This window comes from Zea mays, chromosome 9, assembly GCF_902167145.1.
Source record: "Zea mays cultivar B73 chromosome 9, Zm-B73-REFERENCE-NAM-5.0, whole genome shotgun sequence".
In the NCBI taxonomy this organism is placed as follows: domain Eukaryota; kingdom Viridiplantae; phylum Streptophyta; class Magnoliopsida; order Poales; family Poaceae; genus Zea; species Zea mays.
The window spans coordinates 112960723-113032811 of NC_050104.1; the positions used below are offsets into that span (position 1 = coordinate 112960723).

At 46.4% G+C, this 72089-nt stretch overlaps 2 protein-coding genes and 1 non-coding gene across 3 annotated transcripts; 1 reads left to right on the top strand and 2 right to left on the bottom strand.

Moving 5' to 3' along the window:
• Window positions 1-7138: 7138 nt before the first annotated feature.
• LOC103638867 (protein GLUTAMINE DUMPER 5) lies at window positions 7139-8002 on the bottom strand. The gene has a single exon (XM_008661659.4). It carries the CDS (start codon window positions 7825-7827, stop codon window positions 7273-7275), a length of 555 nt encoding a protein of 184 aa, XP_008659881.1. The 5' UTR covers window positions 7828-8002; the 3' UTR covers window positions 7139-7272.
• Window positions 8003-15609: 7607 nt separating this feature from the next.
• On the top strand, window positions 15610-15748 carry LOC111590189 (small nucleolar RNA Z247). Its single transcript, XR_004852901.1, has one exon. It is a non-coding gene; the product is annotated as a small nucleolar RNA Z247 (small nucleolar RNA).
• A 34617-nt stretch (window positions 15749-50365) lies between these two features.
• On the bottom strand, window positions 50366-59214 carry LOC103638868 (probable histidine kinase 1). Its single transcript, XM_020544106.1, has 13 exons — window positions 58718-59214; window positions 56795-57715; window positions 56639-56695; window positions 56259-56486; window positions 55617-55710; window positions 55328-55534; window positions 54910-55040; window positions 54630-54679; window positions 54193-54503; window positions 53955-54058; window positions 52967-53665; window positions 51892-52071; window positions 50366-50922 (listed from the first exon to the last, which is right to left on the bottom strand). Exons 2-13 carry the CDS (start codon window positions 57494-57496, stop codon window positions 50794-50796), a joined length of 2892 nt encoding a protein of 963 aa, XP_020399695.1. The 5' UTR covers window positions 57497-57715; window positions 58718-59214; the 3' UTR covers window positions 50366-50793.
• Between the last annotated feature and the right edge of the window lie 12875 nt (window positions 59215-72089).

The window sequence follows — 72089 nt, forward strand, 5'->3', positions numbered from 1 at the left end:
TTCTTGAGCGACATGTGTGTGTCGCTAAAGAGCCTCCTGAGCCATCATCCATCAGGTTGTCAGCCGGTTCGACCTGTTGGCCCCACTGGTCCCACGCCTGTTGTTGCTCTCTCTGGTGGTCACACTGGTCCCATGGCTGGTGATGCTGTGCGACCTGGTCCCATGTCGCGTGCTCCACCTCCTCATTGTGCTCCACCTCCTCATTGTGCTCCTCCTCAGTGTGCTGGTCATCCTGGTACATACAACTCAAGATTTAGATACAGGTAAATATGTAAACAAATTTATTTGTACAAGATATGTTACCTCATCTCCATGTACAGCACTCAACAGCTCTCGACGTCTGCTGCTGCTCGAAGAACTGCCCTGAAAAAGGCCCAGGCCCTTGAACAGCCCCTTCACTAACTTCTTTGACTTTGGCGGCATCCTGCATCAACAATAAGAAATTATTCATTAGTGCATCAAAAATGACATAATCCTTATAAATTAGAAACAAATGCAATAACAAAACAACTTTACTTGTTAAATATCATCAAAATCAGGATCTATTTGTTCTCTTCTATGTAGAGATCGCCATGTAACTTTTCTCCTAATAGGTTGTCTTCTTCGTCTCTCAGGAAAAGTTAAGTCGTTAACGTCTGCAACTAGTGAATCTAATGCCAGTGTAGGATCAATATGAAAACTAGTTGGCAACTCTTCTTCTTGAAACACCTCATCAACCTGCTCAAGGTGACCAAATTGATATTCGTCCTCACCAGGAGTGTATAGGCATTCGCGGGGATTTACATTGTACACAACCCTCCATGTAGACAACTTTTTGCATGGATATGTCGAGAAATAAACTTGGTCTACTTGATGGGCAAGGATATACGTGTCGTGTCCTTGAAGCAATTTTTCAGGTTGGATCCGTGTCATCCCAAATTCGGCCCTATAATACTTCGGGTCATACCATTTACACTCAAAGAAAACTAGCGCTAAATGTGAATCTAATGCACGCTCCATCCAGAGAAAATACCATACACCATAAAATCATGAACCGAGAACAGATATGCAACACGAAGATTGAATTTCTGCTTCTTGAAGCAGTCATAGGCTTCCACTCCTTGCCATAGCTTCTTTAACTCTTCAATCAGTGGTTGAAGCATCACATTAAGGCGTACGCCAGGATGCTCAGGCCCAGGTATAACAAGACATAGGAACATAAACTCATATTTCATGCAAAGAGCAGGTGGAAGGTTGTACGGTATGGCAATGACAGGCCAACATGAATACGACGCAACAGTCATATTGAAAGGTGTGAAACCATCAGTTGCCAAGTCGATACGAACGTTTCTTGGATCGCTGGCAAAATTTGGATCAAAGTTGTCAAGATACTTCCATGCATCACCATCTGACGGGTGCACCATCAACCCATCTTGTCTGTTCGTACAATCTTTATGCCACCTCATGTGCATAGCGGTCTTCCTAGAGAGAACAAACGTTTCACTCTAGGAGTGAGAGGCATATACCGAAGCTGTTTATGTGCAACCTTTGTCACCACCTTCTCCCCTTCTTCATTTACAAGCTCCACGTACCTCGACTTCCCACATTTTAAGCATTTATGCTCTCTGTCATGTTCCTTCCAAAAAAGCATACAATTGTTCTGGCAAACATCAACCTTCTCATACTCCATACCAAGGCCTTCAAGCAATTTCTTGGACTGGTACATGTCTTTGGGCATCTTGTGACCCGTAGGAAGAACCTCGCTAATCAAATCCACAAGCTCCTTGTAACAATTAATTGAGAATGCAAACTTAGACTTAATTGACATCAGCCGGGTCACGGATTCGAGGACGGTCACGTCAGTGTGCCCGTGAAGAGGCTCTTCTAACGCTTTGAGGAGGTCGAAGAACTTCTGAACCTCCGGTGTAGGTGAATCATGATGATCAGGGGCCAGTTCAGGCTGCAGATCCTCAAGCATCTGGTCCATCCTATCCACATCTTCACCGTCATCAACTTCTACTTCTGCTGCTCGTTCAAGGCGTGACTCCCCATGGAGATACCAGACCTTATAGCCTGGCACAAAACCATACGAGCACAGGTGTAGTGTGACCTACCTCTTGGTGTGGCTCGTCATATTTCTACATTTATTGCATGGACACCTAATATTATCTATTTGTGACAAAGCAGCTGCATAGTCCAGAAACATTTGCGTCTTGGCAAACCATTAATTGTGTGACACCCACCCTTCTTGAAACCTTCATACATCCAATCACGTCTATCACCCATTATTGCGACTGTATGTACGAGTAAGAAGTGCGTGTGTGAGATATTCATGTTTCTAAACGTCACACATACATCTATAGGTTAGTAGTTAAACTATATATATGCATAACATAACTTCATCACATTAACATGATTAATACTTGCACAACATCAAATTCATTAAATAATAATATTTGAAATAACTACTATTTGTATAACACATCACATTCACCATCCAATTCATTAACTAATAACATCAAACAACACATTTTATATTTGCAACATAAAATTAAAAATAGCAACTACAATGTATAAAGTCATATGAACACTACTAACACTGTTAATTAACAAATTTAAACAAACTCTAATCACATAACAGTTAACTCCCGTCGGACACAAAAAACCGACAAAAATAAAATATTTTAATATATATAATATACCTCGCTTTGCGCGGACGACGACGGTGGACGACAGTGGTGGACGACGCCGATGTGGCGGCGACGGACGGCGTGGGGAGGCGGCAACGTTGTGCGGCGTGGCAAACGACGACGGCGGGCGGGCTGGCGTGGCAACCGAGGGAGGCCGCGGCTACCGTGGCCGGCGGTGGGCGGGCGCGCGGCCGTGAGCAGGCGGTGGCGGTCGTGGGTGGGCGGGTCAGCGGCGTGCGTCGGTGGGTGGCACGGCGGCGGCCGTGGGCGGGGGCGCGGGGCGTGCGCGTGGCGCGTGGGGCGGGCGCGGGCGGGCGGCGACCGGCGGCCGGCGGCTGTCTTCCGGTGGCAGGCGGGCGGCACGGTGGCTGCTACCGGCGGCGTGGGCGGACGACTGTTCGGTAGAGAGAAAGAGAGAAGAAAGAGATTTGCTTACTTCCCGGTGGCGGTTATTTTGAATAACTCCCGTCGGCCAGAGGACGCGGCCAACAGGAGTTACTTAATCCCGTCGGCTAGGGTTTTGGCCGACGGGAATTACTTAATCCCCGTTGGCTATGTTGACTAGCGACGGGAATTACCTAATCGCCGTCGGCCTTCTTCTGGCTGACGGGGATTACGTTATTCCCGTCGGCCCGCGCACGGGCCGACGGAAATTAAGTTAGCCGACGAGAATGCTTTGGATTGCTGTAGTGTATATATATTATCATCTACCTGAACATCTCACAAACTATTTACCAACAACCAATACAAAATCTAAACTCGAGATCCAGAGCATCTCCTCCTCCTCTCACTCGAATGTTCAGTCATGCATCGCCTGCGGTGGTGCCTCCTCTTCTCCCTTAGCTGCTCCTGCCCGCTGGCTCCTCCTCCTCGACTGTTCCGCCATGCATCGCCTGCGGCGGCGCGTCCTCTTCTCCCTCAGCTGTTCTCGCTGGCTCCTCCTCCTCTCCCTTGATTGTTCTTGCCCGCTGCTGCCTGTAGAAGGATGGTCGATGTGCTCTATGGTGATGCGGAAAAATATGGGTTAGGGAGGCGAATACGAGTAAAGAGATGGGAAGTTGAGTATTAATATACAATGACAACAACGAGTAGGAGGAGGAAGCGCTCGTGCAACCAGGGGCGGACTCAGCACCTAGGTAGTGCAGGGCACCTTGTTCGGTTTGAAGTGCATCTCAAGGTTAAGTATACATGTTTTTTATATAAAATTAGCAATTATTTTTAGCACTTGATAATCTAGCCTAGGCTGTCTTCAATTTTTGGGTCTGCCATTGTGTACAACAATGAGGAGGAGGAGGAAGCGCTCGTGTTGGTTACATGATTGGTTATACATGCAAGATGTAAGATTTATCTTATCTGGTTGTTAGACGAGATATGAGAACAAAATAGATCTATATTTCATGCGTGACCCACGATGCGCGGCGCACGAAACTCGTGCCCAAATGCCCAGTAGGTGGTTGTTAGGTGAGAGTGGAGAAAAAACAGGTATACATTTGACACGTGATCCATAACACACGACACACGAAACTATGTCCATGCTTTAAAGGAGTAAAGACTTAGGCCATGTTCCAATCTCGCGAGATAAACTTTAGCAGTTTTTTTTAGCTACTTTTAGCCATTTGTAATCTAAACAGAAGAGCTAATGGTGGTAATTGAAACTAAACTTTAGCACTTCAATTCATATAGCTAAAGTTTAGCAGGAAGCTAAATTTTATCCCGTGAGATTGAAACGGGGCCTTACTAATGTCAGATATTCTATATTTTTGTCAAATACTGTTCTTAGAATCGTAAATAGAAACTGAAAAATAAATTTGGATACTTTAGTATCTATATTAAAAACAAATACAAATACAGATAATCTGGATATTTTTATCTGGGGTTGGGGGGGACCTGGAAGAGAAATAGAGAATCAAATCTTCCGAGGCTTGGCACCTGGAAGGCTGGAAGGTATGCTCCGGCACATGTGGGCGCAGGGCATCTGAATCCGATTCAGCAGGCCGTCCAGCTCCTAAATTCCCCTTGTGCTTCAGGTGCCCTTCCACTAGTAGCAGCGATGTAGTACTATTCCTAGCGGCGTCCTTCATGCAGGTGGAATCTGGGAACCCGAACCCAAGCCCGCCCCCCGCGGAACGGGGACTGACCGAAAGGAACGAAACGACCACACCAGAGCTGCCGCGCACCTTACTCAGGAATCAGCATCGGCCATCATGGGAATTCGAAGGGGAAATGTGGCCGGAATCCGTGGGCGTGGAGTCAACAGGGACAGGCGAGCCCTCCGCGGCCGCAACAACGTCTCGTCGGCTCTGCTGCTACGTCGTCGTTCCCGGAATTGAGGTACGAATCCAGCCGCTACGTCAGCTCTTTGCATCCTTGCAAGAAGATCAACTACGACTAATGCCGAATGGATCCAAGAATCCGTGACAGCGAGCCGCAGATTCTTCTTGCAGTACGTGTACGTGAGACCAATGGCCCAGCAGACAGCAGTGTTCTTCAGACTTCAGACTATACGCCCTGGCATCGGCAAATGCCAGGTTCTCTCCTGACCATTTATCAGCTATAGCAAAACCGGTGAGGGTTGCAGGAGATAACTAGCACCAACCGACTGCCATGAAACCGAACTGTCTCCGTGCCTGCCTATGCTATCGCCGATGACGTTACCATCTTGGATGTCTAGCTAGCAGTGGTGCTAAACTAGGAACACTAAAAATCTCATTTTTATATGGCGGTCTGCAACAGGACACTGAGTGAGGGCAAGCTGCCGACCTACGTATTGCAGGAATGTTGATGCGTGAACAGAGCATGCCCCTGCTGGACTGCTTGCGCCGGCTTTATTATATACAATCTGGGTGGCAGCTGCTGCTATCTGGTAACCACCGGTCACCGTGGAAGTGGAGCCGCCAATCTGTTTGGGAGACTGGCCCGGCATGGCCATCGGCAGCTCAACCGCCTGTCTCACTATTGCTGGCCAAATTTGTTTTATGTCATATCTCTACGACTTATAACCTTATGGTTATTACATAGGACATTTGATTACGATTGCGAATCAATCTAACCGTATGAAAGACTTTATTATGATCCTCAAAGATTGTTAACCAAGTTATTAGTTTAGTCTCAAAATTGTAAAGCTTGAGTCCGGCTTTCAGACAACTCGAAATTTTGGATAGGGTGATTCTGGTGCGTAGGATCTCATGTAATGACCGGTTTGAATCATTAGAATTGAATTTTATTTTAGTAATAATAATTTAGACAAAGATCAATTAAGCTAATATAATTTTACATAAAATATAATAGTATAATATTATTAACAATATGTGGAAGATATTTATATGCTACATTTTACAATAGAGATGTGAGCCAAAGAGCGACTTAGGGAGTGTTTAATGCACTAGAGCTAATAGTTAATGGCTAAAATTAGTTAAAACATCCGAACACCCTAGCTAATAGTTCAGCTATTAGCTATTTTTGGTAAATTAGTTAATAGTTTGATAGTTATTTGTTAGCTAACTAATTTCACTAACAATTTTTAGCCAACTAACTATTAGTTTTAGTGCATTCAAACACCCCCTTATACGTTGTAAAGTAGAAACATAATCCGTTGATACATAAAATTATTTCTCATACTCTACTTCATAAATTTAAAATAGGCTTATATCTGATCTTTAAAAAGTGATGGAATGTCAAATTACAAGCTATTAATTTATTTAGTAAATTCCAATTCCTTTAAAAATGAATTGATCCATATGCCTCCTAAGTGAAATTGATACGACCTCAAGTTTTCATGTGGATTGGAGGGGATTGTATGTGTTTCAATCTATAGTAAATCAAAATCTCTACTATTTTTTTCCAATCCTATCTAATATATGTAAGGTATTGTTCGGTTATTCCTATTATACATGGATTGAATGTGATTGGAAAAAAATTAGAAGAACTTTGATTTGCTTGGATTTAAATCCACCCAATCGCACTCAATACACATGGATTGAGGGCAAACCGAATAAGGCCTAATATAGGAATAACCGAACAAAACTAATGCCCGAAAAAATTCAGATCCAGACGTACTCGAGCTTCACAAAAACCAGCATTCCAGCGTGTGAATGAGGGTCTGCGAAATCGAAGGTTCATGAGCTATGGGGTCGGTCGTGCAGGGTCGTAACGTGGTCCCAATTTCAGGCTTCTTGAACTGCAAGTCTGTAACTGTTCTAGCTAACGTGGTGCCGAATCTTGGTAGCCTCGTCAACACGCATGCCACTTCACTTACAGCAGGAGGAGCAGGGGCAGGGCCGGCATGGCCATCACCAACTCTGCTGCCTGTCTCACTATACCTGTATCCTCCGTGTGTGTGTGTTCTCATTCTAACCTCTGCTACTGGTTTCTCTGCCGGATCACTTGAGCAAGCATTGCCTCGACTGTTTATCGTTGATCGTTTTCGTTATAATATCGTTTCTGCGATTCTTCTTCCACCATTGGCAAAGTTAGCAAAACTCGCATTGAAGTTTCTTTAATTTCACCCTCAGTCTGAACCAATCAAGTCAAGAATATACAACTACAAGCTAAACCTAACACACCACTCCAGCAGGAGAAAAATGCGAAGAGAAAAAACGAGCGATCACTCAGCCAGCGCCGTCGTCGCGCTGCTGGTGCCTTCACTGCTCCGGCTCACGGTGCCGGCGTCGGCTCCGAGCCGGGGCACTTCGTGCTCACAGTCGCCGCAGCCGCCGTCGCCGTCCACGTGGGCCTCCTCCTCCTCGGGCGCCTCGGCCGAGCCGCCGGAGCCCGGCGCGGCCCCGAGCTCCACGACCGCACGGCTGGCAGCCGGTGTGGCCAGGAAGGTCGGCCTCTCCTCGCCGGCCATGATGACCACCACGTGCTCCTGGAACCCCGCCGCCGGCCTGGCCGCGCCGGCCGCCGAGCCCTTCTCCCCGTCGGCGCCCGCTTCTCCGGACGAGCCGGCCCGCTGGCCGCGGTCGGCGTCGAGGTACCCGGACAGCTTCCAGTAGGAGCAGGCCAGGATGAGCAGCGCCAAGGCTATGAGCCCCAGCATCGCCGCCAGCCCGCCGAACAGGTACGGCACCGGCGACTGCCACGGGGAGTGAGGCACGTTCGCGTTCGCACCCATGGGCGCGCCGTGGCTCATGGTCGGGAACTCTGCTGCTGGCCTCATGGCGGTAGAGCTGCTAGCTCACTTGCACCGTACCCACCGCGCCTAGCTTGTGTTCTTGCTGTAGTAGTGTTACGAATGAGAGGGACGAGAGATCAGGGGTGCTTTGAGGTTGGAGGTGGTGTGGAGACGGCGAGAGGGAAGGGGGGTCTATTTATAAAAGCCTGGACAGTACACATAGGCTTGTGAAGATGTTTGTGAAGTTGATGCCAAGAAGAGGGCAACCAAAAAATAAAAAGGATCAATGGTGGAAATTGTTTTATGTTGCCAAATCCAAACTTTGCGATAAACGATTAGTGTGGGGGCCTGTAATTTTCTTTTGAGACAGGTGAGATGTTCGATTTACAAAAGTTAGTGCATGCCCAATATAATAGATGACTAAGAAATTGTATGATATAATGAGGTGTCTTTGATAAATGTAGTTAAGAGATAATATGTATAAAGAGTCGTGTAAAAACATGCTCTTTGTGAAGAGACCGTCTACGATAAGAAACAGGGTATTAAATGAGGTGTACACACCCTTATACATACATACATCTTAATGATATATATAGCACAAACTGTTAATAATTACTTCAAGGTAACAAAGGCCATGTCCTTATCCCTTAAGTGTCAGTTAGCTACTAGCTTAATCCATCACTTAGTGGAGCTTTACCAACAAACAATGTGGATTACGTCTGCCAACTTCAGCTAAGAGCTAGCGTGACAGATTTGGTGAGTGGAGAATTTGCAGCAGGGGGGGCCAATAGAATGATCGCACTCTCTCTATATATACACACACTTTGGAATCACATATCCCACACTCTACTTGCAGTAGCAGTATTCCTTTAAACAAACTTTATTTTAATAAAACCATATATTCCCTCATTAGCCTTTGCGTCGCAACCTTTTTGTTTGGGGATTATTCTTTTCGTTAGCTTAGCGTTATGCTCGTATAACAGTGCTGCATGCAACACAAGGCATCTTTTTTGTATTTTCTTCAGGAGGATATAAACTATACATAGTACGTGCTTGGTTTTGTTGTTGCTTGGTGTGTGAGCTTATCCACAGGGACTTTTTTTTTGGAGGGGGGAGGGGCTAGGGTTTGTATTGTATCCAGAGACATGGGTATAATGTCTCGGTTTCACAAACAGCCCCAGTGTGTTCTCAGCTACCAGAGAAAAAGCAACGCCAATGCATGTTTTGTAGTGCATCGCGTCGGCCGATCCATTTGCGCCGTGGATAAAGCTACACTTATATCTATATATAGTAGTACTGCTAGGTTTTGGAGTGCATGTTATGGATGGGTTTGTTGATCATATCCTTTAGAAAACTTTACTTCTCCTAATATATGTTGACATGATGACGACTAAAACAATTCTTTATTCATTGGCAATCGAATGAGCAGGAGAAAAAAATAGCGACTTATTCAGTGTTAGGTTCTGTAGTTGTAGGAGTGACCTTTTCTCGACCAAGTGGCATCTCGCTTTGGCATGGTGATTGATTCCACTCCTAAGGTATCCCATTGGTATCCCGTAGTTTGTGAATAATGCACATGAGCTTAATTAATCATGGTCTTGTTTTTGCTGAACCTGAACTACGTGCGTGTTCACGTACAAGCGCTCCGGCTGGGCCCTGAAAGCCGCTGCTTTATGTGTGCTTTTCGCTCACATGTTTGCGACCTCTAATTGGGTGGTTGTGTGGTATTGTCTGAGCAACGGTAGATGTATTATGGGACGTTCATGTCACATTCGGTTCCGATTGGTGTTATAATCATCGTTGACTTGATTTTCAGCACCACCATATCACTTTTAAGATTTTTTAAAAAATAAATATATATATATATATATCATAATAAACATATATATTAATAAGTCGTTGATATAAAAGTTTAAAAGTTACTTAGAAAAAAAGCCTAGAGGGAGTATCATTGACAGTTCCTTTTAGTCTCCAATTTAGCACTAATTAGTTTGAGCCATTGTTGGAGACGATCTTAAGGAAATCTGTAAGGGGTCGGCTAACTATGTGTAAGGATTTAGATTTTTGTTGTAATTTGTGCAACATGATATGCATTTTTTTACATTACTAAAGTATTTCTGGTTCAAACTCGTGTGTAACAATACAAAAATCCAAATAGTAAACAGATATCTAGGTACAAAGAAATGAAGTCATCAGAATTGTAGAAGTATCTTACATACAAATAAATATTCTGTTAGGGAATCTGATCCATTTAGACCTTGTTCAGTTGCATAGGTATCGGAAATACTTGAGGAGGATTAAATCACTTTCTATTCAATTTTAATTAATAGGGGATTTAATCCTCTCTAATCTCCTTCAATTCACTCTTGACCGAACAAGCCCTCAGTAGTATTTGTAATCCCTGCTCTATTCTCTATTTGCAATGCACCTTTTCTTAATCAATCTCCAAATATTCCTCCTAAACTACAATATATAAAGTGTGCGAACCAAGTTGGCACGCTTTGCAATGTAAAAAAAATAGGGTCTAGCTAGGAGAATTACATGTAGGTAGAACTTAGCTACCTTTGTTCAATATTCGATGTGGATGTGTGGATAGACGGTATATCAATCAATATTTAATTTGTGCCTGAGATGGAACCCGAACACAACAATCATGTACTATAGCTGGCACGTTTTCAGATGAGGGTGTCTCATAAAGTCGATCATACCGAGATGGCCAAAGGGTTGCAGGGTGCTGCAAAAAAAAACCATTTTCTTTTTTTTTCTCTCTTTCAAGAACAAAAAAATGCATGGTTGGTCTTTATTTATGTGTCCAATGATGGGCTATATAGGTTGGTCCTATCTTGCCTACAGGTGAGAAGAATTCTCTGGAAAATATATACACCTGTTGCTCTAGACCCCTGAGATGTTGGTATGAACACACTCCACACCGTCACATGAATTACTGGTCCTGGATCTTATCCTTTTCCAATTGTATGGGTATGTATATTTATATATTTTCCATGGATGGTCTCATGTGCCTACATTTGTTTCGAGGCAAATAAGACCTGGGTATACCTTTTACTCTAAATTATAGTCCACTTTAATTTGTCCTAACTCATAAATCAAACTTCTTACACTTCAATCAAGTTTTATAGAGAAAATATGGCAACAACGACATCAAATTAGTTTTATATAAATATACATCAAACATTCATGATTTTTAATCTAAATTATATCAATACCAATCTTAAGAAATTATATTCGCAAAAATATCTGTTTAAAGATTCAGTGTTTTATCAAGGATCAATCTCTCTCTCTCTCTCAGAGAGGCCTCACACAAATTTCAAAGGTATCCTATTTGGTAGAGCGATAAGAAAAGACGTTTCTAATAAAAAAGCTATACAAATAAAACATAAGTAGGATACGGTTTTAGTACAGACGGAGGAGGTTTGGGGGTGTGGAGTTTCAGAAACGCAACGAACGAACTACTAGCGTAACCGCCTGACGGCTTGCGGGCCGCGACACGCCACGTCGTCACGTTAAAGCGTGCTCTGCCTGCCACGGCCCACGGGTATGTAGAAGAAGTCGGGCCCAGCGTCAGCCTCTGTTCCGGTCCTTACAAAAGCAAACTCATCATCATCATGGCCGTTGGCCGTCAGGGAGGGAAGGGAACCGCTTGCGTGCGCAGGCGAACCGCGAGCTCTGTAACAGAATAACGGCATGGTGATGAGATAGCCTCTTGCTTGTATACTCGTAGGCGCACACGCTTCCCCGTCCAACCCATGCATGACTATTTACTACTACTACCCGTTCAGTTCAGAAGATAACTGTACGTACAATCGGATTTTTTTTTGCCAACACGAGCACGGCCCAGCACGAAATAATACGGGCCGATCTAACACGCCCCGAAGGTGGGTCTAGGTCGGGCCTCAAATTTTGGCCCGTCGGGCCCCAGCACAGCCCGTATAGATAGGCTGGGCTTGAACTGTCACGGCCCAATTAAGCCCAATCTGTTTTAATTTCTTTAATTTAGTAAGGTATTTCCTTTATATTGTTGTTATATTGAGAGTTTATGTGGTTAAATGATGCTAAAATTGTTTAATATATTTAATTTAGTAAGTTTTGGACTTTATATGGTTGTAATATTTTGATTTTATATGGTCAAATATACGGGCCGGGCTTGGGCTGGCACGGCCCAACAAAGGCACGACATGATTTAGGGCTGGGTTAGGCCACTGTTTTTACACTTCGAGCTAGCACGGTACGGCCCAAAAGTTTTTTTGGGCTTTACTAGCCCGAGCCCATTTGGCACGAAGCACAGGGCCAATTCCTAGCACTACGTACAACCCTGACATTTGCTGCATGGTACTCTAAATATATGAAACAACTAAAACATAATATAATACAGTGACTGCGTGTACAATCTGTGTCTTACTATATCCATTGCACCAATCTAAGCATTCAATAAATTAAATTGATCAATCAACTAGTCCTCTGTCTCGAGCATAAATCCAAGACAGTATCTTTGTCAAGATACATGTCTTGATTTTTTTTACATTTAGCCCCTTATACACACTCGAAGACATAGCTCAAGACACCTATTATACATGCCTTAACAGCGTGTTGATTTTAGGCGGTGAATCCACATGGGAACCCAATGCTTCAAAATAGGTTATTACTAGATATGACGATGGCCCTGATCCCCGATTTTTCGCAGGAAATTCATTCATTATACAATGAGGATGGAGAAGTTTTTTCACCTACAGAGATGTAAAAAGAAAAAATTCTCGTTCCGACGGGTAAACGGAGACGGGGACGGAGGAACATTCCTCGTCCACATTCTCCACGGGATCCGTTAAATTTGCATATGACGATGTGTTTCATGTAATAGTTAATAATAAAAATAAATAATTATCATGTCAAAAGATCACTCATGGTATAAATGTGTTCATTTTGATGTATACATACAAGAATTTTCTTACATCTAACAACATGTATGAGTAACAATGTTGTGCATTAATAACAAATGAAATATATATTAATTATAATTTAAACGGGGATGAAATTTCCGCCGAAGATTTATCCCCACAGGGAATGATGATGGGAAAAATATATCACTGCAAACGTTCGTGGTGATCTCGGCGCGAAAAAAATTCATCACAATGACGGGGACGTGGAGCTATTCTTGGACGGGGAATTCCCGCTTTGTCCTCCCTAGTTATTACGTGTACAGTGTGTGTCTGTGTGTGCAGGCGATCTGCTCGGATTTGTGCAGAGGAATCCCGCCCCACTGCCCACTGTGCTGGGGCAGTGAGAGCAACTCCCAAACCAAAAAGTCAGGGCACGGAGGAACCTGAGGGATTCGTCGGCCGCCCCTGGTGATCTTCCTGGTGAATTTCCTGGCGATCGATGATGATGGCGAGCATCTGATGCTTAGGAAGATACATACCAGCACCAACGGGTCCTATAAAATCTGGCAGCACCAGGTCGCAGCGTGATCCAGAGGTCCAGCTCTTGATCGGCCATTGATATTTTCTGGGGGGGCTAAAATATCAAGAAATATTTCCTGGGTAATGGATGATCTCGCGTTGCAGCACATGTTGCAGAAGGGCTGCTTGTTGAGGAAATATTTTCTGAGCGGGAAAGAGAGAGAGAGATCCATCATGCATCCGTCCGTCCGTCCATTATAAAACACCACGAAATATGCCGTCATCCTGACCTCGTTTCGTAGCTGGAGATTGGCGCAACGCAAAAGGAGGCCACCGGCAGAACTAACTGCTGCTGATATGCAGCTCTTTCCTGGACTCAACCGTGACTCAATCAATGATCACGGTTCACGGTCAAGCCAACGAACCTGGCTGCAGGAACAAGAACGACGCACGAAAGCTACCACGAGCTCGTTCCATGACTATAGCAGCCGCCCTTGTGCAGCTGAACTGCTCTGCGCTGTTGTGAGGAGGATCGGAGCAACTTTTTCCCCCAGGCACACCGAGAGGAGTGAGAGAGAGAGAGAGAGAAAGAGCAGAGCTTCTCTTATTTTTTTTATCCATGCCATCGTGACGTCCCTTTCTTCCTGTGCGTGCTCGCTCCCTTTCGACTGCTGCTAGTGACACCGGCACTTGCAAGCAGGAATTAATAAACAAATGCTGAGACCAGAACAAAATCTCTATTCGATCTGCTGCAGCTGTGGCATGTAGGATCATCTGCCAGGGAGAGAAAAAAAAAGGGCACCGCCGCGATTGCAAAACTACGCTTCAGGCTAGCGCAGGAAGAGAGCAGGATTTGATGCAAATCCTACTGCCGCCAATAGGAGGGAGAATGAATAACACCGGGCTCGGTGCGTGTCCCATTCAGAAAAGGCAGTGTTTATTTGGATGATGCCTGCTTTAATCCAACATAATGTCCTGGGAGAAATCACTTAGGGCTGGGTTGGTGGACATGGAAATGGAGGGGATTGAATAGCAACATAATCTAACATCAGATGTCGTTGTTTACGTTTGGTTCAGACCTGTCCGTTGCTATCGGATACAAAACTCTGTTACCTCTCTCCATCCAGTGCTACTCTATCCCTTTGCAGCATCGGGGCGATTAAGCGAGTGAAAACCATTAGCACACCCAAACAAGTAGCGGTATCTCTTACACTATAACAGCTAACGCTGGTTTTCGATGGCATTAACATTATCATTCCCGGCCTCAAACACCCCCCCCCCCCCCCCCCCCCCTACACACACAATTGGTTCAATCACTGACCAACTTAGAATTTACTGCAGGAATATCTTATATGAGATGTTTGAATTTTTAAAACTTTTAATTATACAGAAATCTCCAAAGATGATGCAGTCATAATTGCTGCTAATAGTGAATGCCAACTGGTATCTTTTCGTGCATATATAACATTATGCGGAGAATGTGGTAGTACATTTTTTTAGAATAAAAACATAAAGAACTTCTAATGGTGGTGAATCTATCATGAAATTCTGTGTCCAGAAACATTGTAGGTGGGTTTAAGGCCATTGTTGGCAGCTTAGCAAGCAGAGCATGACCATTTTATCACTGGATTTGCCTAACAGTTAGAAGAAAAATACCATACAGTACAAACACAACAATTGAACGCCATGTTAGATAAAATAGTTTGGTTGTTATCTATGTAAATCCATGTAAACAACAACAACGTGAGATAAGTATGCCACAAGATAAGCCTTCGCATGTTAGTTCATATTTGGTTGTTGAGCTATCTTTGGTCATGCATATCCGGTGGTTGCAGATTGTAATCCTTGACGCATTGGTCGTCTCTATATAACACGAAGGCAGAGCACGGTGATGGTGTATCTGTTTCCATTAATACTTCCGCGCCTCTGATTTCTTTCATGGTAATCGGAGCTTAACCAAGATCCAATCCACATAAATATGGCTGGCTCTTCCTCCTTCACGTCAGGACTTGCCCCCATGATCACCAATCCAGCAATCATACAACATGGGAAGCTCAGGTCATGGCCACAATGTGCGACGCCCGCCTTGAAGGTTATCTCACCGGCAAGGCAGATCAACGGCAAGGATGGAGACAAGATCTCTAATCCTGCGTATGAAGACTGGTTAGCTTCGGATCAACAGGTCCTTAGCTTCCTTCTCTCATCGGTGTCCAAGGAGATCCTTGTTCAGATCGCGACTAAGCAGTCCGCGGCTGAAGCATGGACCGTCATCGAAACGATGTTCGAGTCCAAGACCCGCGCACGCGTGGTGAACACGAGGCTCTCCCTAGCGACCGCCCAAAAAGGGAGCGCGACTGTGATAGAATACGTCGCGAAGATGCAGGCCCTCGGTGATGAGATGGCTGCAGTTGGTCGGCCCCTAGAAGATGAGGAGTTGGTAGAATACATCCTCACTGGTTTTGATGATGAGTATGACTCGGTGGTTTCCTCCATCCTCGCGCGATCTGAACCAGTTTTAGTGAGTGAATTGTACTCTCAATTGCTTGCTTTCGAGACCCGTCTAGATCTTAGTAACCAGGTTCCCGGATCGATGGGATCGAGGAACGGGAACGTGGTACGCGGAACGCTACAAAAACTAGGATTTAATACTACTGGAACGAGATCGTTCCCACGTTCCCGGAACGGAACGAACGTTCCCGGAACGAGGAACGTGGCCAAGTTCCCGGTTCCCGGTTACTAAGGTCTAGATCTTCGCAGCAACCACAACAACTCTTCCGAATCTTCGACCAATGCTGCAAATCAGAGTGGTCGTGGAGGTCCTAGCCGGTTTGGACGAGGTACTCATGGAGGAAGGAACTCAAACGCTCCAACCTAGCGTGGCGGCCGGAGCTATAATTCACAACAACTTTCGGTAAGGAAGCAACAACACGCGTAGGAACTCCAACAACGGCAACTCCGATAATCGCCCTCTATGCCAGGTGTGCCTCAAGACAGGACACACGACTGACAGATGCTGACACAGGTATGATGAAAATTATGTTCCTGAAGTCAGGCATGCAGCTGCTGCTGTGAACTCCTGTATACGGACACGGGAGCCACCGACCACATAACTAGAGAACTTGAGAAGCTATCCTTCAGAGAGAAGTACATCGGCAGTGATCAGGTGCATATGGCTAATGGAGCAGGTATGACTATTAATCATCATGGTAAAACTACTATTCGTACCCCACATCGTAATCTAAATCTGAATCATGTTCTGCATATTCCACAAGCCACAAAAAATCTCGTTTCCATTCATCGTCTTGCTAAAGGTAATAATGTATTTCTTGAATTTCATCCTAATTTCTTCCTTATAAAGGACCGAGACACGAGGAGCACAATCCTTAGAGGGAGATGTCAGAAGGGATTGTATCATCTACCAGCAGCACCACCATCCATAAAAATGCTCTTGGAGTGAACAAGTCGTCTTTTGACAAATGGCATAACCGCTTGGGTCATCCTGCAGCCCCATTGTTCAGAAAATTATGAGTAGCTTTAATCTTCCTTGTCATGTTGAGTCTAATAAAGAGTTAGTGTGTAACACTTGTTAACAAGCAAAAAGTCATCAATTACCTTATCCTAATTCGTCCGGTCAGTCTTGTGTTTTCAGATGTATGGGGGCCTGCACCCGTTTCTGCTGGTCGTTATAAGTACTATGTTAGTTTTATTGATGATTACAACAAGTTCACCTAGATTTATCTCCTTAAGCTCAAATCTGAAGTTTTTCAAAAATTTCATGAGTTTCAGAAACTTGTTGAGAGGCTCTTTGATAGAAAAATAATTACTATGCAAACTGATTGGGGCGGTGAATATGAAAAACTTCATTCCTTTTTCAAGAAAATAGGGATATCTCATCATGTTTCCTGCCCTCATACACACCAGCAAAATGGGTCGGCTGAACGCAAACACAAACATATTGTAGAGATGGGTCTATCTCTTCTTGCATAAGCCTCTATGCCTCTCAAATTCTGGGATGAAGCCTTTCTTGCTGCTACCTTCCTAATTAATCGTACCCCAAGCAAAGTAATTTCCTATACTTCACACCTGGAACAATTATTCTGTGTCAAACCTGAGTACTCGTCTCTACAAATTTTTGGTTGTGCATGTTGGCCTCATCTCAGACCCTATAATCAACATAAGCTTTAGTATCGGTCGAAGGAATGTGTCTTCCTTGGCTATAGTAATATTCACAAAGGGTTCAAATGCCTTGATGTGTCTACTGGTCGTATTCACATCTCTCGTGATGTTATCTTTGATGAAAACAATTTTCCCTTCTCTAAATTGCATCCTAATGCTGGTGCTAGACTGAAATCTGACATCCTTTTACCTCCTTTTCACCTAAGACCATCCGGGGACGAATATGTAGTTGAACCATCGACTAATATGTCAGGAACTAATGATACTCCTATAGCTACTGCTAATTTACAGGATACCGAAGCCGCCCAAGATCATGACACAGGACATCATCAGGCAGATCCACTGGTTCAATCTTCACCGAGATTGCCTTCCACTGAACATGAGTTGGGTACCTGCAGACTGACTGCTCATCATCATTCAGTCGACGATACAAGGTCAGGTGCTCCCTCGCTTGTCACAGGCTCAGGTAGAAATGCGCCAGCTGTGACGATAAACTCTGTCACTCCACCTGATAACATGGCTGGAGACTCTTCATCAGTTCAACAGTCTTCATCAGACTCGGGCAGAAATGTGCCAGCCACGACGACAGAGTCTATCACTTCACCTGATAACATGGCTGGAGACTCTTTATCAGTTCAACAGTCTTCATCAATTCAGCAATGACCCCATACCAGGCTGCAATCTGGTATTCATCAACCCAAGGTATATAAAGATGGTACTGTTCGTTATGGTTGCTTTACTTCATCAGGAGAACCTCAATGTTTAACTGAAGCCTTGGGAGATAAAAACTGGAAGGCTGCAATGGATGATGAGTATGATGCCTTGATAAAAAATGAAACATGTCATTTAGTTCCACCAAAAAAGGGAAGAAATATAATAGATTGCAAGTGGGTTTATAAAATCAAACGCAAGGCAGATGGAAGCTTAGATAGATATAAAGCTAGACTTGTTGCAAAAGGGTTTAAACAAATATATGGTATAGACTATGAAGATACCTTTAGTCCAGTTGTGAAATCTGCTACAATCAGGATAATCTTGTCTATAGTTGTGTCAAGGGGATGGAGCCTTCGTCAACTAGATGTTCAAAATGCCTTTTTGCATGGTTTTCTAGAAGAAGTCTATATGAGACAACCACATAGGTATGAGGATAAAGCAAAATCTAACTATGTATGCAAACTAGACAAGGCCATGTATGGCTTGAAACAAGCTCCCCGTGCATGGTATTCTCGGTTGAGTACAAAGCTTCATAGTCTTGGGTTCAGTGCATCAAAAGCATACACATCCTTGTTCTTCTTTAACAAGGGAGGAGTAGTCATTTTTGTGCTAATATATGTAGATGATATAATTGTTGCAAGTTCGATAGCTGATGCTACACAAGCCTTGTTGCGTCAACTTGGCCAAGAATTTGCACTAAAAGACTTAGGAAAACTTAACTACTTGGGAATAGAAGTAGTTCAGGAGCAAGACGGAATAATTTTGACTCAAGAGAAATACGCTTCTGATCTGCTTAAAAGGGTTGGTATGTCTGACTGCAAGGGTGTAGCCACTCGTCTTTCAACAAGTGAAAAATTGATTATGTCTGAAGGTACTGTTGGTGCACAATATAGAAGTATTGTTGGTGCTCTCCAATATCTGACTCTTACAAGACTGGATCTTGCTTTTCTAGTTAACAAAGTGTGCCAGTTCCTGCACAGTCCTACTACATCTCATTGGGCTGCAGTGAAACGAATCCTAAGATATGTGAAGCAGTCAATTAAAGTTGGACTGAAGATTGGTAAGTCCAAATCCCTTTTAGTTAATGGCTTCTCGGATGCAGATTGGGTAGGTTGCCTTGATGATATACGATATTGTAACACCCTGAATTTGGGGGTATAAAATTTATTTCTAATTACCAACCAAATTCAGGTGTTACTCTTCTCTCTCTTTTTCTTTTTGGTAGAATTAGCTCAATTAGTGAGGGATTAATTATTTTATTTTGTCTAGACAATATGAGTCATGAAATATTGCATCATGCTGAGCTCTAAATATCCTTTGAATTATTGCACATGTTTGATTTGGTTTGAATTTGAAACTTGATTTGAATTTGAATTGAAAACCCTAGAGAAAATAAATAGAAAAGCAATTAGAAATTCCCTGAAAAATCGAAAAGCCATTTCAGCCCAAGTCGACCCACCAGGCCCAGCCCCGCGCGCGCCCTCAGTCCCTGACAGGCGGACCCCGCCTATCGGCGCCAGCCCGCGCGCCCCTTCTCTCCCTCTCCTCTCGCTGCTCTGTGGGGCCGGCCTGTCGGCGCCATTTCTTTTCGCACACGCTCGCTCTCTCTGTCTGCCCCGCGGCCCACACCTGTCAGCTGTCCCTAACCTCTCGCCCACGTCCCCACCGTGGATGCGCCCATGTCCGCGCGTTCTCCGGCCACCTCCTTACGCCCTCGCCCCTTTAGAGCCCGCACCCCGCTCGCCCACTTCCCCTTGCTCACTTGCGCCCTCAGTCGAGCTCTCTCGCCCCCTCTCCCGCCCTGCGCGCGTGACCAGGCAACTCTGCCGCTGCTAACCGAAGTTCGCCGCCCATTCTGTGACCGTCGTTGAGCCCTCGTCGCACCCGTTCCCTCGGTAAGCTCTGCCGCATCACCCGCAGCTCGGGACACCCTTCAGTTCGTCCTTTCCCCCTCTGTTCATCCGGTCCACGCTCACCGGAGCACTTCTTGCACAGCCGGAGAGCCGCCGCCGTCGACCCACGTCGTCGCCGCGCCCCAACCTCCGTTCGTGCGTTCCTTGGACTTCCCTCAAGGTAACCGCCCTAGCCCCGCCCTTATTTTCCCCTGTCTTGCATTTACCTGCCCGTGATTGCTCGCCAGAGTATTCCCCAGTCTGCTGAGGACTCCCCTTCGCCGTCCGGTCACCTCAGTCCCGTTCACACAAACCTGACCCCGCCATAGTGTTCGCCAGACCCTCCCCAACCTCTCCAGCTACCCGGACCGACCTCTCGCGCCCTAGAAGACCCAGTCTGCCTCGCCTCCGGCGACGGCGCCGCCATGCCCGCGGGGAGCGCGACCCCTGGCTTCTCGGCGGAGACAAAGTCCCTTGGCACGCATCCTGTCTGCCAAACCATAATCGGACGACCCGATTTTAATTAGGCCAGATCTAATCCCGACCGCCCGATCCAGATCCGACCGTTCTCCACTCTCTCTCCCACCGGTGCCCTACAGCTGGGGCCGACCGGTCAGGCCGTCTCGCCCAGGCCGCTGACACCCTTGGACCGTTGGTTAGCCCCCGCGCGCGTTCGCGCCCGCGTTCGCTCGACCAGATCTAATCTAGGTCGTTGCCCACTGATCCGATGGCCAAGAACACCACGTTTTCGGATAATAGAACCCGTCATCCTTAGACTTTACATGCAGGCCCCTGAACTCTTATAAACAGACCCCTGCACTTTTAAATAATTACAGAATTAGAGATATTTTCATATTTCAAACTTTAAAACTTGTTTATTTCATACCTTTTTCATATGAACTCCAAATTTAGTGATTCAAATTGCAAAATGTTCATAGAAATATTCTCTGTTCAAATAAATTATGTCCATTCACAGTCTGTACACTCTATTTTTATACCTAGACTATAGGTTAGTGTATGTGTTGATTTATTCACTTAATAAAATAAATAAAAAGAAAACCCTAGGGGTAAATAGATGTTTAATATTGTGAAGATAATAATATGTGATGTATGAATTTTTCTCTAGTTTAAATTTGATATCTCATTAAAATAAGTAGAGTTAGATTATGTAATCATGGACCACACTTAAAGAATAATCAACTACTAAATGAGATTAGTTCACCTTATAATTTAAACTCCCTTTTGAGTTTATACTTTTCCTTTTGAGATGTGTTCCAATGTTTGTACATGATTGATGTGCTATTTATTTATCATTTACCAAATGTATTGAATGCATGATCGCTTTATTTAGACAACGAGCAGCCCGTGGTTTCTGAGTGTGTTGCCGAAGATCTCTCTGAGCAACAACCTGGTGAAGGCAAGTGTCGGTGTTTCGACCCGGGGGGGTCCCTAGACCGACGAGTAAATTGTCGTTGCGTGTCCCAGCCCAGATGGGTCGGCGCGAGATGGAACACAAGGGGGAAGAGAACCGCGGCTCGTGTTATCCTGCGCCCAGGGCGGAAGCGCTTGCAGTAGGGGGTTACAAGCGTTCGCGAGGGAGAGAGAGAGCCTGTTCGTCGGCCCGTCCTCCCGCGCGACCACCCTCTCGTACGAGGGCCCTGGACCTTCCTTTTATAGATGTAAGGAGAGGGTCCAGGTGTACAATGGGGGTGTAGCAATATGCTAACGTGTCCGGCAGAGAGGAGCCAGAGCCCTATGTACATGCCAACATGGCTGTCGGAGAGGTGCTAGAGCCCTGTGCATGCGATGTCGTGGTCGTCGGAGGAGCGCTTGAGCCCTGTAGAAGCACATCTATCGGGGTTGTCGGGACCTTGCTGACGTCCCCTTGCTTCCGTAGGGGCTGAGAACCGCCGTCGTCATGGGCGCATGCAGGGTGCCATCATTACTTGTTTACCGGGGCGAGCCAGATGGGACGCCGGTCTTGTTCCCCGTAGCTTGAGCTAGCTAGGGGTAGGGCAATGATGATCCCCCCTGTGGCGTGGTCGGTCCGAGCCCAAGGTCGGGCGAGGCGGAAACTCCTCCTGAGGTCGAGGTCGAGGTCGAGGTTGGGTGAGGACGCGATTCCTTCTGAGGTCAGGGCCGAGGTCGAGCCCTGGGGTCGGGCGAGGCGGAGACCATCCTCCGAGGTCGAGGCCGAACCCTGGGGTCAGACGAGGCGGAGTCCATCTTCCGAGGCCGAGGCGGGGGCCGAGCCCTGGGGTCGGGCGAGGCGGAGACTTATTGAAAGGGAATTAGGCTTACACCTAGTTCCTAAATAATTTTGGTGGTTGAATTGCCCAACACAAATCTTTGGACTAACTAGTTTGCTCTAGTGTATAAGTTATGCAGGTGTCAAAGGTTCACACTTAGCCAATAAAAAGATCAAATTTTGGATTCAACAAAGGAGCAAAGGGCCAACCGAAGGCACCTCTGGTTTGGCGCACCGGACTGTCCGGTGTGCCACCGGACAGTGTCCGGTGCACCACCGGACATGTCCGGTGCACCAGAGGACTCCAACACAAACTCGCCACCTTCGGGAATTTCCAGAGGCACTCGCGCTATAATTCACCGGACTGTCCGGTGTACACCGGACAGTGTCCGGTGCGCCATGGAGAAGCGGCCTCAGGAACTCGCCAGCTTCGGGAAACTCCAACGGCTAGTCCGCTAAAATTCACCGGACTGTCCGGTGTGCACCGGACTGTCCGGTGCGACTCCAGTGCAACGGCTATCTCCGCGCCAACGGCTCTCTGCCGCGCATTTAATGCGCGCTCTGCGCGCGCAGAAGTCAGGCGCGCCCATACTGGCACACCGGACAGCAAACAGTACCTGTCCGGTGTGCACCGGACACCCAGGCGGGCCCACAAGTCAGAAGCTCCAACGGTCAGAATCCAACGGCAGTGATGACGTGGCAGGGGGCACCGGACTGTCCGGTGTGCACCGGACTGTCCGGTGCGCCATCGAGCAGACAGCCTCCCAACGGCCACTTTTGGTGGTTGGGGCTATAAATACCCCAACCACCCCACCATTCATTGCATCCAAGTTCTCTACTTCCCAACTACTACAAGAGCTCTAGTATTCAATTCTAGACACACCAAAGAGATCAAATCCTCTCCAAATTCCACACAACGCCATAGTGACTAGAGAGAGTGATTTGCTTGTGTTCTTTCGAGCTCTTGCGCTTGGATTGCTTCCTTCTTTCTTGATTCTTTCTTGTGATCAAACACTCACTTGTAATTGAGGCAAGAGGCACCAATTGTGTGGTGGCCCTTGCGGGAAGTTTGATTCCCAAGTGATTTGAGAAGAGAAGCTCACTCGGTCCGAGGGACCGATTGAGAGAGGGAAGGGTTGAAAGAGACCCGGCCTTTGTGGCCTCCTCAACGGGGAGTAGGTTTGCAAAAACCGAACCTCGGTAAAACAAATACGTGTGTCACACTCTTCATTTGCTTGCGATTTGTTTTGCTCCCTCTCTCGCGGACTAGTTTATATTTCTAACGCTAACCCGGCTTGTAGTTGTGATTATTTTTGAGAATTTCAGTTTCGCCCTATTCACCCCCCCTCTAGGCGACTTTCAATTGGTATCAGAGCCCGGTGCTTCATTAGAGCCTAACCGCTCGAAGTGATGTCGGGAGATCACGCCAAGAAGGAGATGGAGACCGGCGAAAAGCCCACTACAAGCCACGGGAGCACTTCATCGGAAGAGTCCCGCACCAAGAGGAAGGAGAAGAAGAAAGACTCCTCCAAACGGAAGGAGAAAAAGTCTTCCTCTTCTCACCACAAAGAGAAGAAGGAAAAATCTTCTTCCCACAAGCCGCATCGGAAAGGCGACAAGCACAAAAGGATGAGGAAAGTGGTCTACTACGAGACCGACACTTCATCAACATCGACCTCCGACTCCGATGCGCCCTCCGTCACTTCTAAGCGCCAAGAGCGCAAGAAGTATAGTAAGATCCCCCTACGCTACCCTCGCATTTCCAAACATACACCTTTACTTTCCGTCCCATTAGGCAAACCACCAACTTTTGATGGTGAAGATTACGCTAGGTGGAGCGATTTAATGCGATTTCATCTAACCTCGCTCCACAAAGGTATATGGGATGTTGAGTTTGGTGCACAGGTACCGTCGGTAGGGGATGAGAACTATGATGAGGATGAGGTGGCCCAAATCGAGCACTTCAACTCTCAAGCAACAACAATACTCCTCGCCTCTCTAAGTAGAGAGGAGTATAACAAAGTACAAGGGTTGAAGAGCGCCAAGGAGATTTGGGATGTGCTCAAAACCGCGCACGAGGGAGACGAGCTCACCAAGATCACCAAGCGGGAAACGATCGAGGGGGAGCTCGGTCGGTTCCGGCTTCGCAAAGGGGAGGAGCCACAACACATGTACAACCGGCTCAAGACCTTGGTGAATCAAGTGCGCAACCTCGGGAGCGTAAAGTGGGATGACCACGAGATGGTTAAGGTTATTCTAAGATCTCTTATTTTCCTTAACCCTACTCAAGTTCAATTAATCCGTGGTAATCCTAGATATACTAAAATGACCCCCGAGGAAGTTATCGGGAATTTTGTAAGTTTTGAGTGCATGATCGAAGGCTCGAGGAAGATCAACGAGCTTGATGATGCCACCACATCCGAAGCTCAACCCGTTGCATTCAAGGCAACGGAGGAGAAGAAGGAGGAGTCTACACCAAGTCGACAACCAATAGACGCCTCCAAGCTCGACAATGAGGAAATGGCGCTCGTCATCAAGAGCTTCCGCCAAATCCTCAAGCAAAGGAGGGGGAAGGATTACAAATCCCGCTCCAAGAAGGTTTGCTACAAGTGTGGTAAGCCCCGTCATTTTATTGCTAAATGTCCTATGTCTAGTGACAGTGACCGAGGTGACGACAAGAAGGGGAGGCGAAAGGAGAAAAAGAGGTACTACAAGAAGAAGGGCGGTGATGCCCATGTTTGTCGGGAGTGGGACTCCGACGAAAGCTCAAGCGACTCCTCTGACGACGAGGACGCCGCCAACATCGCCGTCACCAAGGGACTCCTCTTCCCCAACGTCGGCCACAAGTGCCTCATGGCAAAGGACGGCAAAAAGAAGAAGGTTAAATCTAACTCCTCCACTAAATATGAATCTTCTAGTGATGATAATGTTAGTGATGAGGAGGATAATTTACGTGTTCTCTTTGCCAATCTTAACATGGAGCAAAAAGAAAAATTAAATGAATTAATTAGTGCTATTCATGAAAAGGATGACCTTTTGGACTCCCAAGAGGATTGTCTAATTAAAGAAAACAAGAAACATGTTAAGGTTAAAAAGGCTTATGCCCTAGAAGTTGAAAAATGTGAAAAATTATCTAGTGAGCTAAGCACCTGCCGTGAGATGATTGACAACCTTAGAAATGAAAATAATAGTTTAAATGCTAAGGTTGATTCTCATGTTTGTAATGTTTCAATTCCCAATCCTAGAGATAATAATGATGATTTGCTTGCTAGGATTGAAGAATTAAACATTTCTCTTGCTAGCCTTAGATTAGAGAATGAAAATTTAATTGCTAAGGCTAAAGATTTTGATGTTTGCAAAGTTACAATTGCCGATCTTAGAGATAAGAATGATATACTTCGTGCTAAGATTGTTGAACTTAATTCTTGCAAACCAGCTACATCTACCATTGAGCATGTCACTATTTGTACTAGATGTAGAAATGTTGATATTGATGCTATTCATGATCATATGACTTTAATTAAACAACAAAATGATCATATAGCAAAACTAGATGCTAAAATTGCCGAGCACAACTTAGAAAATGAGACATTTAAATTTGCTCGTAGCATGCTTTATAATGGGAGACGCCCTGGCATTAAGGATGGCATTGGCTACCAAAGGGGAGACAATGTCAAAATTAGTGCCCCTCCTAAAAGATTGTCAAATTTTGTTAAGGGCAAGGCTCCCATGCCTCAGGATAACGAGGGTTACATTTTATACCCTGCCGGTTATCCCGAGGAGAAAATTAGGAAAATTCTTTCTAGGAAGTCTCACTTTGGTTTCAACCATGCTTTTATGTATAAGAGTGAGACATCTAGTTCTAGGCAACCAACCCGTGCTAAGTTGCCTAAGAAGAAAATTCCTAATGCATCAAATTAACATGCCATTTCATTTAAGACTTTTGATGCATCTTATGTTTTGACTAACAAATCCGGCAAGGTAGTTGCCAAGTTTGTTGGGGGCAAACACAAGGGCTCCAAGACTTGTGTTTGGGTACCTAAAGTTCTTGTTTCTAATGCCAAAGGACCCAAAACAGTTTGGGTACCTAAAGTCAAGAACTAAATTTGTTTTGTAGATCTATGCATCCGGGGGCTCAAGTTGGATACTCGACAGCGGGTGCACAAACCACATGACCGGGGAGATAAGGATGTTCTCCTCATATGAGAAAAACCAAGATCCCCAACGAGCTATCACATTCGGGGATGGAAATCAAGGTTTGGTCAAAGGTCTTGGTAAAATTGCTATATCCCCTGACCACTCCATTTCCAATGTTTTTCTTGTTGATTCATTAGATTACAATTTGCCTTCCGTTTCACAATTATGTCAAATGGGCTACAACTGTCTATTCACTGATGTAGGTGTCACTGTCTTTAGAAGAAGTGATGATTCAATAGCATTTAAGGGAGTGTTGGAGGGTCAGCTATACTTGGTAGATTTTGATAGAGCTGAACTCGACACTTGCTTAATTGTTAAGACTAACTTGGGTTGGCTCTGGCACCGCCGACTAGCTCATGTTGGAATGAAGAATCTTCATAAGCTTCTAAAGGGGGACACATTTTAGGACTAACCAATGTTCATTTTGAGAAAGACAGGATTTGTAGCGCATGCCAAGCCGGGAAGCAAGTTGGCACTCATCATCCACACAAGAACATTATGACAAGTGACAGGCCACTGGAGCTCCTACACATGGATTTATTCGGCCCGATCGCTTACATAAGCATCGGCGGGAGTAAGTATTGTCTTGTAATAGTGGATGATTATTCTCGCTTCACTTGGGTATTCTTTTTACAGGAAAAATCTCAAACCCAAGAGACCTTAAAAGGATTCTTGAGACGGGCTCAAAATGAGTTCGACTTAAGGATCAAGAAAATAAGAAGCGACAACGGGACGGAGTTCAAGAACTCACAAATTGAAGGCCTTCTTGAGGAGGAGGGCATCAAGCATGAGTTCTCTTCTCCCTACACTCCTCAACAAAATGGTGTAGTGGAGAGGAAGAATCGAACTCTATTGGACATGGCAAGGACCATGCTTGATGAGTACAAGACTTCGGATCGGTTTTGGGCCGAAGCGGTCAACACCGCCTGCTACGCCATCAACCGGTTATATCTTCACCGAATCCTCAAGAAGACATCATATGAACTCCTAACCGGTAAAAAGCCCAACATTTCATACTTTAGAGTTTTTGGTAGCAAATGCTTTATTCTTGTTAAAAGAGGTAGAAAATCTAAATTTGCTCCTAAAACTGTAGAAGGCTTTTTACTTGGTTATGACTCAAACACAAGGGCATATAGGGTCTTTAACAAGTCCACTGGACTAGTTGAAGTCTCATGTGACGTTGTGTTTGATGAAACTAACGGCTCTCAAGTAGAGCAAGTTGATCTTGATGAAATAGGTAATGAAGAGGCTCCATGCATAGCGTTAAGGAACATGTCCATTGGGGATGTATGTCCTAAGGAATCCGAAGAGCCTCCAAGTGCACAAGATCAACCATCCTCCTCCATGCAAGCATCTCCACCAACTCAAAATGAGGATGAGGCTCAAGTTGATGAAGGGCAAAATCAAGAAGATGAGCCACCTCAAGATAATGGCAATGATCAAGGGGGAGATGCAAATGATCAAGAAAAGGAGGATGAGGAAGAACCAAGACCGCCACACCCAAGAGTCCACCAAGCAATACAACGAGATCACCCCGTCGACACCATCCTCGGCGACATTCATAAGGGGGTAACTACTAGATCTCGTATTGAACATTTTTGTGAACATTACTCGTTTGTTTCCTCTATTGAGCCACACAGGGTAGAGGAAGCACTACAAGATTCGGATTGGGTGGTGGCGATGCAAGAGGAGCTCAACAACTTCACTAGAAATGAGGTATGGCATTTAGTTCCACGTCCTAATCAAAATGTTGTAGGAACCAAATGGGTTTTCCGCAACAAGCAAGATGAGCATGGTGTGGTGACAAGGAACAAAGCTCGACTTGTGGCCAAGGGATTCTCCCAAGTCGAAGGTTTGGATTTCGGTGAAACCTATGCACCCGTAGCTAGGCTTGAGTCAATTCGCATATTATTGGCCTATGCTACTTACCATGGCTTTAAGCTTTATCAAATGGACGTGAAGAGTGCCTTCCTCAACGGACCAATCAAGGAAGAGGTCTATGTTGAGCAACCTCCCGGCTTTGAAGATAGTGAGTACCCTAACCATGTCTATAGGCTCTCTAAGGCGCTTTATGGGCTCAAGCAAGCCCCAAGAGCATGGTATGAATGCCTTAGAGATTTCCTTATTGCTAATGGCTTCAAAGTCGGCAAGGCCGATCCTACACTCTTTACTAAAACTCTTGAAAATGACTTGTTTGTATGCCAAATTTATGTTGATGATATTATATTTGGGTCTACTAACGAGTCTACATGTGAAGAGTTTAGTAGGATCATGACACAGAAATTCGAGATGTCGATGATGGGGGAGTTGAAGTATTTTCTAGGATTCCAAGTCAAGCAACTCCAAGAGGGCACCTTCATTTGTCAAACCAAGTACACTCAAGACATTCTAACCAAGTTTGGAATGAAGGATGCCAAGCCCATCAAGACTCCCATGGGAACAAATGGGCATCTCGATCTCGACACGGGAGGTAAGTCCGTGGATCAAAAGGTATACCGGTCGATGATTGGTTCATTGCTTTATTTATGTGCATCTCGACCGGACATTATGCTTTCCGTTTGCATGTGTGCAAGATTCCAATCCGACCCTAAGGAATCCCACCTTACGGCCGTAAAACGAATCTTGAGATATTTGGCTTATACTCCTAAGTTTGGGCTTTGGTACCCTCGGGGATCCACTTTTGATTTGATTGGTTATTCGGATGCCGATTGGGCGGGGTGTAAGATTAATAGGAAGAGCACATCGGGGACTTGCCAGTTCTTGGGAAGATCCTTGGTGTCTTGGGCTTCAAAGAAGCAAAATTCGGTCGCTCTTTCCACCGCCGAAGCCGAGTACATTGCCGCAGGACATTGTTGCGCGCAATTGCTTTGGATGAGGCAAACCCTGCGGGACTACGGTTACAAATTAACCAAAGTCCCTTTGCTATGTGATAATGAGAGTGCAATCAAAATGGCCGACAATCCCGTCGAGCATAGCCGCACTAAGCACATAGCCATTCGGTATCATTTTCTTAGGGATCACCAACAAAAGGGAGATATCGAGATTTCTTACATTAACACTAAAGATCAATTAGCCGATATCTTTACCAAGCCTCTTGATGAACAATCTTTTACCAGACTTAGGCATGAGCTCAATATTCTTGATTCTAGAAATTTCTTTTGCTAGCTTGCACACATAGCTCATTTGAATACCTTTGATCATATCTCTTTTATATGCTATGACTAATGTGTTTTCAAGTCTATTTCAAACCAAGTCATAGGTATATTGAAAGGGAATTGGAGTCTTCGGCGAAGACAAAGGCTTCCACTCCGTAACTCATCCTTCGCCATCGCTCCAAGAAAAGGACCTTGTCTTTGGGGGAGAGAGTAAAAGCCCAAAGCAAAAGGACCGGACTTCGTCTTTGGTATAATCTTAACTCATTTACTTATGACCAAAGGGGAAGATAGTACTTCGCTGGGCTCTAATGATTCCGTTTTTGGCGATTCATGCCAAAGGGGGAGAAAGTATGAGCCCAAAGCAAAAGGACCGCACCACCACCAATTTCAAAAACTTAGTGCTTTCCAAGAGTATTTATCAATTGGTATCCTATTGTGTTCAAAAGGAGGAGAAAATTAGTTTTTCAAAAATGTATATCAAAACCCTCTTGAACACTAAGAGGTGGATCTCCTTTAGGGGGAGTTTTGTTAAGTCAAAGAAAAAGCATTTGAAACAGGGGGAGAAAAATTCAAATCTCGAAAATGCTTTGCAAATCCTATTCATTTACCTTTGACCATTTGCAAAAGAACTTTGAAAAAGATTTACAAAAGAGTTTGCAAAAACAAAACATATGGTGCAAACGTGGTCCAAAATGTTAAATAAGAAAGAAACAATCCATGCATATCTTGTAAGTAGTTACATTGGCTCAATTCCAAGCAACCTTTACACTTACATTATGCAAACTAGTTCAATTATGCACTTCTATATTTGCTTTGGTTTGTGTTGGCATCAATCACCAAAAAGGGGGAGATTGAAAGGGAATTAGGCTTACACCTAGTTCCTAAATAATTTTGGTGGTTGAATTGCCCAACACAAATCTTTGGACTAACTAGTTTGCTCTAGTGTATAAGTTATACAGGTGTCAAAGGTTCACACTTAGCCAATAAAAAGATCAAATTTTGGATTCAACAAAGGAGCAAAGGGCCAACCGAAGGCACCTCTGGTTTGGCGCATCGGACTATTCGGTGCACCACCGGACATGTCCGGTGCACCAGAGGACTCCAACACAAACTCCCCACCTTCGGGAATTTCCAGAGGCACTCGCGCTATAATTCACCGGACTGTCCGGTGTACACCGGACAGTGTCCGGTGCGCCATGGAGAAGCGGCCTCAGGAACTCGCCAGCTTCGGGAAACTCCAACGGCTAGTCCGCTAAAATTCACCGGACTGTCCGGTGTGCACCGGACTGTCCGGTGCGACTCCAGTGCAACGGCTATCTCCGCGCCAACGGCTCTCTGCCGCGCATTTAATGCGCGCTCTGCGCGCGCAGAAGTCAGGCGCGCCCATACTGGCACACCGGACAGCAAACAGTACCTGTCCGGTGTGCACCGGACACCCAGGCGGGCCCACAAGTCAGAAGCTCCAACGGTCAGAATCCAACGGCAGTGATGACGTGGCAGGGGGCACCGGACTGTCCGGTGTGCACCGGACTGTCCGGTGCGCCATCGAGCAGACAACCTCCCAACGGCCACTTTTGGTGGTTGGCGCTATAAATACCCCAACCACCCCACCATTCATTGCATCCAAGTTCTCTACTTCCCAACTACTACAAGAGCTCTAGTATTCAATTCTAGACACACCAAAGAGATCAAATCCTCTCCAAATTCCACACAACGCCATAGTGACTAGAGAGAGTGATTTGCTTGTGTTCTTTCGAGCTCTTGCGCTTGGATTGCTTCCTTCTTTCTTGATTCTTTCTTGTGATCAAACACTCACTTGTAATTGAGGCAAGAGGCACCAATTGTGTGGTGGCCCTTGCGGGAAGTTTGATTCCCAAGTGATTTGAGAAGAGAAGCTCACTCGGTCCGAGGGACCGATTGAGAGAGGGAAGGGTTGAAAGAGACCCGGCCTTTGTGGCCTCCTCAACGGGGAGTAGGTTTGCAAAAACCGAACCTCGGTAAAACAAATCCGTGTGTCACACTCTTCATTTGCTTGCGATTTGTTTTGCTCCCTCTCTCGCGGACTAGTTTATATTTCTAACGCTAACCCGGCTTGTAGTTGTGATTATTTTTGAGAATTTCAGTTTCGCCCTATTCACCCCCCCTCTAGGCGACTTTCACTTATCCTGAGGCCGAGGCCCAAGGTCGGGCGAGGCGGAGCTTCCTGTGGCGCCTGAGGCTGGGCTTAGCTGCTGTCAGCCTCATCTTGGCAGGTGGCACAGCAGTCGGAGCGGGGCAGGCGGCGCTGTTTTCCTGTCAGGTCAGTCAGTGGAGGGGCGAAGTGACTGCGGTCACTTCGGCTCTGCCGATTGAGGAACGTGCGTCAGGATAAGGTGTCAGGCGATCCTCGCATTGAATGCTCCTGTGATATGGTCGGTTGGCGAGGCGATCTAGCCAAGGTTGCTTCACTGCGAAGCCTGCCCGAGCTGGGCCTCGGGCGAGTCGGGGGTGCGCCCGTTGCTTGAGGAGGCCCTCGGGCGAGGCGTGAATCCGTCTGGGACTACTGTTCCCGCTCGAGGCTGGGTTCGGGCGAGGCGAGATCGCGTCCCTTGAGTAGACGAAGCCATGACCTGAATTGCGCCCATCAGCCTCTGCCGTTTGCGCTGATGGTGATTACCATCCGAGTTTAGGAGTCTTGGGGGTACCCCTAATTATGGTACCCGATAGTAGCCCCTGAGCCTCAAAGGGAGTGCTGGTACTCGCTTGGAGGCTTTGTCGGACTGTCTTGTAAGGGGATCGACCTTTCTCGGTTATATTTTGTTTCGGTGGGTGCGCGCGACACCCGCCGGGTGTAGCCCCCGAGGCCTCGAAGGAGTGGTTTGACTCCTCCGAGGTCTTAATGCCTTTCGTGATGCCTTGGCCGGTCTGGTTGTTCCCTCATGCGATCTGATCGTAGCTCGGGTGCATGGTCAGGTTCCGAGTTCTCGGGCTGGTTTGTTGACGCTGTCAACGGTTTGGCCGGAGCTGGGTTTGCGAGAGCAGCCCCCGAGCCTCTGCACAGAGCGAGAGGACGATCAAGGACTGACTCAACTTTTATCATACGCCCCTTCGTCGCCTTTCCGCAAGGAGGAGGGGGGGAAGCACCATGTTGCCCACGGAGGGCGCCGAACATGGTGTCTCCAGTGAGTTGCTAACGGGTGATCCGAGTGGACGCCCGTGCCCCGTTCGATAAGGGTCGGCTAGTGGCCCAGAGGCGCGCTCCAAAAGTACCTGCAGGTGATTTGCCGGACCCGGTCCCGTTTGATAGGGTCTGAGGGCTCGATGCCTCCCTCTGATGGGATTCCATTACAGAATCGCTCCTGCTGGTCTCGGAAATGTCCTAGGGTACCTCGGGAGCGTAGCCCGAGCCTCGGCCATGTATCGAACGTACCCAGAGTCATCCCTCGCTCTACGTGCTTTGGGGCGGCTGTCGAACCCTTCGAGGGGCCAGCCTTCGAACCCCTGATCAGTAGTGGGCGCGGAGCCCGAGTGCTCTGAGGCGGCTGTCGAACCCTTCCGAGGGGCAAGCCTTCGAACCTCTGATCAGTAATGAGCCTGAAGCCTGAGTGCTCTTGGGCGGCTGTCGAACCCTTCCGAGGGGCCAACCTTCGAACCCCTGATCAGTAGGAGGGCTCGGGGCCCGCTTCCTTCGTGGAGAAGGATCCCTTTCGGAGTATCCCCTTTCCCGGTCCCTGTAGCAAGAGAGAGAAAGGGGAGAAGAAAAAGGATATGAATTCAAATGGCATGGCGCACCTTTTTTGATGCAGTCATTATGGCGGAGGTGAAACGTCGCCTGCTTCGCCTGCCAAAGGTGTCGCCTGCCCTGCTGCGAAGTTAATGCGACGGGACGGGTGGTTCGCGAGGCGGTCGTTGTGCGAGCCGTTCGAGGGATGGAACACGGGCGCGTCGTCTTCACGCCGTGGGAGAGGGCTCCCCTGCTGCTCCAGGAGAGGACGTGAGCCTACAGACGATTTGACCGCCGCTTCCGCTCGCCTGCTGCCGCCATTACTGTCGACCCACTTTTGGCCATGTCGATTGTCGCGCCTTCTCCCGCGGCTGACTGACCCATGACCGATGTGCTCGGTTGGCACTGTTGGGCCATGCGCAGGGTTGCCTCGAGTCGCAGCACCGGTTCCATAGTCGAGAAGGCGTGGCATTGGCGCAAGTGGCGGTGCAGTTTTTCGCCCGTAGTAACCGGCGCGCCGGTTACATGACGTGTGGGCCTGGGCCTCCATGCTGGATGCGTCGAAGTTGAGGGGGTGCGTCTCCGTGGTGCGGTTTGCACGCCGCCTGCATGGCGGTCCGCCCTTTCAACCGTTGGTTTCGGCGAGGGTGGAGGAGTGCTTGTAACCGCGGGGCGGTTACACGCTCCGCGCGCGGTGGTTTGGCTTCTTCTGTCCCGGGCCAGCTTGCACGACGCGTGGGGCCCAGCCCCCGTGTCGTAGGGGGAGGACCCTGGAGCACGTCGGTGAAGACTTAGTCCGCGACGCCTGAGGACGCGAGTGGGGAGAGCCGCCTTTAAAAAGGGGTTGACCCCCCGGGCGGTAGCCATGCCTTCACACCCCCCTCATGCATCGCATCCTTCCACCTTCTGAGCCCCGGATGGGGAGCGCCCGCGTTGCCTTCGTCTTGTTGTTGGAGGAGCGCAACCTCGCGGAGGTTGGCACCTTTCAGCCATCGCTCGGCTTCAAGGATTTTCATCAGGCAGCCCGGCTGCATTCCCTCACCGATGGTCACCCAGGATGGTGACCACCAGTTCGATGGTGGGGAGAAGCAAGCCGGGCTGCGGCCTCTGCCCTGCCCTCAGCTTCAAGGATCTTCATCATCCTTGCTGGGGAGGAGGGCGAGGCGAGCCGGGGCCTGCCTTCGCGTGGGCTGGCGTCCCGCTTCTTCCTCCGACATCTGGGGGTGGAAACCATCCTCTAGCTCTGCGGAGGAGGCATCCTCCAGCCATGCGGGGAAGGCGAATTGCTGCTGCCTGGCCAGGGTGCAGCATTCCGTCCTCTGTCCGGGCGACTGTGGCCGGCCGCACCGGAGGGTCTCACAACATGTCGTACACCGCGAGGGCGGTAATTGTGTTCTGAGGCGGTCCCGTTCTCGTTCTTGCGGCGAGGACGGGAGTGAGGACCTGCCGGTGCGCTTTGGGGCGGCCGGCGCTCGCCGGTGCGGTGTTGGCGGGCAGGTTGATGCTGCCGTCGGTGCTGAGGTGGTGGCAGCCGGAGAAGGTTTCTCCGCCGACGACACTGTCAATGCCACCCGCGCTCCGGGCCTCCAGCTCTTTGGCTTTAATAGCTTGTCCTCGCCCGCGAGTGTGGATGCGGGCGAGGGCCTTGTCGCAGCAGCGTCTGCTCTGAGGTCATCGCTGCTGCTGTTTAGCCGCCCGGGGCGGAGGTCGTTGTCGCTGCTGATGGAGCGGTCGGCGGCAAGCCACCTGGAATTTGTCGTCCCACAGGCCCTCCGATGTGGAGGTTGTTCATACCCGCGGGAGTGGAACCGGAGTTCCGTTTGTAACGGCACCTTGAGTGCCGGTGTTTGTTCATTGTGGCTGTCGATGCCTGAACACCCAGGTATTTTAGTGTAATACCGGGTTTCTTCCTCATTTCGAGCACTAGGACTCGCCTGTCGGCTAGCTGGACCGCTTAACCGAGTGTGAGTTGCCATGCGCGGAAGGTGACGAGTGAGGTATCCGTATCCCGGAGGCGTAGGAGTCCCTCGACTCGGTCGGCCTTGCCACGCAAGGCTTCTCTTGCTCAGTTAAAGAACCCTTGGCTGCTCTGCGATGAGCCGGAGCCGGAGGCAGCGGTGTCAGCGTGGACAGAGGCGGAGTCGGCTCGAGAAGAGGCTTCGTTGGCCCGGGAGCACGTGGCCTCCTTGGCCGAGGAGGTGCAGCAGCGGCGGCTGGAACCTAGCCAGGTTGTCCGCTGGCGGGACCAACCTCGTAGTTAGGCTGCCGAGGCCATGAGCCGGGCTGATGTCCTCGGGGGATGGCTGGCTGAGGCTACGGAGCGGCTGGTCGAGGTGTTTGCCCGGGCCGGGACCCTTACGGAGACCTTGGCTATGATGGCCCGAGCTTGGTGCTGGCTTCCTCCTTCGAGGTGGAGATCCTTCCGCCCGTGTTGCCGTCCGAGGCCACGTCAGATTTCGCCGAAGGTGGAGACGACGCCGAGGGTGCTGCTGATCCCTCTGTTGATGTCTGAACCTGCAGGGAGAGTTTGTCTGTAGTGTGCGTATGTTTTTCGCGGCCGCCGAGGCCCAAACATATCATTGTCGTGTTGTAAAGCTGTGTTTCCTTTCCCCTTGTTTCGAGTATCAGGACTTGTTCGTCGGTAACAGAATCGTTTATTCGAGCGAGAGTTACTTTTCACGGGAGGTGATGAGTGAGGTATCCGTATCCCGGAGGCGTAGGAGTTCCTCAGCTCGGTCGGCTTCGCCGCTTACGTGCACTCTTACTTGTTCGTAGGATTCTGTTATCGATATAGTCGAGAAGGCACGAAAATCGTTCTGGCAGAAAAGTTTTCGAGCATTAAGACTTGTTCGGTCAGCAGAATCGCTTATCCGAGCGTGAGTTACTTATCACAGAAGGTGATGAGTGAGGTATCCGTATCCCGGAGGCGTAGGAGTCCCTCGGCTCGGTCGGCCTTGCCGCTTACGTGTACTCTGTCGTTTTCAGGATCCCGCTATCGAAGCAGTCGAAAAGCGCAAAAGATGTTCTGGCAGAAAGACTTTTTCTGAGGAAAATTTTTACGCAGAGGGGGTTCCCCCCTTCTAGCCCCCGAGGGAGGGTCGGGTTTTGCCGAGGCAAGGCTGACCCTTCCTTGACGGTTAGACTTTATTTGTGTATGTATAGAAAGCGAGGTATATGAACGACTTGAAAACATCTTAAGAGTAAAAGCAACGTAGCTGTCAGATGTTCCAAGCATTGCTGTAGACCTCGCCTTGATTGTTGGCTAGCTTGTATGTTCCGGGCTTCAAAATCTTGGCGATGATGAATGGCCCTTCCCAGGGAGGAGTGAGCTTGTGGCGCCCTCGGACGTCTTGTCGCAGCCGAAGTACCAAGTCCCCCACCTGGAGGTCTCGGGACTGAACCCCTCGGGCGTGGTAGCGTCACAGAGACTGCTGATACCGTGCCGAGTGTAGTAAGGCCATGTCCCGAGCCTCTTCCAGCTGGTCCAGTTAGTCTTCTCGGCTGGTCTGGTTGCTTCGGTCGTCGTGCGCCCTCGTCCTCGGGGAACCGTATTCTAAATCTGTGGGCAAGATAGCCTCGGCCCCATAGACTAGAAAGAACGGCGAGAAGCCCGTGGCTCGGCTTGGCGTCGTCCTCAAACTCCAGACCACCGAGGGTAGTTCCTTCATCCATCGCTTGCCGAACTTGTTGAGGTCGTTGTAGATCCTCGGCTTTAGTCCTTGTAGGAGCATACCATTAGCACGCTCTACCTGCCCATTCGTCATGGGGTGAGCTACGACGGCCCAGTCCACACGGATGTGGTGGTCCTCGCAGAAGTCCAGGAACTTCCTGCCAGTGAACTGGGTGCTGTTGTCGGTGATGATGGAGTTCGGGACCCCAAAGCGATGGATGATGTTGGTGAAAAATGCCACCGCCTGCTTGGACCTGATGCTGGTTAGGGGTCGGACCTCGATCCACTTGGAGAATTTGTCGACGGCGACCAGCAGGTGCGAGAAGCCCCCGGGTGCCTTCTGCAAGGGACCGACGAGGTCCAGACCCCACATAGCAAACGACCAAGTGATGGGTATTGTCTGCAGGGCCTGAGTGGGCAGGTGCGTCTGTCTTGCGTAGAATTGACACCCCCGGCAGGAGCGTACAATCCTAGTGGCGTCAGCCACCGCGGTCGGCCAGTAGAAACCTTGTCGGCAGGCATTTCCAACGAGGGCTCGAGGTGCTGTGTGGTGACCGCAAGCCCCCGAGTGTATTTCTTGTAATAGCTCCTGACCTTCGGCGATGGATATGCATCGTTGGAGGATGCCTGAGGGGCTGCGGTGGTAGAGCTCCTTCTCATCGCCCAGTAAGACGAACGACTTGGCGCGCCGCGCCAGTCGCCGAGCTTCGACTTTGTCGAGGGGGAGCTCTCCTCGGTGGAGATATTGCAGGTACGGGGTCTGCCAGTTTTGATTAGGCGTGACCCCATTCCGCTCTCCCTCGACACGCAGTGCCTCACCCTCGGCGGCCAAGGGTGCCTCGGGTTGGGCCGAGGCCTCCTTGGCCTGGGCCGAGGCCTCCTCAGGCTGGGCCAAGGCTTCCCCGGGCTCGGGCGTGTCGTCGGTCTTGACGGAGAGTTGATGTATGTCTCTGGAGAAGACATCCGGGGGAACCGTTGTCCGCCCCGAGGCTATCTTAGCCAGCTCGTCCACAGTCTCGTTGTACTGTCGAGCGACGTGGTTGAGCTCGAGCCCGTAGAACTTGTCTTCCAAGCGCCGAACCTCGTCGCAGTAGGCCTCCATCTTCGGGTCGCGGCAGTGGGAGTTCTTCATGACTTGGTCGATGACAAGCCGCGAGTCGCCACGAGCGTCGAGGCACCGAACCCCTAGCTCGATGGCGATGCGCAACCCGTTAACCAGAGCCCTGTACTCGGCCACGTTGTTTGACGCCGGGAAATGGAGGCGCAACACGTAGCGGAGGTGCTTCCCGAGGGGTGAGATGAAGAGCAGGCCCACACCTGCTCCTGTTTTCATCAGCGACCCATCGAAGTACATGGTCTAGAGTTCCGGTTAGATCGGAGCTGTTGGTAGCTGGGTGTCGACCCATTCAACCATGAAGTCTGCCAAGACTTGGGACTTGATGGCCTTCCAATGGGCGAACGAGATTGTCTCGCCCATGATCTCCACCGCCCACTTTGCAATCCTACCCGAGGCCTCTCGGCACTGGACGATCTCCCCCAGGGGGAAGGATGTCACCACAGTCACCGGATGAGACTCGAAGTAGTGTCGCAACTTTCGCTGCGTCAGAATTACCGCGTACAGTAGCTTCTGAATTTGTGGGTAGCGGATCTTGGTCTCGGATAGCACTTTGCCGATGAAGTAGACCGGCCTCTGGATGAGCAATGCATGCCCTTCTTCTTGTCTCTTGACTACGATCGCGGCGCTGACCACCTGAGTGGTTGCGGCTATGTAGATCAAGAGGGCTTCTCCTGCAGCAGGGGGCACCAAGATGGGCACACTTGTAAGGAGTGCCTTTAAGTTTTCGAGGGCTTCCTCGGCCTCGGGGGTCCAAGAGAAGCGCTCGGTCTTCCTTAAGAGGCGATACAAGGGTAGGCCTCCTTCGCCGAGGCGCGAGATGAAGCGGCTCAGAGCCGCAAGGCATCCCATGACCCTTTGTACTCCTTTCAAGTCTTTGATAGGCCCCATGTTGGTGATGGCCGCGATTTTCTCCGGGTTGGCCTCGATGCCCCGCTCGGAGACGATGAACCCCAGGAGCATGCCTCGGGGGACTCCGAAGACACATTTCTCAGGGTTAAGCTTTACGCCCTTCGCCCTCGGACACTTGAATGTCGTTTCAAGGTCAGAGAGGAGGTCGGAGGCTTTCCTCGTCTTGACTACGATGTCATCGACGTAAGCCTCGACCGTTCGGCCGATGTGCTCTCCGAACACGTGGTTCATGCACCTTTGGTATGTCGCGCCTGCATTCCTCAAACCAAATGGCATAGTAATATAGCAGTACATGCCAAAAGGTGTGATGAATGAAGTCGCGAGCTGGTCGGACTCTTTCATCTTGATTTGGTGATACCCTGAGTAGGCATCGAGGAATGACAGGGTTTCGCACCCAGCAGTGGAATCCACGATTTGATCAATGCGAGGCAGGGGGTAGGGAACCTTCGGACATGCCTTGTTTAGACCAGTGTAGTATACACACATCCTCCATTTCCCACCTTTCTTTTTCACAAGCACAGGGTTGGCTAGCCATTCGGGATGGAATACCTCTTTGATGAACCCTGCAGCCATCAGCTTGTGGATCTCCTCGCCTATGGCTCTGTGCTTTTCTTCGTTGAATCGGCGCAAGGCTGCTTCACGGGTCGGGCCCCAGCTCGGATATCCAGCGAGTGCTCGGCGACATCCCTCGGTATGCCGGGCATGTCCGAGGGACTCCATGCAAACACCTCGGCGTTCGCGCGGAGAAAGTCAACGAGCATTGCTTCCTATTTGGGGTCAAGCTCGGAGCCGATCCGGACTTGCTTGCAGGCGTCGTTGCTGGGGTCGAGAGGGACAGATTTAACCGCCTCCGCTGGTTCGAAGTTGCCGGCGTGGCGCTTCGCATCAGGCACCTCCTTGGAGAGGCATTCCAGGTTGGCGATGAGGGCGTCGGACTCGGCGAGGGCCTCAGCGTACTCCACGCACTCCTCGTCGCATTCGTACGCGTGTCGGTGTCGTGGCCTCTGCCACCTTCCGCTGGGGCCCGGCCTTATGGAAGTAGCGCCGAAGCATGACACATTCCTCAAGGGTGTGCTTGACGGGACCCTGATGATAGGGGCACGACTCCTTGAGCATCTTGTCGAACAGGTTGGCCCCTCCGGGAGGCTTCCGAGGGTTCCTGTGCTCGGCGGCGGCGACAAGATCTGCGTCGGTGGCGTCGCGTTTCGCTTGTGACTTCTTCTTGCCTTTCTTCTTCGTGCCGCGCTGGGCGGACGCCTCGGGGACGTCTTCCTACTGGCGTCCCTGAGGCTGTTTGTCCTTCCGGAAGATGGCCTCGACCGCCTCCTGACCAGAGGCGAACTTGGTGGCGATGTCCATCAACTCGTTTGCCTTGGTGGGAGTCTTGCGACCCAGCTTGCTCACCAGGTCGCGGCAGGTGGTGCTGGCGAGGAACACGCCGATGACATCTGAGTCGGTGATGTAGGGCAGCTCGGTGCGCTGCTTCGAAAATCGCCGGATCTAGTCCCGCAAGGATTCTCCTGGCTGCTGGCGGCAGCTTCGAAGATCCCAGGAGCTCCCAGGGCGCATGTATGTGCCATGGAAGTTTCTAGCGAAGGCTTTGACCAGATCGTCCTAGTTGGAGATCTGCGCAGGAGGCAGATGCTCCAACCAGGCTCGGGCGGCGTCGGAGAGGAACAGGGGGAGGTTGCGGATGATGAGGTTGTCATCGTCCCTTCCACCCAGCTGGCAGGCCAGCCGGTAGTCCACAAGCCACAGTTCCGGCCTTGTTTCCCCCGAGTACTTAGTGATGGTAGTCGGGGCTCGGAAACAGGTCGGGAACGGCGCCCGTCGTATGGCCCGACTGAAAGCTTGCGAACTGGGTGGTTCGGGCGAGGGGCTCCGATCCTCCTCGCTGTCGTAGCGTCCCCCATGCCTGGGGTGGTAGCCTCGGCGCACCTTCTCGTCGAGGTGGGCTCGACGGTCGCGGTGGTGGTGCTCGTTGCCGAGGTGACCCGGGGCTGCAGGCGTTGCGTCCCGCGTGCGCCCGGTGTGGACCGAGGCTTCCCGCATGAATCGGGAAGTCGCGGCGCGATGCTCCAGGGGCTACCCTTGTCTTCGGGAGGCAGAGCTCTCGGCCCGTCGGACCGCGACATCCTCCAGGAGATTCTTGAGTTCTCCCTGGATACGCCGCCCCTCGGTGGTGGATGGCTCCGGCATCGCTCGGAGTAGTATTGCCGTTGCAGCCAGATTCTGGCCGACCCCACTGGAAGCCGGGGGCAGCCTCGCCCTGGCATCGTCAACGATACGGCGCTGGACGTCCTGGGCCTGATGACGTGCTTCTCCGGCTAGTGCTCGGCCTGCCCACTCCTGCCCGATGTTTTGCCGGAGCTGCACAAGTTGTCCTGCTTCCTCGTCGAGCTTGGCCTGCATCTCGTGGATTTGCTCGAGTTGTGTGTCCTGACCCCTCGCAGGGACTGGGACCACAGCTAGCTCCCGCAGGATGTCAACGCGAGGCGCAGACCTAGGGGGATCATCGTCCTCCGGCATACCAAGGTGGTTGCCTTCGTCGAGACCCCCTAGATCGACGTGGAAACATTCACGACTTGGGCCACAGCCCTCGTCGTCAAGGCTGTGGCCATCATCAGAGCAATCGGAGAGGCAGTAGTCACATGCAGCCATGAAGTCTCGCATGGCACTAGGATTACCGAGCCCAGAGAAATCCCAACCAGAGTCGGGCTCGTGATCTTCCTCGGAACCCAGGGACCCGTAGGTCGAGACGGCCGTCAGTCGGTCCCAGGTTGACCACATATGGTACCCCGGAAGGTTAGGATATGCCTTTATGAAAGCGTCCACCGAAGCGGGGTCGCTTGGTGGATCGAAGCTGAATCTAAAAGGCACAGGGTGGAAAACGGACGGTACCTCTTGATCGACGAACGGTGACGAAGTCGCGTAGGGGACGGACTGCACCGTTGTCTCAGGTACGAGGCTAACGCCCAGCAAGTCCTCCACGAGGGTGCTGGCGTCATCTATCCGCTTGGGGTTGGCACGTTGCGGGGAAACAACACTCGCTGTCGTCCCGGGCGCGAGGTCAATGCCTGACATGTCCCCCGCTGGGGTGCCGGCGCCGTCGACTCGCTCGACGGCTGGTGAGGTGTCGCCTCCTGCTTGGCCACGGTTGCCCCGCCTCCTTCTCCTGCGGTGAGGAAGGCGGTGGGACAGACCCGGATGCTGCTCTTCCGCCACGGGGGGAAGACGTCGTCGATTCCGCTGCCGCCGGGCGGGCTGACGGCCGCCATTGTCGCCGTCGTGCGGCGGAGGAAGGAGTACCATGTCGTAGCTGTCGTCGAGGGACATGAACTCGAGACTCCCGAAACAAAGCAGCGTCCCGGGCTGAAGAGGTTGCTGGAGACTACCCATCTGGAGCTCGACGGGAAGTTGTTCATCAACACGCAGCAGGCCCCTACCTGGCGCGCCAACTGTCGGCGTTTTGACCCCGGGGGGTCCCTGGACCGACGAGTAAATTGTCGATGCGTGTCCCAGCCCAGATGGGTCGACGCGAGATGGAACACAAGGGGGAAGAGAATCGCGGCTCGTGTTATCCTGCGCCCAGGGCGGATGCGCTTGCAGTAGGGGGTTACAAGCGTTCGCGAGGGAGAGAGAGAGAGCCTATTCGTCAGCCCATCCTCCCGCGCGACCACCCTCTCATACGAGGGCCCTGGACCTTCCTTTTATAGATGTAAGGAGAGGGTCCAGGTGTACAATGAGGGTGTAGCAATATGCTAACGTGTCCGGCAGAGAGGAGCCAGAGCCCTATGTACATGCCAACGTGGCTGTCGGAGAGGTGCTAGAGCCCTATGCATGCGATGTCGTGGCCATCGGAGGAGCGCTTGAGCCCTGTAGAAGCACAGCTGTCGGGGCTGTCGGGACCTTGCTGACGTCCCCTTGCTTCCGTAGGGGGCTGAGAACCACCGTCGTCATGGGCGCACGCGGGGTGCCATCATTACTTGTTTACCGGGGCGAGCCAGATGGGACACCGGTCTTGTTCCCCGTAGTCTGAGCTAGCTAGGGGTAGGGTAATGATGATCCCCCCTGTGGCGTGGTCGGTCCGAGCCCAAGGTCGGGCGAGGCGGAAACTCCTCCTAAGGCCAAGGTCGGGGTTGGGTGAGGACGCGATTCCTTCTGAGGTCAGGGCTGAGGTCGAGCCCTGGGGTCGGGCGAGGCGGAGACCATCCTCTAAGGTCGAGGCCGAGCCCTGGGGTTGGGCGAGGCAGATTCCATCTTCCGAGGCCGAGGCGGGGGCCGAGCCCTGGGGTCGGGCGAGGCGGAGACTTATCCTGAGGTCGAGGCCCAAGGTCGGGCGAGGCGGAGCTTCCTGTGGCGCCTGAGGCTAGGCTTAGCTGCTGTCAGCCTCATCTTGGCAGGTGGCACAGCAGTCGGAGCGGGGCAGGCGGCGCTATTTTCCTGTCAGGTCAGTCAGTGGAGGGGCGAAGTGACTGCGGTCACTTCGGCTCTGCCGATTGAGGAACGTGCATCAGGATAAGGTGTCAGGTGATCCTCGCATTGAATGCTCCTGCGATACGATCGGTTGGCGAGGCGATCTGGCCAAGGTTGCTTCACTGCGAAGCCTGCCCGAGCTGGGCCTCGGGCGAGTCGGGGGTGCGCCCGTTGCTTGAGGAGGCCCTCGGGCGAGGCGTGAATCTGTCTGGGACTACTGTTCCCGCCCGAGGCTGGGCTCGGGCGAGGCGAGATCGCGTCCCTTGAGTAGACAAAGCCTTGACCTGAATTGCGCCCATTAGCCTCTACAGTTTGCGCTGATGGTGATTACCAGCCGAGTTTAGGAGTCTTGGGGGTACCCCTAATTATGGTACCCGACAGCAAGTGTCCTCAGACCTATCATGTCCTATTTACTTTATAATTCACTGTCCCACATTACATTATTGAAAACCTAAGGATTGACTAGTATGTATCTACTTATCCTTGTTTAACTTTTGGGTTATCATGGTTAGCTTTATGTTATTTCTTTACTTTAATCAATGATCATGATGTGAATATTATGATACGATGATGTTATCTCGATGATGTTCTCGTGATACTTTAGGGGACTCAGGTTGTTTCCTGAGTACCTCTCCGTAAGGACCTATTTGGGGGAGTGACAACCCGGGATAACAGCGCAACCATGAGGGTGGAATGAGACGCCCTTAGCTGATTAATTAGAGGAACTAGAGGAGTAGTTGGCTTCGTCGTAGGGCCGTCAATGGGGTCTGGGCACAATAGTTGCTATGTCGAGGCTGCTCGATTTGGTTTTGTTAGTCACCCTTCCTTTGGAGAGATGTACTGTGTTTATCAAACTAGAGAAACCTAATGGGCAGCTATGACCTCTAGGGAATCTTTATGAAGGCTACGTAGTGATACGCTGCTAGGTCACCTTGGTAGTGATCAATGGGAAGGCTAGAACCCCGGGCAGAACGGGAATCATGACTTGTGGGTAAAGTGTGCGACCTCTGCTGAGTGTTAGAAACTGGTATATCAGTCATGCTCACGGTTAAGAGCGACCTTGGGATCCTCTTTGATTAGAAGAACTTTGGTTACTTTTATGATGATTAATGATGATGGTATAATTATGATCTCTGGTATTTCCTCTTGGAGGGAGTACATTTGGGTAATAACTGGGTTTATTACTAAAATTTGGCTCTACTAGTAGTAATAAATACTTGACCAACTAAAAGCAACTTCTTAGCCTTAACTCCACATACATCTAGTCCACTTTAGCCAAACATGACATTTGCTGAGTACGTTGATGTGTACTCACCCTTGCTTTACAAACCACCCACCCCAGGTTGTCCCCACTGTACTCAGTGCTCAGGAGGTGATGCTGGCAACATGTAGGACTTTGAGGAGTTCTAGGACTACGACGAGTTTTGGTTTATTTTAGTGGCAAACCCCCAGTCAACTGCATGTGAAGGCCTTATCTTCTACGTTTCGTATTTTCGCACTTTGATGTTAATGACTATGTTATAGACTCAGTGGATGTCTTTGATATCTTGTTGTAATAAAGTACTTTTCCGCTATTTACTTTGAGCAATGTGTAATGATGTCCAATTATGTAATCGTTGTGTACGTGAGTTTCTGATCCTGACACGTACATGGTTCGCATTCAGTTTGCCTTCCAAAATCGGGTGTGACAGATCCACAGGAGGGTTTGCTGTTTTCTTGGGCTCGAACCTAGTGTCATAGAGTGCACGAAAACAACCTACTGTATCTAGATCAAGTATAGAAGCTGAATATAATGCCATTGCTAATACAACTGCAAAAATTATGTGGATACAAATACTTCTACAAGAGCTTGGTATTGATTCTCCTCGAGCTACTAAGTTATGGTGTGATAACATTGGAGCTAAGTATCTCTATGCAAATCCTATGTTTCATGCAAGAACTAAACACATAGAAGTTGATTATCATTTTCTAAGAGAACGAGTTTCTAGAAGATTACTCGATATTGACTTTGTTCCTTCTAGCGACCAAATTGCAGATGGTTTTACGAAACCATTGCCTGCAAGACAGTTGGAGAACTTCAAGCACAATCTCAACCTCGCTCGGTTAAGATTGAGGGAGGGTGTTAGATAAAATAGTTTGGTTGTTATCTATGTAAATCCATGTAAACAGTAACAACCTGAGATAAGTATGCCACAAGATAAGCCTTCGCATGTTAGTTTAGATTTAGTTGCTGGGCTATCTTTGGCCATGCATTCCGGTGGTTGCAGATTGCAATCCTTGGCGCATTTGTCGTCTATATATAACACTGTCGGCGTTTTGGACCCACGAGGACCCTCAACCGACTAGTGAATTTGACGCTGCGTGTCCCTGCCTAGATGGGTTGATGCAAGATGAAACACAAGTGGGAGGATGAGGCTTATATTATCTTGCACCGGGGTGCTTGTAGTAGGGGTTACAAGCGTCGCGAGAGAGAGGGTTCGGCCTTGAGGTGAGCCGTCTGAGTTAGCCTCCCTTGCATGTCCTAGGAAGACCTGGACATCCCCTTTTATAGATACAAGGAGATGGTCCAGCTGTACATGGGGGTGTAGCTATGTGCTAACGTGGCCGACGGAGAAGTACTTGAGCCCTGTAGAAGTGCAGCTGGCGGTGCGGCCTGGGTCCTGCTGACGTTTCTTTGCCTTCATAGAGAGCTGAGAACAATCAACGTCATGGACACATGCAGGGAACCATCATTACCTGTTATTGGAGTAATTTGATGTGACACCGGTCTTGTTCCTTCGCAGCCTGGGGTGGCTAGCTAGGGGCAGGGAAATGATGTATCTCCTATAGCGTAGTCGGTCCAAGGCCGAGGTCGGGCGAGGCGGTGACTTCTCCTGAGGCCGAGGCTGAGGTCGGGTGAGGCGGTGACTCCTCCCGAGGCCGAGGCTGAGGTTGGGCGAGACGGGGACCTTCCCCTGAGGCCGAGGCCTGGGTTCGGGCGAGGCGGAGCTCCCTGTTGTGCCCGAGGCTGAACTCGGGAGAGGCCGCGACTTACTGTTGTTAGTCTTACCCTTGTGGTTGGCACAGTAGTCGGAACGGGGCGAACAGTGTTGTTACCCTGTCAGAACGATCAGTGAAAGGGCGAAGTGACTGCGGTCAATTCGACCTTGCCAACTGAGGCGCGCGTGTCAGGATGAGGTGTCAGGTGATCCCCGCATTAAATGCGCATGCGATACGATTGGTGGTAGGGCGATTCGGCCGAGGTTGCTATACGACAAAGTTTGCTCGAGCTTAGCCTCGGGTGAGCCGGGGGTGTGTCTGCTGGCTGAGGGGACCCTCGGGCGAGGCATGAATCCATTCGGGACTACTGTTCTTGCCCGAGGCTGGGCTCGGACGAGACGAGATCGCGTCTCTTGGTAGATGAGGCTTTTACTTTGAGCTGTTCCTACCAGTCTTTACGGTTTGTTTTAAAGATGTTTTCCAGCCATGCTTAGGAGTATTGGGGGTACCCCTAATTATGGTACCCGACAAACACGAAGGCAGCACACGGTGATGGTGTATCTATTTCCACTAATACTTCTGCGCCTCTGATTTCTTTCACGCCAGTCGCCAGTATATACACTTAGGCTCATGATTCTACTGTTTTAGAGGGCAAAAATAGAAACTAAATGTCGTTTCTTTGCTTGGACTTTGCTACACAGGAGAATTCTCACCGCAAACAATTTATTGCGTAGAGGTTGACTGCATGACCCAATTTGCAAGCTATGCAAACAGGACCCAGAAACTATTGATCACCTTTTTAAGGATTGTGAGTTCACTAGGGAGGTCTAGGACCTTTTACTGCGTTGTTTCCGTCGCAATGCTCTCCAAGCTGTCGTCCATCAAGGATCGTTGTATAAAGGAACAATTGGATTTATACCATTAAAAGATCCAAATTTTAGATATATACCATGGACCCCACATGTTATTGACTCATGTGGACCCACATGTAAGTGAGATAGTAATGGTATGGATCTAAAGTGGTGATCTTTTAATGGTATGGATCCAAATTTCCCTTGTATAAATGGTGGAAAAGGGTTAAGCTAAAGATGGTGAAGCAAGAACGTAGAAGTTTTGATGGTCTCACTATCTGTTTTTTGTGGGAGATTTGGAAATAAAGGAATTTTTCATAATTTTGAGAAGCCGGCATCGACAATTGCCTGTCTCATCAAAGAGGTCATGTCCTTGCAGCGAGCGGCTGCTACTTTTTGAGCGTTAGTGAGTGTTGAGAGTCTTTTTCAGGGTAGTGCCGCTAAAAACTGAGACCATGTACAAAATTATTGAATAGAGGCCCTTATCATAAAATCACTAAAATATAAAAATTATAAAAACATAAATACCGTAATGTATTACATAGAAATGGAGTTTATGAAAATTATACCTATTTAACTTTTGGTTATATAAATTTTACTTGAACAATTTTATTTTCTTTGTGTTCCTTGCAATAAATCCTTAATGGTATGATCATATTCAATCTTATCCAGCAATCCACTCTCAAAGCTTTTAGTAACCTGAATCATATTTTCATAGACTAATTGGTCAAAAACATGACATCGATAATTGGACCTTAAAATATTATAATATTTAATACACATGTATACAAGATAAATAGAATAATCAATAAATTTTTTTAACAAAGTTAGCAGATAAATATACATGTATACTGTAAGATGTTAGAGGTACCTTATGATTTGAACACTTTGTTTTTCCTAAATATCAAGACACAAAGCGAGCGACTGAGGAAGATCGTTGTTGCTGCGCTGGCTGCCTACCGCTAGGGATGAAAACGGTCGGGAACGGTCGGTAAAATACCTCTACCGTTTTCATTTTCATATTTAACTTGTGGGACGAAAACGAAAACGGGATATATCGGTAACGAAAATGAACGGGATAAATACGGGAATCGAAAACCGATACGATCCGGTCGGGTTAAAGCCGAAATCGGTCGGGAACCGGTATTTTGTTCGGTAAAATCACACCATAAAACCATATATTCAAAACTTAACAACAAATATAAAAAATTGTAAAACACAAGTCTTAATTAAACATAGATAAAAGCCATATAAATCCGGAGCACACATAGTTTAATGTAGCACATAAGTGATAAGTCTTGGGCTCTTAGCTAACATAAGAAGCCATATAAGTCTATTAGCACACATGACACAATATAAAGTTTAAAACACATATTCATTATCACTTGCTCACATTTGCTCACATCTGAATCACTTAGCATGCATAGACTATTACAACCAAGGCTCATCTGCTCACATCTGTCAAGAAATATAAGAAATATAAGACACATTGCTCATAGAGAGGAGCCACTTGCTACGTCTTCATTATTCTTATAAAATTCTAGTGTGTCTTCATCCTGTTAATACACATACATTCTCATGATTAAATACACATACATTCTTCATCCTGTCGTGTCGTGTTGGTGGCTTGGTGCTGCGAGGAGCCATGGGCTGTGGAGGCTGTGAGAGAGCGGCAGAGTGTGGACTGTGGTACGGTTGGGACCTGGGAGAGAGCGCGGCAATGTGTGGACTGTGGCAGAGGCTGACCGGCGTGGAGGCTGGCAGGAGCCACGGGTCCGTGGCCTCTGGAGACTGGAGCAGACGAGTAGTGGAGGGATGGCCGGATGGGTGGATGGTGGCGTGCTAGCCCGATTCATTTATCACGGGCCGTGCTCGGGCCGGCCCATTAGGCACGGCCCAGACTTTCAGGACTAGTGTGGTGCCTGGTGCGGCTGGCCGGCTGAGAGACAGGGAGAGAGCAGGCGAGACGCGTCGGCGTGTGGTGCGGCTGGCCGCCTGGGAGAGAGCAGGCGCCAGGCGAGACGCGTCGCTAGCCACTAGGTTAGGCTTTTCTTACATGGGCTGGGCCTCAAAGTGATTATGGATTGGAGTTGGAGCTGGCTATATTGCCCCGAATTAGAAAATACGGTAACAAAACGGGATCATCCCAATTAAAAACGGGATCCCGGTGAAACGGTCGGAAAACCAGCTCTACCGTTTCCGTTTACCGTTTTGTATATCCCATTTTCGTCTCGTTTTCGTTTTTCGCATCGGGTTCGAAATCGATCGGGACAAAACTAACAAAATCGGTTATACGATAACGGTCGGTACGAGATTTTCCCATCCTACTTTCATCCCTACCTACCGCTGGACCATGAACGAGTGTAGTGTAGACGACATGATCACGATGCGTACTGGTGGCAGGCGAAACGAATGTGTGTGATCCATCGCTCGTCGGGCAGGAGCGCGACGGGCGCTTGGCAGCATGCGAAAGTGTTGAACGGTAGGAGAAACCAAGAAATGATTAAAGAAAGACACATTCGGCCTGATTGGTTGCCGGCAGCATCTGCGCCGGGCTTACACGAGCATGTACCGGTTGAGTCGCTCATATTTGGCATCTGGACGCATGCAGGCTAATAAGTGTAAAAAAGCCTTGTCTGCAGCCGCGTGTACAGGCTCCGACAGTGCTGTGCAGCCAACCAATCAAAGGCACAAGCCCAGTCAACGCATGGGGGGATCGTGGGCGCCAGGGGCTAGGTAACCAATCATGAGGATTGTGTCCGTCCTAGGCCGCACGCGGCAGGATTTACTTTCTAGTTTATAATAATCTAATTAACATTACTAATGGGTCATACATGAAAAGGTGAGGCCCAAAGAAACGGGGGCCTGTTCAGCCGAAACTGGTTTGTGTACGGGCCTGGTCGTTTCCCTTTGGGCGTGAAGTTTGTTTTGGGTGTGTGGCTATCGTTCCCTTTATTTCTCTTCCATACCAAATAAAATTTTAGCACGGCAATTCTCATGCCGTGTTTTCAAAATACTGTGAGAAGAAGAATAACCAATATGATAGAAAATAACAAACTTCTAAATCTTTGAGCATAGATTATAATTTGTATCGAAAAGATGGCAGGTTTCATCCATAAATGTTGCGGAAATACATATACATTTATAGCTGTATCACACCTTTGGTTCTCATCATCATAAAACCGATGTTGCTCATGAATTATGATACAGATAAAGACCAGCTGCTAAAGTGTAAGAACCTCCATAACAACTATGTACAGGAATATGTCTCATAAACAAATGAGGATCCTAAAGTTTTGAGTCAGCTCTTGACCTTACTGGTGGGGTTAGGTCAGATTCAGGACGCTCTTCAAAATAGAGCTGTCTCTGTCTCCCAGTAGTAAAGGTAAAATGGTCGACAAGACAGGATACATTATATTTATTACGCATTGATTTACAAGAAACGGACTCAGGTGATTTCACAAAACTTTCCTAACCTACAGATTACCCTTCTACTTTACAATAATTGGATAGTCACTGAGACATCAAATACCGCTGCAGGCATTCCTTTATATTCTGAAAGTTCACAGGCTTAGATATGTAGGAATCCATGCCTGCAGCAAGGCATTCCTCGGAACTCTCTGCGAATGAATTTGCTGTCATCTGCAATGCATTAGTTGATTTTACACGGTTAGACAATGTAAAAAAAACCTAGGGTTGGAAGTATACAATTCATCTTATGTGAGGATTCTATTTGCATGATCAAGAAAATACAAAGGAGTAAAATGCACCAGAGATTCCTAGTATTGACATACTTCTCTAAAAGATACTCTCCTCTAAAAATTTCTCTCATGTATATCACATTCCTCTCCTCTCTAACAACGACCTCTATATCTCGTTCTCTATAAGTCAAAGATCCATATTAGAAACGTATTTTGCTCTACATTATTGTATGTACGTATTTATCATACCCTAAAATGTCTAACACATATTTTAGTTTTGTTTAATCTATTGTCGAAAATATAAAAATGGATTGAGAAGAGGAGAGAGAGTCTATATATATAGAAGATGGAGTGTCCTCTATATTTAGAGGAGATATGATAAAGAGCAGCACCATAGCTCATGTGAGAATGATCACGACCGGGGCTGAACCTTAGACCTATCCTTTAACGTGGGAAAGAATAAGGTTCTTTTGACCGCATCCTAAAATTCGCTTTCACAGAAAGTCTAGACCTGATGAGTGCTACTAGAGCCAACTAACAAAATTAGCTATATGCCCATTCGCCATCACACTAATTAACACATTTTGTTGCATGGGATGCAACCATGACAGACACCCTATATGCAGTATACAGGAGTACAAGATAACAACTACGACCATAGGGATGTGTAGTGGAGCATGGGAACATCTCAGGCTCCATGCAAGCACGTAAAATATGTAATTACTTCCTGATAACGGTAATCTAGACCTCAAGGGACACATTAAACTTGAAGGCCCTAGATAAGCATTTTAAAAGTATCACCACAAAACAAGTTTAAGGACCGCCAATGTATTTTTCTCGACTGCAAGTAAAGCTGACAAAGAGATCTTAGTTGATATGAGTCTAGAATTTAGTGTAACTGTAAACCTACCGCAATTATTGGAACTCTTTGCCCTTGCTTTTTTGCATGTGCACAATCTGATGAAATAACTGAGCCAGTTATCATCCGATTGTCTTCAGGCTTTACAGAAACGTCCCAACAGCCGGTATTCTCAAAATAACGGATATGTTTAGTGGCTTGTAGGCCATCCATTTCTGGCATGTGAACATCCTGTAAAGCAGAAACCAATAGCATTTTAATTAGAGTGGAAGTAAAATGTCTGTAATATATTATAAACATTTTCACTTGGTTTGTGAAGCTATCCTGGCATACTAATATTGATATCACACCACGAGGTGATTGAGATTTAAAACGTTGTTTTTGTTAAGGTAATCAAGGACTACAGAGCCAACACTTGCACCGGTTCACTGGTGTGATGGGAAAGTAACCATTGGGAATAACAAGGATAATCCATGAAGCTTAGAAGAAATCTGAACGAGTGCCAAGCCAATCAATCATTAATATAACCCTTTCATGATTGAACGTGTGCCAAGCCAATCAATCATTAATAATTTAATATAACCCTTGCCTATAGTTAAACTCATCAATGTGTATCATTAATTTAAAAAATACAGAGTATTTCTTTGCTTATTTAAAACGAATGAACACTTGACACACTGCTTGAAATCAGCTGTTTGGTCACAAATTTGATGCAGGATTAGCATCCTCAGGGTATTACTTCTGAATCTTATACTTCCTCCGTCCACATGATTTAGTCGTTTTAGATTTATCCTAAGTCAAACTATTTGAACTTTGACCAACAATATATATAAGATTAAATTATTTTAAACTAAAATAATTATATATTATGGTAGTTGAAGTCATGATGAATCCAATAACTTATGAAACATCTGATATAACCGGTCAAAGTTGATAGTGATTGATTTAGGATAAACCCAAAACGACTAATTCATGTGGACGAAGGAAGATGTTGAGATGAGGTAACTGGGAACTAAGTGACACTACACAAGGATGACATGATGAAAACATAAATAATCAGAAGTAATAATAACTAATAAGCATGTAACACTTATACTTTCATGATTGAAAACAGTTCTAGCTGTACCATCAGAATAAGATCATATTGATGCTGTTGTACTGCACGGATTGCTTGCATCCCATTATTTACGATATCTATTCCATGGCCCAGCTGCTCCAGCATTGATTTTGCTACTATTATGTTGACCTTGTTATCTTCAACTAGCAGGATCTTTGCTTTATTGCCGATTGGAGAACACTTTGGTTTCTTGTGGAGTGATTGTTCTTCAAGAACTTTGCACGCAGCAGCACCTGAAACAGATACCAAGTCTCCTCGGGAACTGGAAACCCGTTCAGCTTGACTATTCAGCTCAAGGACCATTGCATTATCAGGTTCTTCAGCTGTGCTCCTAACACTAGCACCATTCGGTTGGTGAGCAGTACAGGTATTTGTAAAGTTATGCTCTGTTGATGAGAAACCATTTGAGAACAATTTGCGGTCATGTGATATGTCAGGCGGATCATAGCACATAAGCTTGGCGCCGATTAACTTCGTGTTGTTCATTATTGAAACTCCAGGAGACAGAAGAGAAGCTCTCATTTGTGGCTTGAAAAAGAAAGAACCTTCTATATCACTATTTGCAGAATCATTCTGAGAACTGTGCATTTCGTCGGGATCATCACTATGCTCATCTTTTACAGGGATTTTACAAGGCAGCACAAATGTAAATGTTGATCCTTCATTCTCTTTGCTGACCACTGTCAGAGTACCACCCATCAACTCCACCTAAATCATTATAGAAACACACATTTTTATCAGTTGCCATGGGGCTGCTTTAAGTTACAACCTACACCTAAAGTTACAGGTGTTACTGTTGTATCTCTAGTTATCTCTGTCCCATGTATGCATAAGTACTATTACTTATCTGAATTCCATGTATGCATAAGTACCATTACTAATCTGAGTTCCATGTATGATAACTATTCTCAGAAAGAAAATTGCAAAATAAAACGAGCACCATTATACAATATTGTGTCCTTAAAATGCATCAATGCATGGGAACTGAAGTTCATACCAACTGCTTGCAGATTGCAAGGCCAAGCCCTGTCCCACCATACTTCCTCGCATGATCAGCACTAGCTTGCATATACCTCTTGAACAGCAACGGTAAGGACTTCTCTGCAGGTGGCAAGATGTTGAAATAATTAGAAACAAAGCCAAACATGTAGCAAGTTTTATATATAGTTTTTCGATTAACTGATATACGGAGAAGATGATTATGCAATAGATAATAGAAAAATGTCAGGAAATACCTGGTATTCCTATTCCAGTGTCATATACATCACAGCGAAGCCAAACGACTTCCTCTCCCTCAATATCCTCCTTGAAATTTTCGCATGTTGGAACACCATTCTGAAAAGCATCTTCATGTTTCGAGCAATGCAAAGTATCTTTATCACAGTTTCTTGTAGAGACAGCAGCAGTTTCTGCAGCAGTAATTGCTGTCCCAGAATACGCTCGCTTATGAATTTTCCCAATCTCTATTTTGCATCCTAGTTGCTTCTCATGTACGACCTGAAGATTTATTCCAACTTTCCCTTCATGTGTAAACTTGACTGCATTGCTGCAATGATTAAAATTACCAAATAATGTCAGACTCCAGGACACATATTTTCATTATATACACGTAAATGAGTTTCATCAACCCCTTTAAGCTGAGTACCAGACTATATGCCTATGAAGCCCATACCTGATCAAGTTGGTCAGAATTTGCCGAATCCTTAGCACATCACCAATAACCTACACCGATACATTAGAAAATAAATGATTAATGAATGTATCATTTTGCATCCAGCTGAATACCTAAATTCCCAAAAGTATCTCCTCCTAAGAAAATACTTCTAACTTGTAACATGTAAATCATTTTCTATCTAAAGGCAATTTGATCTCAGTTTGTAGAATTGTAGATACATGAAATCAGAAAACCTCAATAGCATAGACAAGCATAAAGGATAGGTAATCCTCTTTACCTCCACTGGAACATCATCACCTATGCACCCTACAAGGGTCAATTCCTTCTTCAGAGAAGCCGCAGCAGTTTGCAGTACATGTTTAACTACTTCCCTTGGTCTAAATGTAGTAGATTCTAGTTTCATAGCCCCTGAAATGATGGTGTAAACAAACATTTCAATTTAGGGGATGGAATAACATAACTAATCTAATAATTAATGCAGCACCAAACTAGTTTGAAACCAGTACTGAACCACTTTGGTCCTATGAATCATTCTTAACTTATTTGCAGAGCATAATAAGCAAAACGACACTCAATTCATATTTGTATGTCTCTGCAGCAAGTGTTTAATATAGAAATTTCTATAAACCACTTGATACCAAGAACTTATAAATAGCTCAATACGCTGAAGTATATGATTTGAAATAAAGAAATACCTGACTCCACTTTGGAAAGATCAAGGATGTCATTGATCAGCTGCAATACAAGGTCTCCAGAGGATAACATAACTTCTAGCAACTGATGCTGTTCTTTATCCAGTTTGGTAGTTGCAAGAATTTCAGCCATGCTAAGAACACCCGAAAGAGGAGATCTGATCTCATGGGACATGGTAGCTAGCATTTGTTTTGCTCGCATTGTTTCCTCTGTAATGTGAATGTTAAGAAAGTGTTCAGTATCCCAGTCTAGCATAAGTGCATCAAAAGAGTATTGTAACAACATGCAGACCTGTTATGTGAAGAGATCTGCTAAGTTCAGTTTCCTTGGCATTTTGGACAGCTTCCCTCACCCTTATGTCTGCCATTTTCTCTCTTCTTTTGACCTAATGTGCAAAGAAGAAGATTAATTGCCATTCAAAAGCATGAAATCAAATGCAGAACATCATGCCGTGGGTGAAAACAGATTTTTTTTCATGCAGGATATAACATGTGAAAAACACCCTCAGAAAAATAGTTGTATGCTCAACTCAAGGCACCAATATTAAAAATCAAAATCGTTAACATATCTGTGGAATAATAGCAACTAAAAGTTTACTATTGGTCACTTGTGCTAGTAACAAGCCAATAAAAATATATACTACATCCTGAACATTTGGGAAATATCATGCCCCCTTTTGTGGTAGTGAAATTTTAGCATGCAGTTCTAGGTATGATATTATACATCTATTAGGAGACTCACAAGAATTATATAGTACCATATTTTACCAAAAAAATATAATTGTACTAGTGCACACTACACCAAAGAGAAACGAAGAATCATACAGCTAGTGCCAATATTAGAGCCCCCACAATGATAATATCAGAATTTCCAATATCCAGAAGCAAAGGGAATCAAAGGTACATCATAAGAGGTTTAAATTCATAAAGGTACCTGATCTGTTATGTCCATTGCAACATAATTCACACCAATCGCTTCCCCACCTTTGCTGAAAACTGGCTCAATGTATGTCACAAATGTCTTTGCCCCAAACATTGGTGTATTAAACGCAAATTCTCTTTTAGTTGCTATCCCCGAGGCCATAACTTCTCGCTTGACACTATTCATCTCTTCTATACCCTCACCTGACAATATCTCATAGTCTGTCTTACCAATAACATCCTGATAAAAATGATATGCTTCAGACAAAGTTGCAACTTATTAAAAGTACTAGAACATCAAATTCTCACGAAATGCTTGTTTATGGCCAATGTTCATAGCCATTGCATATTCTAACCGGACAGTAACATGCAATGTAAAGGTGTCAAAATTACCTCATCAGCAAGTGTTGGATAGTGGTTAAATATGAAACGGTATCGTAAATCTGCATCCTGAAAAGAACAATATATGGGTAATCTATACCTTGCTATAAAAGTGTGTGTTCAATGATCCAAGCTGTGCCCTATTTGAAAAAACATCTCAGAACATACCTGATGAGCAATAACAATAGGAGCGCTTTGTAGAACCAAGTGCAAGAAGTAATCAGCGCGTTTTAGCATTCCAGAGAATTCCTCAGCTGGTGTGTGCGACTGCAGATTCTTTATATTTTCCTCCAATTTCTCAACTAACGAACGCTCCCTTTGGATGCTTTCCTCAAGTTTTTCCTCTAACTTAGTTGCCCGCTCTTTCCAGTAGGAAACACTGTCATGATCTGCATCTATATTAGTCTCTCTACTACGAGAAAGATCGTCATTCTTTTTGCTAGGTCGCTTCCACTCATCTTCATAAACTTCATCCAGTATTGGTACATGCCGTTTTACAGCGTAATAACTCTCATCCTGAAAACGTTGCTCCTCCAAGATTTGTTGCTTATTTTGTTCAATCTCTTTCCTTTGTTGGCAGAGAAGGCCAAGCTCTTCCTCCAGAAGTCGAGCAGCATTGGCTCTCTTATATTCCCAGTGCTTCATAAAGTATTGCATCTGAGAAACACCTTTCTCAGAATTTGCCATTTCCATAAGCCGCTGAAAGTCCACATGAACAGGCTTTTCATCAAACTTCACATCCTTGAAAGCATCTTGGTCCTTCCTAAACTTTTCCATTCTGAACTGCCTCTGGTGTTTGTCTCCTATATTCTCGGGCCACATTGATTGTGCAACCTCATCCTCAGGTTCAGCTAGGTAGTCGTCCCCCATCTTTCTCGATAATCAGCACGGTTTTCCGATCACATTGAAATTTACTCAAACATCAGTTGACTGTTGAACCCAACAGATGATGTTGCTGATTATAGCTGATAACATTAATCCATGGCCGAAATTTCAATGCTCCTTGTTCTCTGAGAATGATATAATCCGTAGCATAACAGTTTCACTGACTAACCAATGAGAGAGAGATAATCGGAAGCTGCTTCTTATCTGCGTATACATTCCATTTGCAGCTCAGTACCAAATTAAACAAAAGGATGGTATCCTCATGGAGGAGTCAAATGAAACGCTATATACACGATATAGATAAATAGATTGATAAATTTTTCAATGCAAATTAATTGATTACAGAAACTGAAAGGCTGACTGGGGAGCAGACTATGATTAATAGAAAGTTAAGAATGATCAAACAAACAACATATGAGTTCATCAAGATGCCAAAAGGATTTGGCTTTGATGGAACATCTCAACAGAGTAGAAGCTTTGCTCAAGAAAACAAATAACAGCGCACTACCAAAAGCTGACACAAAACTCAGCTTTTAACGGAATTCTAAGCCATAAAGATGGAACCTTCCATTCCCTCAAGGCATACTGGATCATCTTTGGATCAAGGGAAGGATCGGTGAAAAAAAAAGTGCACAACCGAATCCAAGATTCTGGGGTTCTCCGGCTGTGGCCAAAATCAAACACTGCTGAATTACCGAACAAAACTAACTGATGAGTCACTAACACTGAGGTGCAAACCTGACAAAACTAACTTATACCCAACTAAACTGAACCCTCCAGGGGATAACACCCTAGTCTTTACGGATCAACTACGCGGCATACAGCTCACAAAGTCAAACACTTGGCCACCAAAGAAAGGCACCACAAGCTTAACTGAAATCAAGAAACAACGGTACGCCCAACTGGAAAACATACGTCGGAGACCTGATCCGAGTAGGATCCCCTGGTCTGATGGGCTAGACGATCTACCCATTCGACGAAATGCCGAAAAAAGATCAAGTGATCCTGGAGAGCTCAAGATCAAATCTCTCACCGCGCGACGGCCGAGCAAAGTTGGTACGCACGAAAGAGCAATAAAAAAACAGCCAAAACGGAACAGCTGGACTGAATAGCACTACGCCCGCCACCCATCCAACAAAATGCCTGGCCGGCCGGCCAGCACTCCCGATCAATAAACCTCGCGGCACGCAAGCAAGGATCGCCCACCTGGAAGAACAAGGCGCAGCTCGGGGAGACGCCATCCCAGACGAGTCGTCACGGCCTGGACGGACGGAGCAGAACTGAGCTGAGCTGCACGCGAGCACAGGAAGCAGGTGCGGGTCAATGCGACGGGGAGCAGAGCAGGAGCAGAGGCGAGGGCCGGAGGAAGAGGGTGGAGTTTGCAGAGGAGGATCTAATGGCCGCGAGCGGGGCGGGGGCGCAGCGTCCATGTGACGAGAATAGTATAAAATTTGCGCGGGGTGGCGGAGGGGCAGGCTGGGCAGCTGGTGCAAGGAATCGAGCCCGCGGGGGCGGATGGGCCATGTGCGCAGCGAAAAGAATTGCGCAACTGGCGACGCCCTCCGCCCGACTTGTTTAGTCTTCGCTCTCGTGGCTGATTTCTTTTTTCCGTTTCTCGCCGGCCAATCTGGCCGCCGCCCCGTGGTGGTGGTAGTGGTGGGCGCGGAGGGAAGCGACGAGGGGAGGCGGTTAATAAACGCGGCGGGGGAACCGGGCGGACGGGGGAGTTTTTTAAATGATGGCTGCGGTCGTGCGGGGTAACGAGCTCGCCGAGTCAGCCGCCTGAGTGCCTGGTACCATGCTTCTGGAGTTCTGGGCCATGGTCATGGTCTATTGGTCTCATGGACGTCCTAGCTTGGATTTGCGTCCGTATAATGTGACGACGCACAATTATATTTAATACCTATAAAAATAAATTTAATATTAAAGTAAACATATAATTCATATATTAAATATTAGAGTGATAAAAACAAATATTATATTTTATTTTATCTAAAAGGCCAACAAAGTTTATGAGTTCAAAAAGAGTCTAATCTGTTTTTTTATAGCTTGCTCGATCGCTTATTGTCCTTCAGCTAACGAGGTGATACATATGAGAGTCCTGAGTTATGTGTGGCTTTTTGTCGTATTATGTTTGAGTGATTTATCATAACACATATGTTGTGTAACAATCAGTAGCGGACCAAGCTGCTACGCTTAGGGTGTGCCGAAAAAATATAAAAAAAGAAACAAAAAAAACAAAGATCAATAAAACTCGAACCTTGACTGTCAAGTTCAAAAGATAGTATTTACATCACTATGCTAACTAATCTTATATGATCTTAGAGTGTGCCGTGGGCCACATAAACCACCCACTAGGTCCGCCCCTAGTAACAATATATAAGGCCCATTGTTGGACAAGAAGTGGGAGACAAGGATATATTTACGCGTTTTGTATGTGACGTAAGAAATTGGTGCTTTAAAAAGGATAAGGATTATCATATATTTTATTTTTCTAGTTTTACGTCCACTTTCTCTTTGATCAGTTTATAAAAACAATTTCGAGGTATTTTTTACCTTCTAAATATTTATTCCTATGAATTTCCCTTTTTGTTTGCGACAAAAAAGCATCGCTACGAATGTATAGTAGGGTCACAGTCCCGACAACACCCAAATGATTCGTACTACTATACTCCTTGGTCTAACATTGTTTTGTCTGATGCCGAAAATCCGGAAATCATGTGATTTTTATTACAAGGGCCATAAAAACTAACTAGCCCACTATTATCATAATAGAAAATTGAAATACTTTCATAGTTAAACAATTTTGGTGTACTTTTGGCTTACCTAGTAAAAATGAATAATTTTCATCGGTCATAACACAGTTGATGAAAATTATCTAATTTTATCGGTAAAAAGATAACAATTAGTAATTTTCATCAACTATCAGAAACCAGACCAAATATAATAGTGTCAAACAGTAGATGAAAATTAAGTGTTTACACCGTTTGATCGGGCCTCCCTCTTTCTTCCTCCTCTCACTCTACTTGTACGGTATCGTGTCACCACATCGTGATGTCCCCATATTGTCCCACCCAGACAAGCCATGTTGCCCTTGCGATCCTCGCCTCCGCCCTTCTATGTTACCTCTGTCCAAGTTCACTGTGACTTCTAATTTCTATCGGTTGTCCAAGAAATTTATATTTATTAATCTATTAACTATCAATTATTCTTTGATTAATTTAGTAATCGGCATGTATTTTTAGTATATTAATTTGGTAAAGATAATTACAATGAAATATTGAATGATTAATCTTTTAAGTTAATTAGATTGAATATTTTTCTTGTAATAAGTACTAGTATTTAAACAAAATATGGTAGTATAAAATAATTTAATTTAAAAGCATGTACAATATGATGTTTCGAAATTGTCAGTATTTGGACATCTTCGGAGTGGTCGACAGTATATATATATATATATATATATATATATATATATATATATATATATATATATATATATATATATATATATATATATATATATATATATATATATATATATATATATATATATATATATATATATATATATAAGATTTTGTTGTCATAACCCTGTTGTTCTTTATTGCACTATAGTTGTGTATGAGATAGAGAACATCGTGCTATATTTTGCTCGTGATAAAATCACGCTATGTTGGTCGTTCTTGGTGGGTTTAGGACCTATCGTTTTCCATAGATGTAGGATCGTGATATATCTAAGGAGAGAAGCCATCAACTATCTTTAATCTTTAGTATCAAATATGAGCGATGATTGTTGATAGATGTATGATCGTGCATTCTCTTTATCATCCACTGATATTGTAATGTTTCCATGCAACAAGTGTTAGAATTATATGTCATGACAAGAGAAAGGTGCCAATGGATCTTTGTGCGTTTGGTTTCGTACCAAGTTATAAAGCATGGATACACCATGGTGAGTCACAATATTGACATACAGAAGTGAAAGAGCATGACATGACGTGCAATGACATGACGAGTGAGATTCTTGATGCTATATAACCAAAGTTTGAGCTAGAGTACAAGGATTCATCTATGTCAGTTGTCAAAAAGTTCTTCTATGTTCTGAAAGCTTCAGAAGAACCATTGCATGAATACATGATAGTTACAATTTTCGGTTTTGTACCAGACTTATGCCTATAAAGTCTAAGTTTGCATTTTCAAATAATTAATATAAATACCTAGTAAACTTGTTACATGGTGTCCTTTCAGTGAATCACAAGATGTCCAATGATATGTACTAGTTAAAGAAATTGCTTTTAGGTCTTGGAATGAATTATGAGAAGATTGATGTGTACCAGCTGAAAGGGAAATGTGCCCTTGGGCCGTTTCTAAGTGTTTTGGTGATCAACTGTCCAACACATCACTTTGGTCTAACACTCTTCATATGAGCATGAGAACAAGTGTTTAGAAAGCAAATTGAAGCAATAAAGTCCAAAAGAGAAAAAAACATGGACACAAAATATGCAACTTTGTGGAAAATAAGAAAAACACTTTTTGGGTTTGAGTTTGGGCATATTGCAAATCCTTATGAAAAATAATTAAAAAGGTATGGTTCCTACACTTAGTCAATTATTTCAGTTGCTAACTGTGTTTGTCTAAGTGCCAGAGAACCTCTCAAGAAGAGTCAAAAGAAGTTGGAGAAGTTTGGCTCAAAAGAGCCAAACTTAAGCCAGTCTGGGACCTACAAGACTATCCAATGTGCACCGGACTGTCCGATGAGTCTATCTGGTGAGACGTACAGTCGACGACGCTGTCCTCGGAAATTTTAATTATAAAATTCACTCGACAATGAACAGTGCACTGTCCGATGCACCGGTCATGGACTCCAACAGCTCTCTTCGCCGGCGGGCGCCAACCGCCAACGACTAGATGACGTGGCAGCTGTCCGATGGTGCCCTGGACTGTTCGGTGCCATGCCGAAAAAGGAAACCACCCAAGCAGATTGTCAGGAGACCGTTGGCAACCAGGATTCCAGTGGCACACCGAACTATTTGGTGAGCTCGCATACAGGGATGTTTTCAGCTTCCTTGTGGAGAAAGCAACAGCTCCCTTGGCCCTTGGGGCTATAAAAGAGGCCCTTGGGTGCCTCTATCAGCACACCAAGCATTCATAGAGCACGCTACAACTCCGTGACTCCGTGACCACAATGTTTGAAGTGTTTGAGAGATTTGAGCGCGTTTCTGAGATGCAACTCTGTCGTTTTTGTTCTTGCACTCTCTCTTTAGCTTGTGTACGTGTTGTTGCTGCGATTGTCCTCTTGCGTGTGTGCTCTACTCCCTCCCTTACTCTGTTTTGATTGAGATCACTTGTGTAAGGCGTGAGAGACTCCAACGTGTGGAGATTCCTCACAAGTGGGATTTAATTATAAGGAAGACATACGTGGCACTCAAGTTTGATCTTTGGATCACTTGAGAGGGGTTGAGTGCAACCCTTGACCAAAGGAGGTCACCACAACGTGGAGTAGGCATTGGCTGAATAATGGTAAAAATCATTGTGTCTCGTGTCCCTTTTCTTTATTGCGATTATTGTCTTCTTGAGTTCTGATAGTCACTTGGAATATTGCTGCTAGTTTAATACTTATCCCAAGAGAGCAATCAAGTGAAGAGTTCTCATCTCCCTTCTCTCTACTCTCAAACTTGGTTTTATTTACACTAACCTATATTATAGACCAAGTTTGTGTTGTTTTCAGTAAAATTAACAAGATCACCTATTCACCCCCTCTAGGTGCTCTCAATTGGTATCAAAGTCGTTCTCTTCATCAAGGGACTAACCATCCAAAGAGATGGACCCTAAAGGCAAGGAAAAGGTGACTAACGAGAAGGATATCCCCTCCAACGAAACACCCAAGGGAGAGACTGTCGACTGCGGGTCCGGCAATAGGAAGAAGGACATGAAGAAGAAGTGCATCAAGAATATAGTCTACTAGGACAACGATGCATCTTCATCTTCACCAAGAGAGGACGACGACTCATCTCTACAAATAAAAAGCTGGTTAAACAAAACTATTCCAAGACCTCTTTTAACTACTCTCGCATTACTTACATTGTCAATGCTCATTTATTATCTATTTCTCTTGGCATGCCTCCTCATCTTGATGGGGAGGATTATTTTTGGTGGAGTCATAAAATGAGGAACCATTAATTTTCTCTTCATCCTAACATTTGGGACGTAGTTGAAAATTGAATGCATTGCATAGATAGTGATGGTGAAAATTTTAATGCTATTCATGCTCAAGAAATGATTCACAAGAATATCCAGGCCACTACTATGCTTTTAGCCTCTCTATGCAGGGATAAATACAACAAGGTTAGTGGCTTGGATAACGCAAAGAAAATATGGGATACCCTCAAGGTCTCTCATGAGGGCAATGACATCACATGATCGCCAAAATGGAGTTGGTGGAAGGCGAGCTTGGGAGGTTCGCCATGAAGAGAGGGAAAGAGCCAACTGAAACTGAAAGGGAAATGGGCTTAATCATTTCCTATAATCGATTTTGGTGTTTAACGTCCATCACAAACCACATGGACTAACTAGTTTGCCTAGTTGGCATTTATCTCAGGCGCATAAAGTTCAACATAAACCAACAAAGAAAATAAGTTGGGGAACTCTACAAGTTTGGAGCAAAGACAAGCATTGGTGTTGCCAGTGGCGCACCAGACACTGTCCGGTGCCCAGGCCAAGGCACCCACGAACTGGCCGCTCTCGGGTTTTTTCCAGAGTCACTTCGCTATAATTCACCAGACTGTCCGGTATGCACCGGACTGTCCAGTGAGCCAACGGTCAACTGCGTCCAACAGTCGACTGCGGTGAACAGTGAACAGTGGACAGCGCAAAAGTCAGAACGCACCGGATTATCCGATGCCGCAAGAGGACAAAGGACTTCAATGGTCAATCGCTCCAAACCCCAACGGTCAGCTGATGTGGCACGCACCAGACAATAAACAGTGTCATGTCCGGTGTAGCACCGGACTATCCGGTGTGCCCATCGACAGCAACGACTGGAATAGTGGTTGGGGCAATAAATACCCCCCAACCACCACCATTCAAGCCATCCAAGTTTTCTGAACTTCACATTCAATACAAGAGCAAAATCCTACACTCCAAGACACAATCAAAAGAACAAATCCTCTCCAAACCTCAAAATCAACTCAATTGCTTAGTGACTTGAGAGAGGGAGTTTTGTGTTTCTTTTGTTGCTCTTGTTGCTTGGATTGCTTTCTCCTTCTCATTATAATTCTTCTAAGCGCTTTATAAAGCTATCAAGAGACACCTAAGTGTGTGGTGATCCTTGCGGGGTCTTAGTGACCCAAGTGATTAAGGAGAAGCACTCGACCGGTCTGTGTGACCAATTGAGAGAGGGAAAGGGTTGGAATAGACCCGACCTTTGTGGCCTCCTCAACGGGGACTAGGTTCTTTGAAACCGAACCTCGGTAAACAAATCACCGTGTTCATTTGTGTTGATCTCCACTTGATTTGTTCCCCCTCTTTCCTCTCTCTAAAAGTTCCCTTGCTCATATTGATTTGAGTTTGCTCCCAAGGTCATCCGCATCGATTGAGCAACTCATAACAAGGAGAACTATCTTCCGCACTCCGAATTTATTTCTAACCCTAGCCTCAAGTGTAGTGCGTGTTTAAAGTTTGTAAATTTCAGGTTTCGCCTATTCACCCCCCTCTAGGCGACTTTCAGAAACATACAATAGGCTCAAGACCCTTGTCAACAAGATTTGAAGCCATGGAAGTACAAGATGGATAGATCTTGACATCGTGCACCCAATGCTAAGGTCATTTATCGTTATCAAACCTAATATTATGAATCTTATTCATGAGAATCCTAGGTACACCAAAATATTGCTCGAAGAAATACTTGGAAAATTTGTAAGTGGGCGCACGATGGCAAAAGAGGCGAGATACGTCGATGACATCGCCAACGGACCTCTTCCTCACTACGAGCCGAAACACGTTGCTCTCAAAGCGACGACCAACAAGGAGGTGCTCCCCGATAAGGTGACACAAATTGAGGCGGCTAGTCTTAATGAGGACGAGATGGCGCTTGTGATCAAACACTTCAAGAGCGCTTTGAAAGTACGCAAGGACTACCCCAACAAGAACAAATCAAGGGGAAAATGTTCATGCTTCAATTATGGTAAGTCTGGTCATTTTATTGTTCAATGTCCTGATAATGAAAATGACCAGGACCAAGATAAGAAAGGGAAGAAGGAGAAGAATAAATTATATAGAAAGAAGAAGGGCGAGGCGCACATCAGAAAGGAATGGGACTTGGACTACTCTTCATCCGACTTCAATGATGAAGGACTCGCCACCTCTGCCTTCAACAAGTCCTCTCTCTTCCCTAACGAGCGACACGCATGCCTCATGGCTAAGGAGAAGAAGGTATGTACTCGTGATACCCCCAAGTACACTTCTAGTGATGAGGATTTTGATAATGATGTTGATTATAGTGATCTATTTAAGGGCTTAGATAGATCTAAGGTTGATAAAATTAATGAATTGATTGATGCTCTTAATGAGAAGGATAGATTACTAGAAAAACAAGAGGATTTGCTTTATGAGTATCATGATAAAGTTGTAGTAGTAGAAAAGTCCTTTGCTCTACAAATTAAGAAGAAGGAAAGATTTACTTGTGATTTATCTACTTGTCATGCTTCTATGTCTAGCCTTAAAAATGCTAATGATGATTTAAATGGTAGATAAGAAAAGTTGAATGTCTCTAGTTCTTTGGAACATGTTTCAATTTGTACTAGATGTAAAGATCATGATTTTGATGCTTGTATTGATCATGCTTCTACTATTGCAAAGTTGAATGATGAAATTCCTCACTTGAATGATCAATTTAAAACTTGCAAAATGAAGTAGAAAATGTTAAATTTGCTAGGTATGCCATCACCGTTGGTAGACATCCCTCCATTAAGGATGGACTTGGCTTCCATGGGGGAGCCAAGAACATAAAGAGCCATATGGCCCCCCCAACTTCACTAAGGAGAAGGAGAAAGTGCCTATGGCTAGTAGCTCGCATTCTTTTCATGATAAGAAGAACCATGCTTTCATTTATATGCATGTTAAGAATGCGAAGAATGCTCATCATGATACCTATAATGATCGTCATGTTTTACCTATGTGTCATGATGCTGCTTTTACTCCTTGTACTATGATTGCTTAACCTAGTGGTCCATATGCTCGTAGTAGGAGTAGATCTAGGCATCATGCATCTCATGTTGTTTCTCATGCGTCTAAGGATAGGAATGAATCTCATGTCCTTCTATGCTTTATCGCACTTTTGATGCATCCTATGTGCTTCATTGTAAAAATGGTAGAATTGTTGCTACCAATGTGGGACCAAAATGCAAGAAGGATAAGACTTGCATCTAGTTTCCAAAATCTTATGTAACTAACCTGACAGGACCCAACTGAAGTTGGGGACCTAAACCCCAAGCCTAAATTCCTTGCAGGTTTATGCATCCGAGGGCTCAAGCTGAATCATTGATAGCGGATGCACAAACCACATGATGGGGGAGAAGAAGATGCTCACTTCCTATGTTAAGAATAAGGATTCCCATGACACGATCATCTTTGGAGATGGAAACCAAGGCGAGGTAAAATAGCGATTACTACCGAGCACTCTATCTCTAATGTAATTTTCATAGAATCGCTTGGTTATAATTTGCTTTCTGTTAGTTAGTTATGTCATATGGGATATAATTGTTTATTTACAAATATTGTTGTAACTGTCTTTAGAAGAAGTGATGGTTCATTAGCATTTAAAGGTGTATTTGACGACAAGTTTTACTTAGCTATGATTCAAATACAAAAGCATATAGGGTCTTCAACAAATCTTTTAGACTAGTTAAAGTCACTTGTGATGTTGTATTTGATGAAACTAATGGCTCTCCAAGAGAGCAAGTTGATCTTGATGACATAGATGAGAACAAGGTTCCGACGACCACTATGAGAACTATGGCGATAGGTGATGTGCGACCGTAGGAACAAGAACAAGATCAACCATCTTCCTCAATAATGGCGCAACCTCCAAGTCAAGATAAGGAACAGGTACCTCAATACAATGGCATGGACCAAGGATGAGCACATGAATAGGAAGACAAGGAGGAAGAAGAAGTACCATAGACACCTCCAGCACCAATCCGTGCCACCATCCAAAGGGATTGTGACATCAGCAAGGGAGTAACTACTCGTTCATGTATTGCTAATTTTTGTGAGCACTACTCCTTTGTTTCTTCTATTGAGCCTTTTAGGGTAGAAGAAGCTTTGCACGATCCGGATTGGGTGATGGCCATGCAGGAAGAGCTCAACAACTTCAAGAGAAATGAAGTCTGGAGCTTGGTGCCACGTCTAAAGCAAAATGTTGTAGGAACCAAGTGGGTGTTTCACAACAAGCAAGATGAGTACGGGGTGGTGGACAAGAAACAAGGCCAGACTTGTAGCAAAAGGTTATGCTTAAGTAGCAGGTTTGAATTTTGAGGAGACTTTTGCTCCTGTAGCTAGGCTAGAGTCTATTCGAATATTATTAGCCTATGCGGCTCACCATTCCTTTAAGTTGTATCTATTGGACGTGAAGAGCGCATTCCTCAATGAGCCAATCAAGGAGGAGGTGTACATGGAGCAACCCCTTGTCTTCTAGGATGACAGGTACCCCAACCATGTGTATAAGCTCTCTAAGGCGCTATATGAACTTAATAAAATCCCAAGAGCATGGTATGAATGCCTTAGAGATTTTCTTATTTCTAATGCTTTCAAGTTCGTTAAAGTTGATCCTACTCTTTCACTAAGACATGTGACGGTGATTTGTGTATATGCCAAATATATGTCAATGACATAATATTTGGTTCTACTAATCAAAAGTCTTGTGAGGAGTTTAGCAGGGTGATGATGCAAAAGTTTAAGATGTCTATGATGGGCGAGCTGATATACTTTCTAGGATTTCAAGTAAAAAACTCAAGGATGGTATCTTCATCTCCTAAACAAAGTACACGCAAGATCTGCTCAAGAGGTTTGGGATGAAGGACGTAAAGCCCATCAAGACATCGATGGGAACAAATGAACAATTGGACCTCAACGCAGGAGGTAAGTCTGTAGATCAAAAGGTATACCGGTCTATGATAGTGTAACACTCCGTCCATTCCTAGACCGGCGGTACTTACTCATGGCAGCCCTCTAGGACCATAGACCATCCGCACATACCAACACAAGTCTTTTGTGTGCACTTTGTCCTCACTCGTGTGCACCCGAGAAAACTTCTTGGTTGGTCACCCATTCCAAGATTTCTCCAGGCCAAGCATGATTAACATGGAGGTTTTTTCGAGACAGGCTTCCAAAAAAGAAGATGCACCTTGTTGGTATGAGTACTCTATTAATTCTATTAAACCTTGGGCCAGGATATCACAATCCACCCCCCTTAGAAGACCGATGTTCTCGTCGGTCAACTCAAAGCCAGAAACCTCCCCTCTTGGCCACATTTGTGTCTAGTGTCGTCATATGCCATGCCATGTGACCACTCTGGGTCCATATGTGCCATGAACCATATGCCCGAACCCCTAGCCCACACACACCCGTGAAACCGCGAGGGTCGGCTCTAACACCATTTGTAACACCCCGTCCACTCCCGGACCGGCGGTACTTACTCCTTGCAGCCCTCTAGGACCATAGACCATCCCCACAAACCAACACGAGTCTTTTGTGTGCACTTTGTCGTCACTCGTGCGCACCCAGGAAAACTTCCCGGTCGGTCACCCATTCAAGATTCCTCCAGGCCAAGCACGCTTAACCGAGAGGTTCTTTCGAGACAGGCTTCCAAAAAAGAAGATGAACCTTGTTGGTATGAATACTCTATTAATTCTATTAAGCCTTGGGCTAGGATATCACCATCCATCGGGGCCAGGATATCATAGATAGGATCCTTGCTTTATCTTTGCGCAAGTAGAACGAATATTATGCTTTCCGTTTGCATATGTGCTAGATTTCAATCTGACTCAAGGAATGTCACCTTGTGCCCTTGAAGCAAATTCTTTGATATTTAGTTCGTACGCCTCACTTTAGACTCTAGGATCCTAAGGGGTCTACCTTTGATTTGATTGGATACTTATACTTCGATTATGTGGGGTGCAAAGTTGATAGGAAGAGCACATCAAGGACTTGTCAGTTTTTGAGAAGGTCCCTAGTGTCTTGGAGCTCAAAGAAACAAAAATTCATTGCCCTATCCACCGCCGAGGCCGAGTATGTTGTCGCATGCCAGTGTTGTGCGCAAATACTTTGTGTTGGGGACTTGTTCTCAAATGCTAATAGTTAAGAACAAGGCAACATAAAATGTGTTAGATATTAAAGTCCTTCGTCCTTCAAGACATAATGTCCCTTCGGATATAATGAATTCCGGACGAAGGTTATGAAGGAAAAACCTTCGTAAGCACAATAGATGATAAGGAAGAATTCATATGCGAAATATGAAGAATAATATAGATATTATCACCAACTTATTTTTATTTGCATTATCATATCCAGAATAATAAATTATAAATGTACCTTCGGTTTGACGGAAAGTAAAGGTACATGCGTGATGCAAAAAGCGAATGCCAAGTCAGCGTGAACAGTACGGGAGTACTGTTCATCTATTTATAGGCAAGGGACGTAGCCCATGTAGAATTACATTCATGCCCTTTACATTTATCAATAACTCTATAGTAATTCTTCGAGGTCTAATTTGCCTTTTCATCTTTAAGTCGGTTCGCCTTTTCTGCTATCATGCTGAAGCTTTCCCGCGCACAGCTTCGTGATCATCTAGACCTTCGTCATAATCTCGCTCAGGCTTCGTCCTGATTGTGCTCTTGTATGCTCACGATCCGATTCCGAAGATACCTGCCCACATATTTCACTTGGAAAACATTGTCAAATCATGTTTTTGAGGACCTTCGGAAGCCGAAGGCCCCCAACAGTAGCCCCTCGCAATATTAATTTGCTTAGAATGATAAATTCATATTGCGACATGGACGAAGGCCTTAAGCCGAAGGTCCGAAAAAACACCTTCCCTTTGCTAGAATAGCAACAGTCATTGACAAGCAGGACCCTCCAGTTTTCAACGCACTGGGTGTATAAATAAGAGCTCACCACGAGTTTATTTGGCACACTTTCTTGCCATCTGCTCTTGCTCACTCGACTTTTAGCCTGTGCGCAACAACACTTGCTTGGCTTTTTAAATTTTTAAGCTTCGGTTTTGAGAGCACTTTCTCAGCATTTGCGAAGATGTCTGAAGATAAGAAAGCTGTTGCTGAATCGAAGTTGAGCCTTTCTGAGGAGATGCATCTCGGCTTTCTTCAATCAATAGCAAAGACCAATACAGAGAAGATCACTAGGGAGATTTTGGAGGGTTTATCTGAAGACACTGGCGACAGTGACAGCTATGATGTGGATAGTGGTGGTGAAGATTCCGAAGATCGACCTTGGCGACCAAGCCATGCGGTTTTTGGTAAATCAAGTATTAAACAAAGCCACCTTGTCAATTTGAGGGGTAGATATTTTTGGGACCTGTCTATTGTGAGAGCTGACGAAGGAGAGAAAACCTGTCCGACTCCCGAAGAGAATGAAGTCGTGATATTCCGAAGCTTTTTAAAGGCTGGACTGCGATTTCCCTTGAGCAGTTTTGTCGTGGAAATACTGAAGATATTTGAAATCTGCCTTCATCAACTTACTCCCGAAGCAATCATAAGGATGGGCATCTTCGTCTGAGCTGTGAGGAGCCAAGGTTTAGAACCAAATGCAAAAAGTTTTTGCAATATACATGAGTTATTGTATGAGACAAAACCCTGGGGTAAAGAGCAGTATCACAACAATTTTGGTTGCTACAGCTTCGGTGCCCGGTCTGGGTCAAGCTGTCCCGTGCCAACCTTTCGAAAGAGGTGGCCCGGCGACTGGATGACGGAATGGTTTTATGTGAAGAATGATTTGAAAACTCGAGAAGATGTTAAAGATATCATTATGCGCCCTATCTGGCAACGCTTCGGCCTCCGGAGGCCGAAGGTGGAAATGGATGAAGCAGCCGAAGAATGCCAGAGAGCCTTTGGCGTGGTTTGCTCTTTTATTGGGACGAGGGATTTGATCCAAGAACACATTGCCTTCAGAGTATGGCCACTTACAGAAAAGTGGGAAATGCCAAAGGAAACCATCAGGGAGCCTGACGAAGGTGGACTAGTTAGACTAAAATACACATTCAAATACACAGATAAGTTCGTCGAGCCAGATGATGACTGGCTAAAAAGTATTGAAGCCATAAGTGATGAGCTGCTTGGATCATACTCGAAGGCCGAAGACACTGCACTATCAGCGGCCTTCGGAGGTCGAAAGAAGAAGAGACTCAACCGAGTATTTGATGCAATTGGGTTTGTCTACCCCGACTACCGTTATCCAACACGAGGTCAGAAAAGAAAAAATACTGCTTCATCAAAGGAAGTTGCTTCAGCCGCTCCCAGTGAGCCAGCGCCGGAGAGGAAAAAGATAAAGGTTCTTACTCACCGGC

Coding starts and splice junctions, on each gene's coding strand:
- LOC103638867 (XM_008661659.4), bottom strand. CDS start 7,827: ATGAGGCCAGCAGCAGAGTTCCCGACCATGAGCCACGGCGCGCCCATG.
- LOC103638868 (XM_020544106.1), bottom strand. CDS start 57,496: ATGGGGGACGACTACCTAGCTGAACCTGAGGATGAGGTTGCACAATCA. Junction 54,680..54,909: donor GTGATGATGTTCCAGTGGAG/GTAAAGAGGATT, acceptor GTATCGGTGTAG/GTTATTGGTGATGTGCTAAG. Junction 52,072..52,966: donor AATATGATCTTATTCTGATG/GTACAGCTAGAA, acceptor TCTGCTTTACAG/GATGTTCACATGCCAGAAAT.